This window comes from Salmo salar, chromosome ssa18, assembly GCF_905237065.1.
Source record: "Salmo salar chromosome ssa18, Ssal_v3.1, whole genome shotgun sequence".
In the NCBI taxonomy this organism is placed as follows: domain Eukaryota; kingdom Metazoa; phylum Chordata; class Actinopteri; order Salmoniformes; family Salmonidae; genus Salmo; species Salmo salar.
Window position 1 is genome coordinate 14998418 of NC_059459.1, and position 72089 is coordinate 15070506.

General features: G+C 43.9%; 1 protein-coding gene across 2 annotated transcripts; it reads right to left on the minus strand.

Moving 5' to 3' along the window:
• Nucleotides 1-1447: 1447 nt before the first annotated feature.
• On the minus strand, nucleotides 1448-52928 carry LOC106576932 (heat shock 70 kDa protein 12A-like). Of its 2 annotated transcripts, XM_014154471.2 has the most exons (12): nucleotides 52505-52927; nucleotides 28850-28926; nucleotides 28489-28619; nucleotides 19458-19644; nucleotides 18955-19059; nucleotides 18162-18278; nucleotides 14403-14574; nucleotides 8577-8663; nucleotides 7613-7717; nucleotides 7076-7334; nucleotides 3538-3641; nucleotides 1449-2709 (listed from the first exon to the last, which is right to left on the minus strand). In XM_014154471.2, exons 1-12 carry the CDS (start codon nucleotides 52542-52544, stop codon nucleotides 2078-2080), a joined length of 2016 nt encoding a protein of 671 aa, XP_014009946.1. In that variant the 5' UTR covers nucleotides 52545-52927; the 3' UTR covers nucleotides 1449-2077. The 2 variants fall into 2 exon arrangements, with proteins under 2 accessions (XP_014009947.1, XP_014009946.1); XM_014154472.2 differs by lacking the exon at nucleotides 8577-8663 and having other exon boundaries at nucleotides 1448-2709; nucleotides 52505-52928.
• Nucleotides 52929-72089: the final 19161 nt, after the last annotated feature.

Genomic DNA, 72089 nt, shown 5'->3' on the forward strand with positions numbered 1-72089 from the left:
TAATGGTAGGTTTATTTGAACAGTGAGAGACAGAATAACAACAAAAAAATCCAGAAAAACGCATGTCAAAAATGTTATAAATTGATTTGCATTTTAATGAGGGAAATAAGTATTTGACCCCCTCTCAATCAGAAAGATTTCTGGTTCCCAGGTGTCTTTTATACAGGTAACGAGCTGAGATTAGGAGCACATTCTTAAAGGGACTGCTCCTAATCTAAGTTTGTTACCTGTATAAAAGACACCTGTCCACAGAAGCAATCAATCAATCAGACTCCAAACTCTCCACCATGGCCCAGACCAAAGAGCTCTCCAAGGATGTCAGGGACAAGATTGTAGACCTACACAAGGCTGGAATGGGCTACAAGACCATCGCCAAGCAGCTTGGTGAGAAGGTGACAACAGTTGGTGCGATTATTCGCAAATGGAAGAAACACAAAATAACTTTCAATCTCCCTCGGCCTGGGGCTCCATGCAAGATCTCACCTCGTGGAGTTGCAATGATCATGAGAACGGTGAGGAATCAGCCCAGAACTACACGGGAGGATCTTGTCAATGATCTCAAGGCAGCTGGGACCATAGTCACCAAGAAAACAATTGGTAACACACTACGCCGTGAAGGACTGAAATCCTGCAGAGCCCGCAAGGTCCCCCTGCTCCAGAAAGCACATATACATGCCCGTCTGAAGTTTGCCAATGAACATCTGAATGACTCAGAGGACAACTGGGTGAAAGTGTTGTGGTCTGATGAGACCAAAATGGAGCTCTTTGGCATCAACTGAACTCGCCGTGTTTGGAGGAGGAGGAATGCTGCCTATGACCTCAAGAACACCATCCCCACCGTCAAACATGGAGGTGGAAACATTATGCTTTGGGGTGTTTTTCTGCTAAGGGGACAGGACAACTTCACCGCATCAAAGGGATGATGGACGGGGCCATGTACCGTCAATTCTTGGGTGAGAACCTCCTTCCCTCAGCCAGGGCATTGAAAATGGGTCGTGGATGGGTATTCCAGCATGACAATGACCCAAAACACACGGCCAAGGCAACAAAGGAGTGGCTCAAGAAGAAGCACATTAAGGTCCTGTAGTGGCCTAGCCAGTCTCCAGACCTTAATCCAATAGAACATCTGTGGAGGGAGCTGAAGGTTCGAGTTGCCAAACATCAGCCTCGAAACCTTAATGACTTGGAGAAGATCTGCAAAGAGGAGTGGGACAAAATCCCTCCTGAGATGTATGCAAACCTGTTGGCCAACTACAAGAAACGTCTGACCTCTGTGATTGCCAACAAGGGTTTTGCCACCAAGTACTAAGTCATGTTTTGCAGAGGGGTCAAATACTTATTTCCCTCATTAAAATGCAAATCAATTTATAACATTTTTTGACATGCGTTTTTCTGGATTTTTTCGTTGTTATTCTGTCTCTCACTGTTCAAATAAACCTACCATTAAAATTATAGACTGATCATTTCTTTGTCAGTGGGCAAATGTACAAAATCAGCAGGGGATCAAATACTTTTTTTCCCTCACCGTATAACTGCATGTTCATGGAAGCCCCAGGGGTTCGGTTTTAAATGTCTTAATAATCATAGGAGTTATGAAAACACGGTCCCATGAGCCAGGGTTGAAGAGGACACTGAGGTTTGTGCAGCATTATGTCATAGCATGATGTTGTCACTGTAAGAGGAGTACTACAGTATCCATCTACCATGACCTAAAACAGCTACAGCACACAACAACAGATAACACACAATGAACCTGAAACAAGGCTGCATGTGTCAGTAGTAATATCTGCAAATCTGTAAATCTCTAGAGCAGAGCACATCAATATAGCCTGCATTTAAGACTAGACACAGTACATACACAGATGGTAGAAAACCTGAGTGCTTGTTTGTTTCTGACCAAGGAGTTAGCTAAAGCAGAAACAAACTAGCACTAATCATGCTACAGGGAATATGAACAGGCCTAAAGATCAATATACTGCTACAGCATTCTAGGCACTGTCCCCTGGTTCATTGTGTGCTGTGCTGCTGGAGGTTTCACTTCCTAGGACCTTTTGACCCTATGGTTCTGTCACCCTATTTACTGAGCGAGGAAATCGATGCTAGCCTTGACAGTACGAGAGGTGGCCACGTCCACCGCCATGGCCCGGATCTCCGTGTCCCCGAACTGCATGTGCGTCTGGATCTCACGGCGTGCGGCGCTGGTTTCCGTACCGGTCACATCAAGCCGCAGAGTGCCGCACTTCCTCACGCCCGGCTCGCTAATGAAGCACACGCGTTCCTTCTCCGAGCAGTAGATGTGGATGACGATGACCTGCTGGCTGGGCTTGGCGGGCGTGTAGCTGCGCTTCACCGTTTCGCCCAGGGCCACGGACTGGTCGCACGCAATGAAGGTGTCGAAGACATCAGTGCACCAGCGCGTGCCGTCCTTCACCAGCATCTTGTCGGGCGGGTGCTTGCCCTCTATGTAGCGGTTGAGGACGCCCACGCCGTAGGTGAGGGGCGAGCGGCGCACCTTGATGACGCCGGGGTCCAGGCCAAAGAGGACAGCCCCCTTGAGGATGGTGAGGCCCACGTCATGGGGGATGATGATGCGACTGCGGCCATGCAGCATGTTCTGCACCGCCTGCTGCAGCAGCGGCGATTCAGCGAAGCCGCCCACCAGGAACAGGAACTTGATGTCACACACCTCTGGTTTATCAAAGAGGTCAGCTGAAAGGAAGAGCGTTGTTATTCAGCAGGAGTTCTACTCTACAGTATGTGAAGTATTATTAAAATGTCAATTTTCTGCAGGCATTAGCAGATGACTATGTGTTATGCCATTAGTAACTCCATTAAAAACCTCTTCAACAAACAAGTTGTTTACTCTAGGAATTCAGTAATGTGACCCACTTCTTACTCTCTGTCCAAAAACACTGCATGCATTATTGTAGTAGGTTGGTTTATTCTAGGTGGGAGTACTGGGAAGACTGCTCAATGTACAGTGAGAGGAACCCTTAGGGGTGCAGTGTGCACTCCCCAAATGACTCTTTGGGATCTGAACTCCTTTGAGCTTGGAATTGGATGGGCATGCTTTCAATTAAGCCTGGGTGGACAGCTCACATACTGTATGGAGATGCATACTGTATGATCCAAACAGAAAACATAATCATGCCTTATTCATCTAGGTCAGTTGAGATATCTATTTTTCAAGACAGCAGAAAGGCCAATAGATTAGATTAGCATTAGATAGGCTGCAGTACTGCTAAACCTAAGATTTGCGAGTTACAAGGAAACATTGGGAACATCAGCTATTTTGAATGTAAGTTCAGAAATCTCAGCTCATAAAAATGGATGACTGATACCATTTCCACATTGAGTCTTTCCCTCATGCTGCTTTGCCTTTCAGGTATCAACCCTTGCAGGCAAACATATGGACAGCTTCCTACTGTATAATCATCACAGGCTACATCTCTCCGATACTACTGGTATACTGTACAGTATATGTAGTCCCTCAGTGTTTAAAAAAAGGGTTTTGTATTAGTAGGAGCTGCTACTCACTGAGGTGCTGAATGATGTGGTCTATTGTGGGCTTGAAGAGGGCATTCATGGCATCAGGGTTCATTCTCAGCATGCCCTGGGAGGACCACTTCACAAAGTCCACACTGCAGAGACAAGAGAGGAGAGATAAGCATGCCATTATTGACCCTGCTCTAATTACCAGTAGATTGGTAGGCTACTGTAAAAGCAACAAAGGAAACAAAACCTTTTTTTTTTTTTAACAGTCCCCTGAATGGATATAAGGAAATCGCTGTGTCTTCCACTACGTTTAACCTCTTGTGCTTGGTATATTATCTATATGGAGATTTAACACAGTGAGCTCTCTATGGAATATATTGGTGACCCGTTTCAGGAAGCTGGACATATGTCGCATGTCACTACTTCACAGGAGAGACATTTGAACATGTGTGCTACTGCGGCTTTTATGAAAGATATGTTAGCCAAGGAGAACTGAAAAAGTGTTGCTACTGCTCTCAACAACATTGCTGCCCTGAATTTCAGTGGGAAAAAGTTGTGTCGGACTACTTTCTGTACACCGTCAGTGTGAACCGGAGTGACTTGACACAACAGGCCAAACAACCGTTCATCAATGTATATGGGAAAGAGTCAGATATTATAAGTTTCTAATTTAGTCAGAAAGTCGTTTTAATTGGAAGTGAAAGCACACTGTTAGCTAGCTAGCCAACGTTCGTTTGCTGGCTCGCTGTGTTGTAATATTATTTGTATCTCAGAAAACCATTTGCATTGCTAGTTATAGACTAATGTTAGCTAGCTAGTTGGTTACTCACACTGTTTAGCACATAGCCCCATCTATCTCCGGATTCCCATACGAGGCCAAGACTTAAGAGGGTGTGAACGATGCTGAAGGGGTTTAGACAAAGACGAGCTCTCAAGTAGGAAAACATTCAAGGGCCATCTTCTCAAAGGTGGGGTTACAGCTTTATCAACTTTCAAAGCAGAATTACTTTCCCGTTGTTCCTCAAATGCAATGTGTGATATACCATGTTGTGGATCTGAGTCTCTTCTTTTATCCAATGTAAAAAAACACAATTTAAAATGTTGCTAGATAAGACCCAAATTGAGTTGGTGGGTTACATTTATGTCTGTAGGAGAACAATGGATAAGTGGTGTCTGCCTCAATACAGTAGCTCACGTGAGTTTCTTTCATGAGACCAGTGTTTTTTTTATATGTACTGTATACTCCTTCCCCTCACTCTGCTCTTGTTGCAACATTTTATTTAACCTTTATTTAACTAGGAAAATCAGTTAAGAACAAATTCTTATTTACAATGACGGCCTACCCTGGCCAAACCCTAACCCGGATGACGCTGGGATAATTGTGGACCGCCCTATGGGACTCCCAATCACAGCCGATTGTGATACAGCCTGGAATCGAACCAGGGTCTGTAGTGACACCTCTAGCACTGAGATGCAGTGCCTTAGACCGCTGACCACTCGGGAGCCCATATAACATATCTTATAGGAGTGTATAGAATCCATCTGGTATCGTTTGAGTGTTCTCCCAGGTGTTTGTGAGAGTGTGTGCTTGCAAGTGCACACATACACATACTCTTTCACACAAAGGCTTCTCAAGCAGAGTGAGACAGACTAAATTATTTACAGTTATGACTGTGAGTCAGAGGACCCACAGGACTGCTGGAGGCTCAGGTTTCGGGAATCTGAATGTCTTTAAGGGTCCCATGAGTTTAATAACTCATGCAAGACATAACACCCAGACTACAGGGTGGTATCAAAGTGAGATACTAGTCTAGTATATGTACATTACACTAGACTAGTGAAAGTAGCTGACTAAGTACTCTCACTCAGGTTCATTCAGTTCAAATTATTTCAGCCAAGACACAAGTCTGAAATGCTTTCTTCCTGCCTACACACTGTAGTATGGACAGTAGTAGTTTTACCTTAATAAAATGTTTGGTGCAGTTTTGTGCACTTCAATTCACAAAAAATGACTGAATAACATTCAAATAAAGCTTGTTTACATAAAGACCCTGTATCACTCTGATATCACTCTCTAGTCTGGCTGAGTATAGAGGCGCCTGCTGTCTCTTAATGAGCTGACTGTGAGGTAGTGGAGGGGGAAAGGCAGTGAATTCTGAATTCCCTGGTATATAATGGAAAATATATGGTAATATGTCGCAAGTTGGTCATTAAATGTTTGGGCAATGGAATTGAAATCTGTGCAGAGAAAGCTTGTGTGTATTCACATGGATACATACACCAAGTAAACATGCACTGAGTGTACAAAACATAACTTCCTAATAACGAGCTTCTTCCTAAGAATGAGCTTAAAAATCCTTCTTTAACCACCCCTCTACCTGCTATCCCTTGTCTCCTCGCCATTATCTACACTGAGTTTATTTTTTAGTTTATTTTTACAGGGACAGTGCACATTAATCAAGGTTTCAGTAAATGTCCCGGTTTAGCCAGCCGGCTAATTTTCCACCGCAGTCCCTGGGCAGGTTATTAAAAACAATTAAAATAACAATATAGACAAACAATGAGCAGTGAGCACATGCAGAGCAACATAGAACAAGCAACACGTAGCACACAGACAAAGGAACATAACACAAAAAGCAACAAAACAAAATATATAAAAGCAACAGTGTTTCCACATCTCACAAGCTACAGACAACATGGAAAGCGGCAATACACAGCTAGAGATTATGTTCACAAGTCTGATTGGCCTTTAGCCATGTCTTCATGTTTTTTGTGAAGGTGTGATAGGTGGTGCAGTTGTGCGTGTCTGATGGAAGTGTATTCCCGACATGGGAAGCTCTCACAGAGAAAGCAGATTGACTAAAAGTGCTTTTCCTTAACGGAACTATTCAGTCACCTTTCATGGCAGACCTTGTGGATCTTCTGCCATTGGTTTGGGTTTTCTGTTTAACAAAAGTACTATGTCGAGGGAGAGTCAGGCCATTTAGGATCTTGAATACAAGACATGTGTCAGTGTATTGCACAAGATTTTCCCAACTCAGGAGCTCATGCTTTCTGAGGATATAGCAGTGATGATGGCTATTGGGCTTCCTATCAAGCACTTTGAGAGCCTGTTTGTAGACAGACAGAATGGGTTTTAATGTTGTACAGCAAGCTTGGACCCAACTGGTCAAGCGGTATGTTAAGTGGGGCAGTATCATAGATTTGAGGTACAGTTTTGCTACCTCTGTAATCAAACAATTTCGAATCAGAAATTAGCTTGGTTGAATTTGGTTATTTGAGTTACCTTTTTCACCTGCTTCTGGCTGTTGAAGTGGATTTAACAAGTGACATCAATAAGGGATCATAGCTTTTACCTGGATTCAACTGGTCAGTCTATGTCATGGAAAGAGCAGGTGTTCCTATTTTTTGTACACTCAGTGTATATTACATCTGACAGCTAGGACATATTATTCAGACACATGCTTGGGTAATCGGGTATTCACTCAATAGGGAGTTGATTGAGCTCTAGACTTTCGCTGTGCGCGGTATCCCGTACCAATCCTCTAACTCTTCTCCCTAATCACACACACACACTCACTTGCTCTTGCGCAGGGCGTGTTCCACACTGTGACCTCTGAACTTCTTGTAGTAGTCGATGAAGGAGAAGGGCAGGTTGATGTTCAGGGGGTTGGTCCTGTCCGGGGCCGCCGCCCGTTTCCTGGACTCAAACGCGATCATCAGATCCACCCAGGCAGCCGGCCGCTTGATCTTAAACTGGTCGATGAAGTCGGGCCCGAAGATCTTACACAGGAGCTTCTCAAACTCATAGTCAATACCAATGGAGCCATAAGGACCGCCTGAGAAGGCGAAAATGAGTGTCGGTCAATAACAGCTCAAATGACTCAAGAGTCCATAGAACTCATAGAGTTGGTTGCATGGACCCTGATTAAGCCCACCGCTAGACTTCTGCTTTGAAAGTATTTTTTAGTCTAGGAGTCCAAGCATCCACCCCACAATGCAATATAACAGCCAGAATAATGTGATTGTTGCTGTGTTGAGGACACTGCCTAGATCCATCTCAGTGTAACATGCATACAGCAAGAGCTGCTATATGAGCATTGAGCAGTCTCTGTACCTGAGGCCTTATAGAGCTCCTTGAGATGTCCCTCGGGGAGCTGTATCTGATGGACCGTGAGGTCAACCGTTCCGCCACCACAGTCAACCACCACATAGCGGTCACCTGGCGACACGGAGCGAGAGAAACGTCATTGGAGGACAAGGGGCAGAAGACTATAGCGGTAGCCAATAGTGCCTCTGAAGCATGACTTCTAACATTTTCCTCTAAAAGCAGCTTCTGTTTTTGGGACACACTCAGAGGATGTTGAACACGAGTAGTCATGATACTGTCAAGCCCTAAAATCCCAAGTGGGTACTGGTGACCTAGATACAGTGTAGCTACTATAACACTGGGACAACAGGGGCATGGAGGAGAGAGATAGAGGACAAACCAATTGCTATACTGGATTTCAGTCCTTTCATACAGTGAATAACCTATATTATCACCGTGCCCACACTGTCACAGTGGTCAGTAATCACCATGTGATCATTTAAACCAGTGATTCCCAACCTTTTTTGCTTACTGTAGCACCAACTGAATTTAGCTCTGCCTGGAGTACCCCTGAAGTACCCCCTCATGTGCATTTTACCAGTAAGCCTATGGTCTCATAAGTCTTTTCAAGTACCCCCTGTGGATAGGCCAAGTACCCCCAGGTGTCCTAGTACCCCTGGTTGGGAACCACTGATGTAAACAACCATATGATCCCTGACATGTCAACATCCAGCCAAACCTACAGGAAGCATTTGATTAGTAGATAAAAGTAATCGATTAGACCGTAAAAGCATGAGGTTATAAGCAAAAACTAGAATGATATTAAGTAGAGAAGATCCTCCCACTCAATAAGCATGTCGTTGTTTTTTAGGGTAGTGAATAACCAGCGCGATGCATGATCAGCAGTATAAGAAACAGCAAGAGCAAATAATGTAGAGAGAGGAAGGAGGGAGAAAGAAACAGAAGCGTAAAAGAGAGAAAGAGACTCTACCTTCTTCCAACTCCGACCAAAGCTCCCCTATGACATTTTCCACCAAAAAGGTGCGGCTCTGCCGTTTGCTCCGGACATGCTCCTTGGCTGGTTATTGACAGAAAGAGAATGACCGAGTGTGAGAAGGGTGAAAGCGCTTTGGTGAAGCTGTGTGGGTCATACAATGTAAGTCAAGCAACAGGATGATAGGGCTATATGATGTCTAGATGTGAAGTCAGCGATAGAACTCTAGAATATGGCTTAACCGCAGGTACCCATCTCAGAGATTCTGTGTTGACAGTTTCTAGTGTTTCAATTCATGTATTCATAATTAAACTGTGCTTTATCAGTGTGTCGCTGATGAAATGTTCTTCCTACATAGGGAAAAAAATGTGTTAGCTGCAAAGGGATGAGAGAACAAGGACATTTTACACTCAATGTTCAAAACTGGAGAATGCTCTTATGATCAGTACTTATGGGCTAATGATGGGATTAATCACATATGGACCTTGTAATCACTGGCTGAAAACACGAAGAGACAGTAGTAGTAGCATGACCACAGCGATCAAGATGTCAGAAGGACATTTCCTCCAACAGAGAGGAAACACAAAGGGGAAGGAGGAATTTCCTACTCCTATCAGTTCTCATGAAGGCGTCAGAGTGGGGTCTATCTATGTCACCATTACCTCTTCCATCAACATGTCAAAACACAGACAACAGAATTAAGAAATAACCTTCCAGGAACGCTGTGAGAATGTTGTGAGTTAGCGATGGTGGAAGTTGCTCGAGTAAAGGAGCAGCCATTATGGGAAAGTTAATGTAAGGAGGAAACAGTAGCAGCTGGACAGAGAGTACACTTCTCTTTCAACACAAAAAGAGTTGTAACATCCTGTTGGAAACCCCAGCATTAGACTTGGGGATATTGACTTGCGCCCTCTTCTTTTTTTCCAACCTCTCTCTGACCTCTGCATTGCTACTGGAGGCAAGGCGCTAGGCCTACACACAATCTGACTATTCATCACAGGGTTTATTTCAAACCAACTTAATATTCCATAATTATTATTAGTAAAAGATATATCCGTTGGATGGCTCTACATTGACCTCACTAGTTCTGAAATCCTGTATATGGCCTTGGGACACTTTGAGCACCATTTTGCACAACTAAGCATTTTACAGGAATGTAGAGATATACAGGAAACATTCAAACTCTGCTAGTCTTACAGTATGTTCATAAGTGTCACGTCCTGACCATAGAAAGCTTTTATTTTCTATGGTAGAGTAGGTCAGGGCGTGACAGTGGGTTTGTCTAGCTTATATTTTCTATGTTGTGTGGTTCTAGTTTCTGTTTTTCTATGTTGTTTTTTTTGGGGGATGATCTCCAATTAGAGGCAGCTGGTCATCGTTGTCTCTAATTGGGGATCATATTTAGTAGTTGTTTTTTCCACCTGGGTTTGTGGGAGATTATTTTGAGGTAGTGTATGTTGCACCACTTTGTCACGGTTTGTTATTTTGTTTAGTAGTTTATTTGTATGTCTTGCATAGTTTCACAGTTAAAATAAAATGTGGAACGATACACACGCTGCTCCTTGGTCTCATTCATACGACACCCGTGACATAAGCTGACCAGACACAGCCTGAAACATGCCATTACAGAGTCTATAAAGGAAAAACATAGGAACACATCTGCTCCAAAGAGACACCAATAGCCTTCAGCTGTGTTACAGCATGCGGTTAGAGCATTGTAAACCATGAGAGAGGCAATGACCATTCCATCAATGTAATGATCTTCATCCAAGAACCCCAAGGCAACAAGTGTCCAGCTACAGAGCGAATACTGTTTTCGTTATGTTGCACTGAGTATTCAGAATCAACAATAATTGTCTATACAGTACAGTAAATCATCTCTCATCTCAGTTCTTATTAAAGACAGTATACCATGTACACTGTTGTCTTACAGGGTTTCCCCTACTGAATGTGTGGGCGAATCATATCCAGTGGAACAACCACATCTATATCTTTTTTTGGGGGGGGGGTTAGGAGGATTACTATATCCTATCCCAGGTATTCCTTAAAGAGGTGGGGTTTCAGGTGTCTCCGGAAGGTGGTGATTGACTCCGCTGTCCTGGCGTCGTGAGGGAGCTTGTTCCACAATTGGGGTGCCAGAGCAGCGAACAGTTTTGAGCGGGAACTGTGCTTCCGCAGAGGTAGGGTGGCCAGCAGGCCAGAGGTGGATGAACGCAGTGCCCTTGTTTGGGTGTAGGGCCTGATCAGAGCCTGAAGGTACGGAGGTGCCGTTCCCCTCACAGGTCCGTAGGCAAGCACCATGGTCTTGTAGCAGTTTGTCATAAAATACTTGGCATTCAAGAACTGGAGCATATAGTTTGAATTGACACCTTGGATAAATGTCAGCTTCTCACCAGGGTCACAGACAACTGGAAGAATGGATTCAATCAGGGGTGTCATGAACCCCAAAAATGTAGCTGTCTGTATCCTCCTAACTGGTGTTTTTTTTAAATAAAGGACTGGTGGTTATTTTTTTTAAAGGACTGGTGGTTATTTTTTTAATCTGCATCTCTGCTAAATTCTGGGTAAAGGATTGAAAGGATTGTGAGTCTTATTCAGTACGTTTCGTAATTGCTTGCTTTTTTGTGTGCATGCCAGCTAAGACTTGATTGATAGATAGCCTGAAATGCAGTAGTTATGAGGTTGAGAGACTGGGAATTTATCCAGGCTAGCTAAAGCCAACTTCATAAAATTGCTAGGTTGCTAGTAGTATTACAGAGAAGAAAAAAATAAGAAAATAATATTTTTAATTTCTAAACAGGACAAATCTGAGGGGGAACGTGCCCCTGTGCCCCCTACGGGCATGACGTCAATTGAACCAACATAGGTGTAATTGTAACGCCCTGGCCATAGAGAGGGGTTTTTTGTTCTTTATTTTGGTTAGGCCAGGGTGTTACAATGGGTGGGCGTTCTATGTTCCTTTTTCTATGTTTTGGTATTTCTTTGTTTTGGGCCATGTGTGTGGCTCCCAATCAGGCACAGCTGAAGCTTGTTGCTGCTGATTGGGAGTCACACATAAGGAGCATGTTTTTCCTTTGGGTTTTGTGGGTAATTGTTTCTTGTTTAGTGTGGTTGCACCTGACAGGACTGTTGGCTGTCAGTTTCCTTGTTTTTGTTTTTGTATAGTGGTCTTTCCAATTAAATTGAAGGATGAATACTAACTCTGCTGCATTTTGGTCCTTTCCTGAAGACAGCCCTTACAGAATTACCCACCAACAACGGACCAAGCAGCAGAGGAAGGAGCAGCACAAGGAGAGGCACCAGGAGAAAAGCTATCTGGAGTCATGGACTTGGGAGGAAATCCTGGACGGGAAAGGACCATGGACTCAAGCTGGGGATTATCGCCGCCCACAGTGGGAGATCGAGGCGGCGAGAGCTGAGGGGCGCTGGTATGAGGAGAGGGAGCGCAACGGACACGGGAGGCAGCCCCACAATTTTTTTGGGGGGGGGCACACGGGGAGATTGGTTGGAGTCAGGTGGTAGACCTAAGCCAACTCCCCGTGTTTACCGGAAGCAGCGTGGTACTGGTAAGACACCGTGTTATGCTGTGGAGCGCACGGTGTACCCAGTGCGCGTTCAAAGCCCGGTGCGCTACATACCAGCCCCCCGCAAGTGCCATGCGAGTGCAGGCATCGAGCCAGGGCGGATGGTGCCAGCTCAGCGCGTCTGGTCTCCAGTGCGCCTCCTCGGTCCAGGTTATCCTGCGCCGGCGTTGCGCACTGTGTTTCCAGAGCGCTGGGAGGGTCCAATTCGCCCAATGCCTGCTCTCCGCCCGTGCCGGGCCAAAGTGGGCATTCAGCCTGGAGTGTGGGTAAAGAGTGTCTGTACCAGAACTCCAGTGCTCCCCCACAGCCCGGTTTATCCTGTGCCTCCTCCTCGGACCAGGCCTCCAGTGGGTCTCCCCATCCTGGTCCATCCTGTGCCACCTCCCAGGACCAGGCCTCCAGTGGGTCTCCACATCCTGGTCCATCCTGTGCCACCTCCCAGGACTAGGCCTCCAGTGGGTCTCCCCATCCTGGTCTGTCCTGTGCCACCTCCCAGGACTAGGCCTCCAGTGGGTCTCACCTGTCCAGAGCTGCCCGCCAGTCAACAGTCGTCAGAGCTGCCCGCCAGTCAACAGTCGTCAGAGCTGCCCGCCAGTCAACAGAGAGGCCAGACTGCCCTGAACTGCCGGAGTGGCCAGACTGCCCTGAACTGCCGGAGTGGCCAGACTGCCCTGAACTGCCGGAGTGGCCAGACTGCCCTGAACTGCCGGAGTGGCCAGACTGCCCTGAACTGCCAGAGTGGCCAGACTGCCCTGAACTGCCAGAGTGGCCAGGGACGCCCGCCAGCCGGGCGCAGCCAGGGTTGCCCGCCAGCCGGGCGCAACCATCGCCGGTCGCCAGCCGGGCGCAGTCAGCGTCGCCCACCAGACCTTCGGCGCGGCCAGGTGCGCCACATAAGAGGGTGACGTCAAGGGTGGAGCAGAGGCCACGTCCCGCACCTGAGCCGCCGCCGTAAGAAGGCCCACCCGGACCCTCCCCTTCAGAGTCAGGTTTTGCGGCCGGAGTCCGCACCTTTGGGGGGGGGGGTACTGTAACGCCCTGGCCATAGAGAGGGGTTTTTTGTTCTTTATTTTGGTTAGGCCAGGGTGTTACATTGGGTGGGCGTTCTATGTTCCTTTTTCTATGTTTTGGTATTTCTTTGTTTTGGGCCATGTGTGTGGCTCCCAATCAGGCACAGCTGAAGCTCGTTGCTGCTGATTGGGAGTCACACATAAGGAGCATGTTTTTCCTTTGGGTTTTGTGGGTAATTGTTTCTTGTTTAGTGTGGTTGCACCTGACAGGACTGTTGGCTGTCAGTTTCCTTGTTTGTGTATAGTGGTCTTTCCAATTAAATTGAAGGATGAATACTAACTCTGCTGCATTTTGGTCCTTTCCTGAAGACAGCCCTTACAGTAATACACATTCCCCCTGCTGATGAGTTGTTGAACTAAAAGAAAGGGGAGATGAATAATTGCCATGCATGCAAGTGAATGCTACTGTGAGTGGCATTCAGTCATATCCCCAGTCAATAGCAGAGAGATAGGACTGAAGGGCACTAAGCTTCTAAATCTCTGGTTTAGATCATCTGTGGAGAACAAACTCTTTCCCGAAACAAAAACGAATGATGAGTGAGAGAGGAAAGGCTTGAGGGAGTTTATAGTCATTTGCTATTGCTGATTCGCATGCTGTCAAATTAGACTGGATTTCATTGGATAATATGGACCAGTTCTAAGGTGGCATTATTTACTGTTTGAATGACCTTCTGTACAATCAGATATCAGTATATTTGCCATGTTACATCCTGAATACAAAACGTAATTGAAATATACAGTACATAGGCCAATTTTCCCATAGTATTCAATGGAATTTTAGGAAAAAGAAGCAAAGGCAAATAGACAGGGAGTGTGACTATTAGAAATTTGTCCATGCATTTTTTTGTGTCTGAATATGACAATAAAAGTGATGTTAGGGCTGAGGATATTGTCACATACATCTTTTCCGTTGAAAGGAAATGTATGTTTAAGATTAATTGTAGGCACTGGTTGTTTGACTATTAGCATAAACTTACAATACCACAATAAAAAACCTACAATATCACTGTAGTGTTAACCAATAACCAATCTATAGTTCAATATTAATTTGAGAGGCACATACTGTATGAAATTGTCACATGGGGATGCAAAATGTTATTACGGTACATTATTGGGATGTTCAATGTGATGCTCATATTGCTATTGGCCTGTGGGATCGTGGGATTTACCCTGGGTCATCCCTGCCCCCACATTCTCAGTGGGGCTGAAACCATTCTGGGTGTTCTTGGTGCCAATGTCAATCATCTGGTGGAGGCGGAGCTTGCGGCAGTAGATGGAGGCTGCCTCAGGCTCAAGGGCGATGATCAGCTGCTCTGGGATGTCACGGGGAACCAGACCAGCCTAGAGGAAGGCAGAGCACAGACAGGAAATACAGGACATCTGCTTTTTCCTTAACAGGACCCCAATAAAACGAGCATTGTGAATAACTGTCCTAGTAAGTTGCTGTGGTCAACCCTCATTGCTAAGTATTCAGGGTATGCTAAGGATTCAAGATACCTCCAAATAGGAAGTAAGACAATATGGCCATCAGTACTCAAATCATACATTTTGTAAAAGCAAATATACTGTCTACATACACTTATACAATACTGTGTAAATACCATCTACAGCTGGAACCATTTAACACAACCACAATTAATATAAAATAATCTAATTCACTACTAAATGATAAATAGCTTTAAGGAAAGTATGGGGATCTGGGCAAGCCACAGATTTGAACAGGAAAATACTCAGTGATAAATCATGCGATCCAAACATAAAAGACATTTCCAAAAGCTATTACATTTCCTCAAGCAACCACTGATTTTGCAGCATTCGAACATCAGAGACAAATGAGACCTATCGATCAACAGAACAATGGAGACCTATCGATCAACAGACCAATGGAGACCTATCGATCAACAATATAAAGGAGACCTATCGATCAACAGAACAATGGAGACCTATCGATCAACAGACCAATGGAGACCTATCAATCAACAGAACAATGGAGACCTATCGATCAACAATATAAAGGAGACCTATCGATCAACCGAACAATGGAGACCTATCGATCAACAGAACAATGGAGACCTATCGATCAACAGAACAATGGAGACCTATCGATCAACAATATAAAGGAGACCTATCGATCAACAGAACAATGGAAACCTATCGATCAACAATATAAAGGAGACCTATCGATCAACAATATAAAGGAGACCTATCGATCAACAGACCAATGGAGACCTATAGATCAACAGAACAATGGAGACCTATCGATCAACAGACAAATGGAGACCTATCGATCAACAGAACAATGGAGACCTATCGATCAACAATATAAAGGAGACCTATCGATCAACCGAACAATGGAGAGCTATCGATCAACCGAACAATGGAGAGCTATCGATCAACCGAACAATGGAGACCTATCGATCAACAGAACAATAGAGACCTATCGTTCAACAGAACAATGGAGATCTATCGATCAACAGAACAATGGAGACCTATCGATTAACAGAATAATGGAAACCTATCGATCAACAGACCAATGGAGACCTATCAATCAACAGAACAATGGAGAACTATCGATCAACAGAACAATGGAGACCTATCGATCAACAATATAAAGGAGACCTATCGATCAACAGAACAATGGAGACCTATCAATCAACAGAACAATGGAGACCTATCAATCAACAGAACAATGGAGACGTATCGATCAACAATATAAAGGAGAAATATCGATCAACAGAACAATGGAGACCTATCGATCAACAGAACAATGGAGACCTATCGATCAACAGAACAATGGAGACCTATCGATTAACAGAACAATGGAGACCTATCGATTAACACAATAATGGAAACCTATCGAACAACAGAGACAAATGAGACCTATCGATTAACAGAACAATGGAGACCTATCAATCAACAGAACAATGGAGACCTATAGATCAGCAGAACAATGAAGACCTATCGATCAACAGAACACTGGAGACCTATCAATCAACAGAACAATGGAGACCTATCAATCAACAGAACAATGGAGACCTATCAATCAACAGAACAATGGAGACCTATCGAACAACAGAGACAAATGAGACCTATCGATCAACAGAACAATGGAGACCTATCGAACAACAGAGACAATGGAGACCTATCGATCAACAGAACAATGGAAACCAATCAATGAACACATGCTGTGCAGGCTGGTATGTGTTTCTATCCACAATACACACAGAAAAAGACAGACTAAGTATAAAATCTGAGCATTGCATCACATCTCTCCGCTCTGTGAGATCTGCATGTTGTGGTGAAGGAGCGGAGGAGAGGGAGGAGGAAAGTTGAAGAGGGAGGAGCGGGTAAGGGAGAGGTGTGCCTGCTTCCCCCAGTGCCAATAATAAATTATCAAGCCAGAGGATGCTGAGTCACTGCAGATATGCAGCCCCCCCCTCCCACGAACATCCTCCCCCTCTTACTGTACCTCAATCTCCACTGCAGATATCAAGTGGTCAAGCCATCTAAAAAGCCTCTCTCCTTTCCGTCTCACATATCTCCTTCGCCATCTCCCTCTATTTCTCTCCCCCCTCCCTTCTCCCTCTCTCTCCCCAGCCCATCATCTTTGTTCACTGCAGAGGGGAGGGTGGTGTCTCTATCCGGTGCTGCAGCCTCAGACAGACTGACACACCCATTCCACTGGGCTCAGACGTCATTTCAATGTCTAGTTTTGATTTACATTTGCACATTTGAGTCAACTAACGTGAATTCAATGTGAAATCAACAAAACATGTCGCCATGTCATTGGATTTAGGTTAGAAGTTGGGTAAAAAAAAAAAAAAAAATTCATTTAGCAGATGCTCTTATCCAGTGAGTGCATACATTTTCCCTTACGTTGATGACTTTCTGCAAATCCAATCAGTTTTCCAAGTTGTTCCAACGTCATCAAGTATAACTTTTGTTGTTGAAATGACTTGGAAACGTTGATTCAACCAGTTTTTGCCCAGTGGGATTTGACCTTCTCTCATGTACTATACCCCCCCCCACCCCCGTCCCCCTGTCCCTCTGCACACACCCATTCCTCCGGGCCTCTCCCCTGACATTCCTCTACAGTCTACACAGAGTACCACACCTATACTACCATGTACTCATCATACAGCTCTGCAGCTCCCTCCCACCCCTCTTCTCTTCTGGGGGGAAACAAACAACCCTGCTTGTGTTACTATGCTGTGATGCTGTGAGCTGGCATGTCTGTATCGTGGAACAGTATACACTGGAGTTCCACTACACTGTCTAATGATCTGTAGTACCAAGGTATTTGTCATAATATTTATTCTCACAGTCTATAGAGAATTCTCACAATAGCCACTTCATTCTCTTCCTCTATTCTCATCCTGAGTATGCACCCTCTACCTGCTATCCCTTGTCCCACTGTCCTATCCTCATATCCTCTCTCTCTTGGGACGACTCATAGTGATGAAGTAATCGCTTTCCCTATTGGCTTCCTCCAGCTCTCCTCCCTCTCCTCTACCGCAGTCGTGGATCAGTCTGTCTGCCCCCATACAGGAGAGAGGGAGGAGGGTGGTCTGCCACTGCAGCTCCAGAGCAGCCACCCACCTCTCTCCTATCTGCAAGACATCACAGCAGCGGCAAAGCTAATCATGCCCCGTCATCACTTTCTTTCCCAAGTACCTGCAGTACCTTTGTCAAACGACAGATGGCTTTCCTCTTAGGAGCTAGTGGTGAGACTATGCGGAAGCATCATTCACACTGAGGGGGATAGATGGTTTGAAATGTTGAGAGCAGACTACAGCAGACAGACCAGTTCTTCGAATTGAACGTTTGACTGTGTGTCTGTGTGTGTATATGCATGAGCGTACGTGCCTCTCTGTGTGATTGCATGCGAGTGCACATGGACGTGTGTTGATTGACAGGGGCCCACCCACCTTGTAGGCTGCCTCCCTCATGAACTGCTTGGCTGGCATTTTCCAGATGGCTGGCACTGTGATGACCCATCTGATGTTTGTGTTGTCAAACTCTGCACCCGCCTGGTCACTTAACTCCTGCACGGGATCACATTAAACATGGTATCTCTTTACCCTGACCGACCATAACATCAGCACTATCACTGAGTATTAAGAGCTATTTCTAATTCATAACAGATACATGTATTCAATATACACTGAGTGTACAAAACATGAGCTAAGCTATGATCCCTTATTGATGTCACTAGTTAAATCAGCTTCAATCAGTGTAGATGAAGGGGAGGAGACAGGTTAGATAAGAATTGCTAAGCCTTGAGACAATTGAGACATGTATTGTGTATGTGTGCCATTCAGAGGGTGAATGGGCAATGTGTGTGTATGTGTGCCATTCAGAGGGTGAACGGGGTATGGCAGTAGGTGCCAGGTGCACCGGTTTGAGTTTGTCAAGAACTGCAACACTGCTGGGTTTCTCACGCTCAACAGTTTCCCGTGTGCATCAAGAATGGTCCACCACCCAAAGGACATCCAGCCAACTTGACACAACTGTGGGAAGCATTGGAATCAACATGGGCCAGCATCCCTGTGGAACGCTTTCAACACCTTGTAGAGTCCATGCCCTGATGAATTGAGGCTGTTCTGAGGGCAAAAGGGGGGTGCAACTCAATATTAGGAAGGTGTTCCTAATGTTTTGTACACTCAGTGTATTGTTTTGCATAAAAGATACACCGTGCAGTAGAACCTGTTAATACTTTACCTTAAGTGCTTGCTCCTTGAAGAACGCCAGAGCGTATGCAAAAATATCAATAGCTTTTACTCTCTTTCCATTGGCTGCATGGAGTTCTGTGTCTATGGAGAGATTCTGATTGGGGGAAAGAAACGATGACAGAGAAAACAAAAGTTCCATGTTATCGTAATATTTTAATTGAAACACCATACAGCCATCTACTGATAAACACTAAGACAGATTGAGCCAACATACTTGAATAGCCTTATCCAAATCATGTCCATTCATAATTCTATGGTGAAATATGTGCAATAACACTAGCCTGAGCCAACAGTTACTGGCTGTGTTACCTCCTACTTGGCACAGAACACAGAACTTCAAGAGCTTGCTGCAAAGTCAGCTCAGGGCAGCCAAGCTGCCAGCCCTGCACAAGGGCAGACACAGAGTAATAAGGGAAGGGTGTGTGTTCGTTTGTGTATTTTTATGTATGTATGTGTGTGTGTGTGTGTGTGTGTGTGTGTATATGTCTTTACCGCAGTGGTGTGGAGTTTCATTTTGAACTTCTCCAGGTAGAGCCAGTGCCTGGACTCGGATGGATCCAGGTCATGGTAAAAGTCACGTGCTGCGTAGCCAAAACTATGGAACTTCCTGTCCGGGGTCAGGAGGATGGTGGTAGGCGTCTTCTGATTGGATACTCCGGGGTCGCCGCCCTCCCAGCGTCTAGGAAAGACCACAAAACATTTAAACCAATGAGCAACTGAATTATGGCAGCTAATTGATCCATTTTTTACAAAGAGCATATTTCTCCATCTTGTGCTTTATTAGGGGGACATTCTCCAATTTGGTTGTGGGTGGGCCTCTATCGTTCATCGGTTTACTTTTCATCTTAGTTTCATCCATCTTTAATCTGTTGAAACCACCAGACAGTTCCCTGCAGTGCATTTTCTCTATTTGTGTCAAATGACTCAATATGTCTGAATAAGGCAGAATGCACTTAAAAGCATTAATGTATCCTGTCAATATTACAGCCTGAACAGAAATGTCTGCAGACAACAGACACGTCTAAGGTCAATCACACAAACTAAAGTAGTGTGTCCTCATCAGTCCCTCGCTGTCAGTCATTAATGGCTTTCTGAACCTCAAGTCAAATCAAATACAATTTTATTTGTCACATGCTTCATAAACAACAGGTGTGGACTAACAGTGAAATGCTTAATTATGGCGCCCTTCCCAACAATGCAGAGAGAAAGAAAATAGAGAAATAATAGAAAAGCAATAACACATAATAATAAAAGTAATAATAAATACTATATACACGGGATACCAGTGCTGAGTCGAGGGGTACGAGGTAGTTGAGGCAGACATGTACATATAACTGACAATAAAGTGACTAGGCAACAGGATAGATAATAAACAGTAGCAGATAGTTAAATTGTTAACCAAATAGCTACCTGGACTAACTATTTATCAGTCTTATGGCTTGCAGGTAGAAGCTGTTCAGGGTCCTGTTGGTTCCAGACTTGGTGCCGTGTGCTATGACAGTGAGCACAGGCCCAGTTATGTACTGGGCCGTACGTACTACCCTCTGTAGTGCCTTGCGGTCGGATGCCAAGCAGTTGCCATACCAAGCGGTGATGCAGCCAGTCAAGATGCTCTCAATGGTGCAGCTGTATACATTTTTGCGGATCTGAGGGCCCATGCCAAATCTTTACAGAATCCTGAAAGGGAAGAGGTGTTATCGTGCCCTCTTCACGATTGTGTTGGTGTGTGTGGACCATGATAGATCCTTAGTGATGTGGACACCGAGGAACTTGAATCTCTCAACCCGCTCCACTACAGCCCTGTCAATGTGGATGAGGGCGTGCTCGGCCCTCAGTTTCCTGTAGTCCACGATCAGCTCCTTTGCCTTGCTGACATTGAGGGAAAGGTTGTTGTCCTGGCACCACACTGCCAGGTCTCTGACCTCTTCCCTATAGGCTGTCTCATCGTCATTGGTGATCAGGCTTACTACAGTCGCGTCAGAGTTGTGCGTGGCCACGCAGTCGTGGGTGAACAGGGAGTACCGGAAGCGACTAAGCAGGCACCCCTGAGGGGCCCCGTGTTGAGGGTCAGCATGACGGATGTGTTGTTGCCTACTCTCACCACCTGGGGGCGGTTGGTCAAGAAGTCCAGGATCCAGTTGCAGAAGGAGGTGTTCAGTCCCAGGGTCCTTAGCTTAGTAATGAGCTTAGTTAGAGTGATGAATTGAACACTGAGCTGTAGTCAATTAATAGCATTCTCACATAGGTGTTCCTCTTGTCCAGGTGGGAGAGGGCATTGTGGAGTGCAATAGAGATTTTGTCATCTGTGGATCTGTTGGGGGCTATGCAAATTGGAGTGGGTCCAGGGTGTCTGGCATGATGGTGTTGATGTGAGTCATGACTAGCCATTCAAAGCATTTCATGGCTACAAATGTGAGTGCTATGGGGTGATAGTAATTTAGACAGGCGTTCTTGGGCACAGGGACAATGACGGTCTACTTAAAACATGTAGGTATTACAGACTGCGTCAGGGAGAGGTCAGCGCATGCTCTGTGTATGCGTCCTGGTAATCCGTCTGGTCCTGCGGCCTTGTGAATGTTAACCTGTTTAAAGGTCTTACTCACATCGGCTACAGAGTGCGTGATCACAAAGTCGTCTGGAACAGCTGGTGCTCTCATGCATGATTCAGTGTTGCTTACCTTGAAGCGAGCATAGAAGGCATTTAGCTCATCTGGTAGGGTCACGTCACTGGGCAGCTTGCGTGTGGGTTTCCCTTTGAAATCCATGACAGTCTGCAAGCCCTGCCACATCTGACGAGTGTCCGATCCGACTTAGTAGGGTTCAGGCTTAGTCCTCTACTGACGCTTTGCCTCTTTGATGGATCGTCGGAGGTCATAGCTGGATTTCTTATAAGCTTACAGATTAGTGTTCCGCTCCTTGAAAGCGGCAGCTCTAGACTTTAGTTCAGTGTGGATGTTGCATGTAATCCATGGCTTCTGGTTGGGATATGTACTTACGGTCACTGTGTGGACGACGTCGTTGATGCACTTTTTAATGAAGCCGGTGACTGATGTAGTAAACTTCTCAATGCCATCGGATGAATCCCGGAACATATTCCAGTCTGTGCTAGTGAAACAGTCCTGTAGGTTAGCGTCCACTTCATCGGACCACTTCCGTATAGGGCGCGTCACTGGTACTTCCTGTTTGAGTTTTTGCTTTTAAGCAGTAATCAGGAGGATAGAGTTATGGTCAGATTTGCCAAATGGAGGCCGAGGGAGAGCTTTGTATGCATTTCTGTGTATAGAGTAAAGGAGATGTAGAGTTTCTTTGCTTCTAGGTGCACACGCTGTTAGAAATGAGGTAAAACGGATTTCAGTTTCCCTGCATTAAAATCACCGCCCACTAGGAGCAACGCCTCTGGATGAGCATTTTCTTGTTTGCTTATTGCCCTACACAGCTCGTTCAGCGCGGTCTTAGTGCCAGCATCAGTTTGTGGTGGTAAATAGACAGATACAAAAAAATATAGATGAAACTCTCTTGGTATGGTCTACAGTTTATAAGGTATTCTAACTCAAGCGAGCAGAACCTCGAGACTTCCTTAATATTAGATTGCGCACCAGCTATTGTTAACAAAAACCCTCTTAGGCCTCACTCCCCCCTATCTAAGATACCTACTGCAGCCCTCATCCTAAAAATACAACATCCGTTCTGCCAGTCACATTCTGTTAAAGGTCCCCAAAACACACATGTCCTGGGTCGCTCCCCGTCTCCACAGGAGGCCTTTTGCCTTCTAGTAGGTCGTCATTGTAAATAAGAATTTGTTCTTAACTGATTTGCCTTAAATAAAAGTTAAATTTAAAATTTAAAATGAATAAAAACAAAGAGACACAACATGACCTACACACTAATTGCGCTACACCAGTTCTGGATAAGTTAAGGATTAGTTACTATAATTAGTTTGGTTCCCTTGGAGATGACAATATGTTTGCTAAGTGCCCTGATGAGATTATGGGTCAGTCTCACTGGGGGAGAAGCCTGCTGTGAGGGACTCATTTGGATGATTTGGGGGAAACCACTGGATGCTCACTGCTAATCTAAATTAAGACTCTTATATATTTTTTTTTACTTTTATTTACTCATGGTAGCCCAATTGTGACCAGGGACTCATTCCCAATGATGCCCTGAGTACGAACATTTTTCTCACAAACTTTAACATTACAAATATGACTTTAGCCTCTTTTGCGCACAATCTGTGTTTATCATTCAACAGCACTTTATCATCATCAAAATTGTCATTGTCATCGTCATCATCATGCTGGATGGTATGTCCACAGCCCTATAGACGGATGGTATGTCCACAGCCCTATAGACGGATGGTATGTCCACAGCCCTATAGACGGATGGTATGTCCACAGCCCTATAGACGGGTGGTATGTCCACAGCCCTATAGACGGATGGTATGTCCACAGCCCTATAGACGGGTGGTATGTCCACAGCCCTATAGACGGATGGTATGTCCACAGCCCTATAGACGGATGGTATGTCCACAGCCCTATAGACGGGTGGTATGTCCACAGCCCTATAGACGGATGGTATGTCCACAGCCCTATAGACGGATGGTATGTCCACAGCCCTATAGACGGATGGTATGTCCACAGCCCTATAGACGGGTGGTATGTCCACAGCCCTATAGACGGGTGGTATGTCCACAGCCCTATAGACGGATGGTATGTCCACAGCCCTATAGACGGGTGGTATGTCCACAGCCCTATAGACGGGTGGTATGTCCACAGCCCTATAGACGGGTGGTATGTCCACAGCCCTATAGACGGATGGTATGTCCACAGCCCTATAGACGGGTGGTATGTCCACAGCCCTATAGACGGATGGTATGTCCACAGCCCTATAGACGGATGGTATGTCCACAGCCCTATAGACGGGTGGTATGTCCACAGCCCTATAGACGGATGGTATGTCCACAGCCCTATAGACGGGTGGTATGTCCACAGCCCTATAGACGGATGGTATGTCCACAGCCCTATAGACGGATGGTATGTCCACAGCCCTATAGACGGATGGTATGTCCACAGCCCTATAGACGGATGGTATGTCCACAGCCCTATAGACGGGTGGTATGTCCACAGCCCTATAGACGGGTGGTATGTCCACAGCCCTATAGACGGGTGGTATGTCCACAGCCCTATAGACGGATGGTATGTCCACAGCCCTATAGACGGATGGTATGTCCACAGCCCTATAGACGGGTGGTATGTCCACAGCCCTATAGACGGGTGGTATGTCCACAGCCCTATAGACGGGTGGTATGTCCACAGCCCTATAGACGGATGGTATGTCCACAGCCCTATAGACGGATGGTATGTCCACAGCCCTATAGACGGGTGGTATGTCCACAGCCCTATAGACGGATGGTATGTCCACAGCCCTATAGACGGGTGGTATGTCCACAGCCCTATAGACGGGTGGTATGTCCACAGCCCTATAGACGGGTGGTATGTCCACAGCCCTATAGACGGGTGGTATGTCCACAGCCCTATAGACGGATGGTATGTCCACAGCCCTATAGACGGGTGGTATGTCCACAGCCCTATAGACGGGTGGTATGTCCACAGCCCTATAGACGGGTGGTATGTCCACAGCCCTATAGACGGGTGGTATGTCCACAGCCCTATAGACGGGTGGTATGTCCACAGCCCTATAGACGGGTGGTATGTCCACAGCCCTATAGACGGATGGTATGTCCACAGCCCTATAGACGGATGGTATGTCCACAGCCCTATAGACGGATGGTATGTCCACAGCCCTATAGACGGATGGTATGTCCACAGCCCTATAGACGGATGGTATGTCCACAGCCCTATAGACGGATGGTATGTCCACAGCCCTATAGATGGATGGTATGTCCACTTAATAGATGGATAATACATGGATCATTCTTCTCCTAATCACATCACAGCATGATCACGCTCTATAACTCCCTAATATTTTTTAATGATCTATGTTTGGTTAAAACATATACCCTAATTAACATGGTCATTTGAGACAATCAAAAAATCTAACCCTGTAGCCTATTTACTCAAAACTCATTCTGATGATTCAGATTTGCAACAACAACATAGCCTCAATGTGAGTTACAACGACTAACTGACAATGTGACAGTTACAACGACTAACTGACAATGTGACAGTTACAATGACTAACTGACAATGTGACAGTTACAACGACTAACTGACAATGTGACAGTTAGTCGTCGTAACAGAACTTAAAACATGGTTGTGATTCAAACTGTTGATGAATGCAAATAACTCCATATAGTATAGCTAAACTGGTTAACATGTAAGAACATGACAGGTTAAAAATAGCTAGCCTACTGTATAACACGACCGTAGATGGTCTGGAATGGAATATACCTCACTGAAAATAGCTCTAAGGAGTGAAGGTCTGTAAATTATGCATTTCTTTTCACTGTGCGAACAGCCTGTAAGACAGGCATTTAGTGCAGTAGGAGGCCAGACAAGCTTATATTCAGACCTCTGACAATCACCATCTAAAAGCCCTAATGCACGTACTGTAGCCTGCATATTACTAAAGGGTGGCTTACTGCAAAATGTAGCAAGAACAGAAATTATATCTAAAAAATATACACACAATAAAAAATACTTTCAGTTGAGAGAGTCAGAGTGTTGGCAATTTCCAGAGGAACTGGCAGCCATGTCCGAATAGCTGTTTTCATCTCAGGTTGGTTTTCTATTGGCAATTAGATTCCTGCTCCATTGTGAGGGCCAGCAACAGTGAGGACAGGGAATGAATGCTAATGTCTATGTCATAGAGATGCAACTGGCTAATGCTCACTATCAATACACCAATGCATTCCTCCCTCTTCTATTCAAAGAGGCGTTCTACACTGAAATCTCTATCATAAGAGAACTAAAACATTAAAGCAGCACAAAACAGTTCCCTCGAGGTATGGGCAAACTTTACAGATCCATTCGGAGGGCTTATTATTGTTTATGTAAGGATTTTGGAGAGCAGATGGTTCAATCCAAAGTAAATCATCTTGGGGCTCCGGCTGTTTTCACTGCAAGGTCTGGCAGCACCAGTAAAAATATCTTGCTAAACTGTTACCTGATGTCTGGAGTTAATGATCCATGACAGGAAGTTTCCCCAATAGACATTTCTCCCAGTCTGTGTCTCTCTGTGTTGCATCACCCTAAGGATGTGACATTAATGATACTCCATTTTATCTAGTACGCCTACAAAACAACTTCCTTCTCAGAAAGATGTCCAAGACACAGAAAGATTTGTGTTATTAAGCACATAATTGCTACATCTCAGTGTAGGGGCTAGTGTAACGGTTCTACCTAGTAGTCAAACCGACAAACTTTTTTTTTTTTTTTACTATTACAGAATTTACGAGTTTCACCTTAGACAATTTTTTTGGTGTTCGAAAGTGTTACCCATTTTCTGTTGAAATTTTGCAAGAGGGAAAATGCAGATTTTGGTCGAAAGTCATGCTGTAACATGTCGTATATAGAGTTTCCAGACATGGACGTGGACAACTCCTTAGAACTATTGCTGATTGCCAGTTAAATATCAACAAGTTTAGCTATGAATTGAAAAATTATTCAAATCAACAAAAACCTGCAACCACAATGGCCTTCTACGGATAAGATTGTCCACAGCTGCTCTAAGATATATCATGAATTCAAAGTTCAAATAGGGCCCCTTAAAACTAGTGCATGAAACCATATAAAAACCTGTCTGTTTTGTGAAGGACTGCAAGGTATGGAGGTTGGCCCTGGTGCCTGACACACACAGGGAAAAGAGTTGACCTGTGTGTTTTATGGGTCAGAGGATCCTACAGAGCTTAGGACGGCAGTCTAGCTGGTTCCTCAGCAAAATGAACCAGCTCCTCCTACCAGTGTTAACAAGAGCATTACACTGACTGGGGCCATGACATGATGACTGCCAATGAGGCATTTAATGTGGTGAGAGAGGGAGCAAACACTGTTTCTTCTGACCTTTAAGGACAGTCATTGGAATCCAGTTAGAAGCCTCCATGACCCTTTATATCTCAATTTGTGTCGCGCCCTGACCATAGAGAGCCCTTGGGGTTCTCTATGGTGCAGTAGGTCAGAGCGTGACTAGGGGTTGTTCTAGTATTATATTTCTATGTTGGTGTGAGTATGGTTCCCAATTGGAGGCAGCTGATTATCGTTGCCTCTAATTGGGGATCATATTTAATGTGGTCCTTTTCTCACCTGCGTTTGTGGGATATTGTTTTGTGTGAGTGCATTCAGCACCACGTAGTTCACATTCGTTGTATGTTTATAGTTTTTTTATTAAGTTTTCACTGCAAATAAAGATGTGGAACTCAACACACGCTGCGCCTTGGTCCGTCCATTATCACAACCGTGACAATTTCAGACATGGAAATAACCAAACAATGCTCCTGCTCAACCTATCAACAGCCAAAAAAGTTTCTTCATAATGAGTGCTAAAGAATCAGTGTTTCAATGAAGGTACCGTACTTCACTATTCAATCCATACATCTCTCTGAAGTGGAGAAGCTCTAGAATAGCTTAGAATCCTGAATTCTAATAGTCCAAATAAAATCAAGTCCCAACAACACAAGATCATTTTCTGCTAACAATAAGTGAAGAAATAAACATTGATCCACCACAGAAATAGCTGCTACATGAAGCCATAGATTAAGTATCCTCTTTCCCCTCCTTCCCTCCCTACATCCTAGCAGAGTGGTCCTGCTGCCTGGAATGTTCTACACACATTTTGGCAGAAAGCAGAGGAGGGGACCCTTCCTCTTCCATAAGTAACTGACAGGCAAAACAGCCAGATTTATTTTACTAGGCAAGTCAGTTAAGAACAAATTCTTATTTTCAATGACAGCCTAGGAACAGTGGGTTAATTACCTTGTTCAGAACAACAGATTTTACCTTGTCAGCTCAGGGATTCGATTTTGCAACCTTTCGGTTACTAGTCCAAAGCTCTAACCACTAGGCTACCTGCCGCCCCAGATACAGGTAACTGCCAAAATAATGGAAACACTTGTGTAAATGAGGGGTACAAAGTATATTGAAAGCAGGTGCTTCCACACAGGTATGGTTCCTGAGTTAATTAAGCAATTAACATCCCATCATGCTTAGGGTTATGTATAAAAATGCTGGGCAGGCCATTATTTTTTCCATTATTTTGGCATCCTGGCTATGCCCCTTCAAGGATGACAATGAATTTGAGGAGCAATAATTTGATAAACACCTTTTACCTGGCTATCAGCAACCCTTCTGTTATGATTACGCCTAAATAAGACCTAAATAAGAACAGAAAGCAGCACCATGCATTCTTGGTTCCCCCATGTCTCCTGCATCACCTGCCAGGGAATATTCAATAAGACTTTGCTACGGAACAGAACAACCTGACCTGAGTGGACCTCCACATGACTCCCTCAATCTATCTCTATCTCTCCTCCTGCTCCCAGCGACTGCATTGCAGCGTTGACTTGGCTCACCTCATGGTGTGAATGCATTCTGGCTCCTTAGTGAAGGCGTAAGCATAGCCGCTGGAAGTGGTACCAAAGTCGACAGCAACCACCACAATGAACGAAGGTCCCGTGTGGGCATTCGAGTCCGTGTCATTTTGCTGAGGTGGGGAGGACAGAAAACTGGAGTCAACAAACGGAGAACGTTTAAGGAGATGTGTTATCTATCCTGGATGGAAAAGCTGGTGGCTAGTTTAACGACTTAAAAAGACTGTGTGGTGAATCTCGCATACCGATCTCTCATTCCACAGTAATGGAGTTGTTTATACAGACTTCATATGGCTCTTATGGATCTATCTCCATGCAGAATATGCCATGGTGGGTTTCTTACCTGAATGTGTGAGGGTGACAGTGGGGTGATGCCAGGGTCACCCATGCTCTTTGCTGGAGAGGGAGTTGCCATTGCATCTGAGGAGACAGAAACGAGTAGATACAACATGAGTCAACTTAGCTTAGCAACAACAAAGAACAGAAAGATTAATCAAAATCAACTGATTTAGGACATACCATTAGTACACTGCCAATCCCTATTTCTCAACAATTCAAATAAATTGTGCAGCTGTGATCTTAGTTTTGATTGTTCAGTCGTCCTCTGATAATGCACTACAAAGAATGTTGCCATTCTAACCTTTTGTTTGAAACTCCTGGCTATCTAACAACTGTTCTTTAAAGAGAAAAAGGCTGATGCACCTGCCTTTTAAACACAATGGCATTTGAATTGAATGAAAGTGTGTCCATTTGCCACCACTTTCATTAGCTTCACTTAATAGTGCTTGTGAAAAGGCCCTTTGACAATGCACAATAATAGTGCTTCCTCTGTGTTTTTAAGTGTCTGGGGATGGTCTCAGTCTCAACGGGACATCACGCTATCGGTCTGTTATCCACATCGCTCGCCCTTTTCTCGCCCTTACAGAGTGACTGAGTGGTCCGAATCCCCACAATGTGTTGCTTGGTAATTACCGTGTGGAATTACGGACCACCTGTGGATAGACTCCATCTTCTCCACCCCCTCCCGCATACCCACTCCTTTAAATCATAACCTTGAGACTTATTTTAAAGGGGCAATCTGTATTTGCTACATACATTTTGGTGATTTTTAAATGAATGATAATTATCCATTGATTCTTGGAGAATATAACTTATAAAGGCCGCATGAGTTTACCCCATCAGAACCCAGAATATAAGCCTGTTTAACTAAATAGTTTGTAACAAAAACAAAAAAAAGCCTCAAAACATGGTTAAAACAATAATTTTGATATCATGCATGATCAGTCCTTGTATCCATAGCTCTGTCTATGAATTTGATCGAGAGTGGTTACATTTCTCCAGCCCCATCCCTTAGCTGTTTACCAAAAACAGTGGCAGGGTGTACGCTTTGATAATGTTTGTGGCTCTAGTGGTAAATGTGTTCCAGTGCAGTCTGTGTAGTTTATTAACCTGGCAGAATAAAATACTTCATGAGAAATGTCATTCAATTGTATTAAGTTCCATACAAGCAGTTGCAAAATGTCAATGCAGATGTTTTTTCTGACTAATTAGTGCAAGTTGATTTGGGCATCTTGGTGAGAATTTTCTATTTATTTCTTTAGAATTTCCTCGAATAACCCCAAAAATCCTTAACCGTACATAATACAGGTCAACCGGAAACTACAGTGTTGTTGAAGTCAATCGATCACTCACAATCTCATTAAGGATATGGCAATATAAATGTAAGTAATTTACATAACTGGCAACAGCAAATACATCAATTCATTGAATAGTGTGGTACCTTTGCACTTACAAAACATATGTAGTGTTTTAACAATATACAGTATAATGATTTCCTTCAACATCCCCCACTATAGTGTTTAAATCCTATTGGTAATGTTGGGCTCTGAAAAAGGGTCTATAAAGGTTTACTTTGTGTATTCATCCTAAGGTGAGACATGGAAATAACCAAACAATGCTCCTGCTCAACCTATCAACAGCCACAAAAGTTTCTTCATAATGAGTGCTAAAGAATCAGTGTTTCAATGAAGGTACCGTACTTCACTATTCAATCCATACATCTCTCTGAAGTGGAGAAGCTCTAGAATAGCTTAGAATCCTGAATTCTAATAGTCCAAATATAATCAAGCCCCAACAACACAAGATCATTTTCTGCTAACAATAAGTGAAGAAATAAACATTGATCCACCACAGAAATAGCTGCTACATGAAGCCATAGATTAAGTATCCTCTTTCCCCTCCCTCCCTACATCCTAGCAGAGTGGTCCTGCTGCCTGGAATGTTCTACACACATTCTGGCAGAAAGCAGAGGGGGGGGGCATTCCTCTTCCATAAGTGACTGACAGGCCAAACAGCCAGATACAGGTAACTGCCAAAATAATGGAAACACTTGTGTAAATGAGGGATACAAAGCATATTGAAAGCAGGTGCTTCCACACAGGTGTGGTTCCTGAGTTTATTAAGCAATTAACATCCCATCATGCTTAGGGTTATGTATAAAAATGCTGGGCAGGCCATTATTTTTTGAATAATTTTGGCTACCATGGCTATGCCCCAAAAGGATGACAATGCCCCCATCCATTGTAACTGAATGGTTTGATGAGCATGAAAACGATGTAAACCATCTGCCATGGCCGTCTCGGTCAACAGATCTCAACCCAACTGAACACTGATGGGAGATTCTGGAGCGGCGCCCGAGACAGCGTTTTCCACCACCATCAACAAAACACCAAATGATGGAATTTCTCGTGGAAGAATGGTGTCGCATCCCTCCAATAGAGTTCCAGACACTTGTAGAATCTATGCCAAGGTGCATTGAAGCTGTTCTGGCTTGTGGTGTCCCAACGCCCTATTAAGACACTTTATGTTGGTGTTTCCTTTATTTTGGAATTGCCTTTATGTGTGCTGTGTCTATAAAGTTGAAAACATTTTCAGACTCCCCCAACCCCCAGAAAAGGATTGCAGCAGATGGCAAGATGTGGGAAAAAACTCTTCAATTCATTGGTGCATTGCGATACAGAAACGATGCTGCTTGAGTGAGCACATGAGCTGGAGCTGAACTGAGTGGAAAGAGAGGCTTTAGTTTTTTGCGCCTGGACTTTTTTCTCCTCTCTGCAGGAGAGGCTTTTACTTCCTGTTCTCGTCACATTCCTCTGTTTCCCCAGACGACTCTTTACATTTTTCAGACCCTCAGTGCAGATGTCAGACTGGGTGTTTACAGGAGAACTAGGCCCCAATTTATGACTGCACATTGGAGGTTTTTCGATAACACATATGAGCAGCAAGAACTGGAATTTAAAACTCAATGTTAAAGTTCATTACAAGTTTATAGAAATAAATCATCTTAGGCACTAGCACACTAGCAATGTATTACCCTGTGAAAATCTGGTATTCTATAGGCAAAGGCGAGAGTTTTGATATGTCAGATACTACCACACTATCACACTAAAAAGTTGTAAACTAATAGTAATTTGAATCCTTAAGACACAAATGGTTTGGATATATTAAAATAGAAAGCGAAAATGTACCGATTCATCTAAAAACGGGTTCTTTTCACCTCTAGAAAGAAGCCTGGGTACTTTGACAAGCTCATCTTTTTTCTAATGACATTGTTGTGTCTTCCCGTGTGATTTTCATAGCCCACTCTCGGTGAGTGCCTGTGTGATGAAGGAAAAAAAGAGGCTAATAATCCAATCCAAGAGTTGAACCTCTGGTCCTGTGGCACGCTGAGAAATGAGGTCAGAGCCTCCTCTTGCCACCTCTGCCCCGATAGCTAGGCTCACACCGCCTCCTCAATACAGCAAGTGTGAAGGGAAGGGAAGAAATGTCTGCACATAAAATGTCATTCACATCTCTGATTTTCTCATCTTTTCATACTAAGATTACAGGGACAGAAATGTCATTGCTGCTGGTATGAGAGAAAAAGAGAAAAGATGTATAAACATGACGGGCAAACACATTCCTTGTAATGCTGTTGCAGTTCAGAGACGCACGCAATCCCCAAATACAGGTCCTATGAGTAAAGAACATAGAGTAGTGGGTTAGCATACATTTTGATTCATAAAAGAAAACACATCTTCATCTAGTATCATCTGCCCGGTTTATCAAGTAGTGAGTTCACGATTGGTGCATTACCATGCACGTCTGTGTTGAAACCCATCCTTCACAATGCATGATCTATATACAAACATACTGTAATATGCCTTCATGAACGGCAGGAGTAGAGGACTCAATACCTCACAGTACAAGGCCTGATTAACTTTGCGTTTTTGCATCATACCGGCTGTATTTTGAAAGTTATATATCTTGAAAACTTGACTGCTGACATGCAACACATTTGGGGACTATATCCACAATGGACTAATGAAACAAATATCAAAATATAGTTTTTGGGTAGAGTTTTTCTTTAAGCTAGTTGAAATAGGTCACTGGAGCAATAAACCACATTTTCAAAACATTCTTTACATTTAGCGCAAAAAGAAACACAATTGTAGTTAAGTAACTAACAACTATTGAGCAAGTGCATATTAATACTATACCACAGTCCACACTGAGGCTAATTTAAAACAACATACAAGTGAGATTCTTGTCTCTTTGCATGTCTGATTAGATCTACCTGAAATCCGTTGCACAAGTTCCAGAGTAGATCTCAAGGTTGGCCTCATAGGCACTCAGACTTATTACTTCATCCTTAAATGACAACAATGATAGGACAGGTGCATGTGCATGTAATCAATTCAATACATAGTTGTATGTATGTTATAGTGGCATGTATAGAATCTGTAAACATCAGAGAATGTGGTGATGCTGACAGACAGGATCAACAGAGTTTCTCCGGAAAGTGGACACTGATTGGGCCAGCATGAACGAAGCAGAGCAGACACAATTTATGCCGCAATCAACAACACCTACAAAGGCAAAGAGATGCCCCATTACATTCACTGTAACAAAGATTCAGTGCCACACAAAACATTCCTTTCAAAGGGCTACATTCATGTAGATGAAGGGAAAATGAGACCGGGCGGCTCTCCTTTTGAGAGAATGTCCCACTTCTTCTCCCATCATGCCATGTGGCAGCTAGTACAGCAAGCAGTCAGAGGGAAATTGGGAGAAAGAGAGAGCGAGAGAGGGAGAAAGAGAGAGAGAAAGAGGGAGAGAAAGAGAGGCCTCCTTCATCCTCCCTCCCTCTTTTCCAACTGCATCCAGCTGGCCAAGTGCCCAGACACACAGTGCAGGGCAGCAGCCTGACAACAGCTGTGGCCAATGGAGTTTCTAGCACCCTTCATAGTCCGCACACACACACTTGCATGCATATACACTGGCACGACTTCTGCCGAAGTCGATGCCCCTCCTTGTTCGGGCGGTGCTCGGCGGTCGACGTCACCGGTCTTCTAGCCATCATTGATCCATTTTTCATTTACCATTGGTTTTGTCTGGTCTTCCTACAAACCTGGTTCCAATCCAATTACATGTTGTGTATTTAACCCTCTGTTTCCCCTCATGTCCTTGTCAGAGATTGTTTGTGGTTATGTGCTCGTGTATTTGTAGTGGTGCGCGACGGGTTATTTTACCCATGTTATTTTATTTATGTACGTTGTTTTTTTTTGGAGTTTGTTTTATATTTATTAAACTACTCCATTTACCCCAAGTTGGTTTCTCCTGCGCCTGACTTCCCTGCCACCTACACACACGTCAATGACATACACACACTTATGTCTAACTGATTCCAGACCTGCTTTTCAGGTGTCCTACTACAACTGCTTCTGTATAAGGCCTGATTTTCAAAAATAAACACAACTGTATGGATAGCGGTGGAAGGTAATTCGGCATGATGTTTCAGAGAAGATTTAGCCTATTTAGTGAGAAATGCAACTGGTTTCAAAATAATAATAATGACGTCATCATTTACACACTAAGTGGGTAAAAGTGGGTAAATGTACATCATTTGTCAATACAAATGCAATTCCAGTGTGATGTATATTTGGAAAATGTACATATTCTCCCTCCATGTCCTTCTACTGTATGTGTATTTATTATGGACCTCCATTAGTTCCTGCCAAGGCAGCAGCTACTCTTCCTGGGGTCCAGCAACATAAAAGCAGTTATTTACCATTTTAAAAACATTACAATACATTTCACAGCAGATTTCACAATACATTAAGTGTGTACCCTCAGGTCACTACTCAACACAAAATCCATGTGTACGTGTGTGTATAGTGCGTATGTTATCATATGTGTGTGTATGTGTGTGTATAGTGCGTATGTTATCATATGTATCATATCTGTGTGTATGTGTGTGTATAGTGCGTATGTTATCATATGTGTGTGTATGCGTGTGTCTGTGCCGGTGTTTCTCTTCACAGTCTCATTCATTTGCTAAATTTCCACATTATTCATTACAAGATTTAGTTTAGGTTCAGGGTTTAGTGAATGATTTGCCCCAAATACAATGTTTTTAGTTTTTGAAATATTTAGGACTAACTTATGTAAATCAAATTGTATTAGTCACACGCGCCGAATACAACAGGTGTAGACCTTACAGTGAAATGCTTACTTACGGGCCCCTAACCAACAGTGCGGTTTCAAAAAAATATGTATAAGAATAAGAGATAAAAGTAACAAGTAATTAAATAGCAGCAGTAAAAAATAACAATATATACAGGGGGGTGCCGGTACAGAGTCAATGTGCGGGGGCAACGGTTAGTCGAGGTAGTATGTACATGTAGGTAGAGTTATTAAAGTGACTATGCATAGATGACAACAGAGAGTGGCAGCGTTGTGGAGGGGGGGAGCAATGCAAATAGTCTGGGTAGCCATTCGACTAGATGTAGCAAGAAGTGCTGAGGAAGGTGCTGGTTCTAAACCTGCCTTGGACTCAGAAATCAATCTATAGATCTGTGTCTATAGTGCAAACAACATCCCAGCAGTGGAGAATGTACAGATCAGACAGAAATACACCACCTCCGCTGCAGTGAATGAAGCATGAACTGATTACCATAGAACACAACTAGGTTTAACTTGATCAGCATATCCTCACCTACTACAGATAATTCTGTAGACATGCATAGCTCAACCTTTCCTCTATATTATCTGCAGATAATATAGGTCATAGGTTGTACTGGCATATGTTAAGTAATATAAACTCTATGGTATAAGGCTTCCAAAAGGGTTCTTCGGCTGTCCCCATAGAAGAACCCTTTTTGGTTCCAGATAGAAACTTTTTGTGGAAAGGGTTCTACATGGAACCCAAAAGTATTCTACCTGGAACCAAAAATAGTTATTCAAAGGGTTCTCTTATGGGGACAGCTGAAGGACCATTTTAGGTTCTAGATAGTGACTAGTCTTCTATGAGCGTATGAGAGGAGTGAAAAACTAGAGAATATAACTGATGAGAAATTGAGGGGCTTCCAACCATGACTTCTATTGCATGTTTTCAATGGTCAAGGTACAACGCAGACAGCACATGGTTTCTCTGAGGAAGGATGAATGCCCTTGTGAGTGTGAGAGTCCTTCTGTGCTGCTGTCAGGTATCCTCCAAACAGAGTGGAGGAGACGGGAGGTAGGGACACCTGCTCAACTGTTGTATAATAAACATGTCCCGCTAGCGTCTCCCAGCCGGATCGTTTAGAGAGAAAAGGCCTTGTTCCAGATCAGTCTGGAGGTAAATCAGTGTGACATTTTGACAGCAGCGCAACATCTGCCTGAGGAGTTTCAAAGTACACAGCTCAGTGGCTATACACCTTGTGCTTTTGACTGGCCCACCGAGCAGGGGAGCGGCTGGGAAACTCAGATAGTATGCCAGTATGCCAGTATGACCTATGAATGACAAGATGGTGGGTACAGGGAAGCAAAAATAAACATAAACAGATTTGTCAATTTGTCAAGGCTGGCTCAATGTATATGTACTTTTGTCATTTTGATAAGTACATTTTCTCTTAAATTTGCCCACATATACTTGGTTTATGTGGGACACAGTCTACTGCACCCCATAACACCCTATAACAGAGGTCGGCAAACCCCAACGTTTTTAGTCAAAATAAATAGAAAAATGAGTTTAATTTAGGAAAATGAATCGGTTCACAAGTATTCCCACGAATAAAAAAAGAGACGTGATTTTGTCTCAAATAATCAAGGTATTCAATTATTGTTATTTTTTGGGCTTAGTTGTGGTCAATTTGCAGTGTTCAAAATCATTATTATTATTATTATTATTATTATTATGTTCCAGCCCCCCGACCATCCGCTATGACAACAATCGGCCTGCGGCTGAACCTAGCCGCCTACTCCTGCCCTATAGCATCCCTCGGTTCTATTTCTAGTCCACTATTCCCAACGATGTGAGTACATGTAGCTGTTAAAAATAACATGCAAGGTTCAAGATCACACATTCTGATAGATAACTGAGCTCAAACATGAGAGTAGTGTCAAGGTCCTTAGTGCCTGGTCTTACTACCACAACAAGGATATGGAACAATGGTGAATGGCATTTGAAAGAAAGAAAGAGTGAGCCTTGTTTACTACAAGGGCAGAGCATTTAGGTCATCTTAAGGAAATTCCGAAAAACCTCTCCAAACAATAGACTTTCTTCTTGTAAAGGCTGTCGTCGGGAATAGAGGACCAAAACGCAGCAGGAATGTAGATGCTCATCTTGATATTGATTTTAAATAAAGAGAACAACAAAACAGTCTTGTCATGCTCACACAGGCAAAACAAGAAACAATCTCCCACAACACCAAACCAACCAACAATTACCCATATATAGGACTCTCAATCAGAGGCAACGAGAAAGCACCTGCCTCCAATTGAGAGTCCAACCCCCCATCAACCTAAACATAGAAATACAACAAACCAGAAAGAACATAGAAATACATAGACCATAGACCAAAACCCGGAAATAATAAATCAAACACCCTACTACATACACCACCACCCCGAAACACATAAACAAAATACCCTCTGCCACATCCTGACCAAACTACAATAGCAAATACTCCCTAAACTGGTCAGGACGTGACACTTCTTCTCTCTCTCTACGCTGGAGACCCTTATAACAACAAAACCACGGCGAAATTCAATTTGACACAAAACAGATTTAAATAGCTGCCCATTATGTACATATTGCAGACACGTCAACACTGCACGTTCAAAAGCATCCTCTATCAAAAACATCAATTTGGCAAGCTCATGCTCAAGATATCAAACTTTACGTAATCGTGACCCATCAGTGCTTTCATGCTATCGTCCATTTCAGTGTCAAACTAAACAGCCAATAATTCATTGTGGTTACACATAGCGATGGTGCTTTGAGTTAAATCTGGCTGAGAATCTGCTCAGGTGTTTATTACAGTATTTCCACCAAGACATCATACAGCACACCATATATTCTGTTCCGGAACTCCAATTTGAGCAGCAGCAGCTGAAAAATGAGCTCCTACAAATATTGAAATTTACATGGTTTTTAGAGTGAACATCGGAAAAAAGCAAAAGAAAACTGCAAGACTGAATAGGAGAAAAAACAAGCAACAAACAAAGAAGATAGGCTTTTGAAAAATAACTATTTTTCATAAAATTGTAGTTATCTTAGCTAGCTGAATTGTTTACCAGTTGCTAAGCAGTTGCTAGGGACTCTTTTGGAAGAAGCTAGCTAGCTAACGAAGAACAACAAAGAATATCTAGTTAACAGAAGAAAAGAAAGAGAAAATCAGGACAGAAGAAAAAGGATATCAAAGTGAAACAGTTCTCTAAAGACACAAGAGACAATAATACAAGAAACAACACTTCTGTAGCTTGTCAACTATGTGTCTGTCTATCCCTGTTCTCTCCCCTCTGCACAGGCCATACACCGCGTGGCCGCTGCCACTCTAACCTGGTGGTCCCAGCGCGCACGACCCACGTGGAGTTCCAGGTCTCCGGCAGCCTCTGGAACTGCCGGTCTGCAGCCAACAAGGCTGAGTTCATCTCAGCCTATGCTACCCTCCAGTCCCTAGACTTCCTGGCGCTGACAGAAACATGGATTACCACAGATAACACTGCTACTCCTACTGCTCTCTCTTCGTCTGCCCACGTGTTCTCGCATACCCCTAGAGCATCGAGCCAGCGGGGTGGTGGCACTGGAATCCTCATCTCTCCCAAGTGGACATTCTCTCTCTCCCCTGACCCATCTGTCTATCTCCTCATTTGAATTCCATGCTGTCACAGTTACCAGCCCTTTCAAGCTTAACATCCTTATCATTTATCGCCCTCCAGGTTCCCTTGGAGAGTTCATCAATGAGCTTGACGCCTTGATAAGTTCCTTTCCTGAGGATGGCTCACCTCTCACAGTTCTGGGTGACTTTAACCTCCCCACGTCTACCTTTGACTCATTCCTCTCTGCCTCCTTCTTTCCACTCCTCTCCTCTTTTGACCTCACCCTCTCACCTTCCCCCCCTACTCACAAGGCAGGCAATACGCTTGACCTCATCTTTACTAGATGCTGTTCTTCCACTAATCTCATTGCAACTCCCCTCCAAATCTCCGACCACTACCTTGTATCCTTTTCCCTCTTGCTCTCATCCAACACTTCTCACTCTGCCCCTACTCGGATGGTATTGCGCCGTCCCAACCTTCGCTCTCTCTCTCCCGCTACTCTCTCCTCTTCCATCCTATCATCTCTTCCCTCTGCTCAAACCTTCCTCCTGATTCTGCCTCCTCAACCCTCCTCTCCTCCCTTTCTTCATCCTTTGATTTTCTCTGTCCCCTATCCTCCAGGCCGGCTCGGTCCTCCCCTCCTGCTCCGTGGCTCGACGACTCACTACGAGCTCACAGAACAGGGCTCCGGGCAGCCGAGCGGAAATGGAGGAAAACTCGCCTTCCTGCGGACCTGGCATCCTTTCACTCCCTCCTCTCTACATTCTCCTCTTCTGTCTCTGCTGCTAAAGCCACTTTCTACCACTCTAAATTCCAAGCATCTGCCTCTAACCCTAGGAAGCTCTTTGCTACCTTCTCCTCCCTCCTGAATCCTCCTCCCCCCCTCCCTCCTCCCTCTCTGCGGATGACTTCGTCAACCATTTTGAAAAGAAGGTTGACGATATCCGATCCTCGTTTGCTAAGTCAAACGACACCGCTGGTCCTGCTCACACTGCCCTACCCTGTGCTTTGACCTCTTTCTCCCCTCTCTCTCCAGATGAAATCTCGCGTCTTGTGACGGCCGGCCGCCCAACAACCTGCCCACTTGACCCTATCCCCTCCTCTCTTCTCCAGACCATTTCCGGAGACCTTCTCCCCTTCCTCACCTCGCTCATCAACTCATCCTTGACCGCTGGCTACGTCCCTTCCGTCTTCAAGAGAGCGAGAGTTGCACCCCTTCTGAAAAAACCTACACTCGATCCCTCCGATGTCAACAACTACAGACCAGTATCCCTTCTTTCTTTTCTCTCCAAAACTCTTGAACGTGCCGTCCTTGGCCAGCTCTCCTGCTATCTCTCTCAGAATTACCTTCTTGATCCTAATCAGTCAGGTTTCAAGACTGGGCATTCAACTGAGACTGCTCTTCTCTGTGTCACGGAGGCTCTCTGCACTGCTAAAGCTAACTCTCTCTCCTCTGCTCTCATCCTTCTAGACCTATCTGCTGCCTTTGATACTGTGAACCATCAGATCCTCCTCTCCACCCTCTCCGAGTTGGGCATCGCCGGCGCGGCCCACGCTTGGATTGCGTCCTACCTGACAGGTCGCTCCTACCAGGTGGCGTGGCGAGAATCTGTCTCCGCACCATTCGCTCTCACCACTGGTGTCCCCCAGGGCTCTGTTCTAGGCCCTCTCCTATTCTCGCTATACACCAAGTCACTTGGCTCTGTCATATCCTCACATGGTCTCTCCTATCATTGCTATGCAGACGACACACAATTAATCTTCTCCTTTCCCCCTTCTGATAACAAGGCGGCGAATCGCATCTCTGCATGTCTGTCAGACATATCAATGTGGATGACGGATCACCACCTCAAGCTGAACCTCGGCAAGACGGAGCTGCTCTTCCTCCCGGGGAAGGACTGCCCGTTCCATGATCTCGCCATCACGGTTGACAACTCCCTTGTGTCCTCCTCCCAGAGTGCTAAGAACCTTGGCGTGATCCTGAACAACACCCTGTCGTTCTCCACTAACATCAAGGCGGTGACCCGATCCTGTAGGTTCATGCTCTACAACATTCGCAGAGTACGACCCTGCCTCACACAGGAAGCGGCGCAGGTCCTAATCCAGGCACTTGTCATCTCCCGTCTGGATTACTGCAACTCGCTGTTGGCTGGGCTCCCTGCCTGTGCCATTAAACCCCTACAACTCATCCAGAACGCCGCAGCCCGTCTGGTGTTCAACCTTCCCAAGTTCTCTCACGTCACCCCGCTCCTCCGCTCTCTCCACTGGCTTCCAGTTGAAGCTCGCATCCGCTACAAGACCATGGTGCTTGCCTACGGAGCTGTGAAGGGAACGGCACCTCCATACCTTCAGGCTCTGATCAGGCCCTACACCCAAACAAGGGCACTGCGTTCATCCACCTCTGGCCTGCTGGCCCCCCTACCTCTGAGGAAGCACAGTTCCCGCTCAGCCCAGTCAAAACTGTTCGCTGCTCTGGCACCCCAATGGTGGAACAAGCTCCCTCACGACGCCAGGACAGCGGAGTCAATCACCACCTTCCGGAGACACCTGAAACCCCACCTCTTTAAGGAATACCTAGGATAGGATAAAGTAATACTTCTAAACCCCCCCCCACTTAAAAGATTTAGATGCACTATTGTAAAGTGGTTGTTCCACTGGATATCATAAGGTGAATGCACCAATTTGTAAGTCGCTCTGGATAAGAGCGTCTGCTAAATGACTTAAATGTAAATGTAAATATATTCAACTGCTGTAAGTTTTTAGGTTGTCCTACATTTTTGGTGCTTTTTGTTGTTTGAAGTAAGGTAGCAAAGAGCAACACCTTCATTCAGTAAAGGTTCTGATGTAAATCTCTTAAAGGTCCCAAACACTTTGAAAGATGGATGTAGACGTTGCTATTGTCACGCCCTGTTCTGTTTCACATGTCCTTGTGATTGTCTCCACCCCCTCCAGGTGTCTCTTATTTTCCCCGGGGTATTTATCCTTGTGTTTCCTGTCTCTCTCTGCCAATTCGTCTTGTATGTTTCAAGTCAACCAGTGTGTTTTTCCCGTGCTCCTGCTTTTTTTATTCTCTTTTGCTAGTCCTTCCGGTTTTGACCCTTGCCTGTTTTCTGGACTATGTACCCGCCTGCCTGACCATTCTGCCTGCCCTGACCTCGAGCCTGCCTGCCACTCTGTACCTCCTGGACTATGAACTGATTTTGACCTTTTGCCTGTCCATGACCATTCTCTTGCCTACCCTTTTGGATACTAATAAATATCAATGACTCAAACCATCTGCCTCCCGTGTCTGCATCTGGGTCTCGCCTTGTGTCCTTATAGCTATGGGATGTATACAACTGAGTATACCAAACATTAGGAACACCTTCCTAATATTGAGTTGCACCCCCCTCTTTTGCCCTCAGAATAGCCTCATTTCGTCACTCTACAAGGTGTCGAAAGCGTTCCACAGGGATGCTGGCCCATGTTGACTCCAATGCTTCCACAGTTGTGTCAAGTTGGATGGATGTCCTTTGAGTGGTGGACCATTCTAGATACACACAGTAAACTGTTGAGCATGAAAAACCCAGCAGCGTTGCAGTTCTTCACACAAACCGGTGCGCCTGGCACCTACTACCATACCCTGTTCAAAGGCACTTCAATCTTTTGTCTTGCCCGTTCAATCTCTGAATGGTACACAAACACAATCCATGTCTCAATTGTCTCAAGGCTCAAAAATCCTTCTTTAACCTGTCTCCTCCCCTTCATCTACACTGATTGAAGTGGATTTAACACGTGACCTCAATAAGGGATCAAAGCTTTCACCTGGATTCACCTGGTCAGTCTATGTCATGGAGCAGGTGTCGTTAATGTTTTGTATACTTAGCGTACATTGCTGTGGTATGTGGAAGAGCTTGTATCTGACAGCATTGGGATGGGAGTGAGAGATGTGACAAAACCAAGACCAAGAGAATACACAAACACAGTCAGTGTTTATATACTTGGGATTCCATTGAAACATATGAAACCAATTACCGCTTCATTGGACATCAAACAGGTGTGTGCTTCAGTAGGCTTTGGTTTCTAACATTGAACTGGTGAGAGTACAAAGACTATAGCCTTATGTGGAGAAAATTGAGTTTGATGGAGGAGAGCGACAAAGACACATACAGAAAAGAGTTTACAGTAATTTCACGAAGGGCCTCTTGGGTAATCGAAAAGACGTCATACTGCTGATGTCTAACGGCTGTTTTAGTCTTAATCTACAATCCAATGTCTTGTGAAAAGCACCTCCCTCATGCCTCTCAACAGAATGGGTGCCTCCTCTTGAGGGTAAACACAGCCAATATCTTAGTCATGACGTAATGCTGACCATAGGACTTCTGTTACCTTGCCAGTTGATTTGCATCGCAATTCACATTTTCAACCTTGATTTTGGTAAAGAGGAACATCCCTTGCTGAGAGGGTGAATTCTCTCAAAGTACATGTTCCATGATAAAATACTAGAGCTTATTAGGGATATTGGTCAACTACCCAATTGGGTGGCACTTTACATGAAGTTGCTCTCATACCTGTGTAGTAACACTGTAATTACACTAGTATGCTCCTTATTCCACTTGTCTGAGCAATTACTTGTGTAAAATGTAGCAACCATGTTATTACTGTAGTAATTACAGCATTATTACACTGGTATGAGACCAACTTAATGTAATGTGTCCAAAAGGGTTACATATAGAATAGCTGTTCAACTTATTTCCATGCAACAAAAATGTGATCATATTGTGATCAATGTCACCCATTGTCACCTAGTCAGGACATGAATTAACGTTTCGATAGAGAGGACACACCTGTGTTGTGGTGGGCTCTCTGGTGTGTCTCATCTAGGAGTGGCGATTGGATTTTTCTGACCGTAAGGGCTCGCCACAGTGTTCCAAAAATTCAGCCGTACAAAAAAATTCAGCCGAGCAAAAGTAGGTAGAACTACGTAGAGAGCTATGCAAAAGAAGCTCCATCGGATCTGTTGCGTAGACTGTGTGGAGCCCTTTAGGGCCTCTGAAAGACAACTTCCTGCCTGGCCCTGGCTCATCAGGTTCAGCCCCCCTACCACTTTGTCTCAAGAACTCCCAGTTATTGGGTTGACCTCAAACAGAAATGCTAATGGCTGAGGACTTAAATCACCTCAGACTGCAGCCTTACCCCCTCCCCTGGTCAGAACTACTTTCCCAGCCACCAACCCCTAACACCCCATGCATTTCACAAATAGATGCCAGTGATGGCTGCAAGTGAGGCAATTTGCTTCTATACTGTAATGAAACAGCAGGCAGGGAGCAGGTCTCGAACCCTCGACCTTCAAGCCCGAAGTCCGGCGCGCTATCGACTGTGCCGCAAAAGCATGCTCGTGCGGCAGAGTCGATTTCCGCGCTTATAAACCCAGGGTCGTTACACTACTCCCTCCTTTCAAAGAGCGCGTCCTCGCGCTAGCTTGCGACTCAACGTCTTACAGGAACGCGCTCACCGGCCGAGCACACGCACTGTCGTGGATGCAAGGTCCGATCACTTCTGACACCAATGTAATGAAACAGCAGGCAGGGAGCAGGTCTCGAACCCTCGACCTTCAAGCCCACAGTCCGGCGCGCTATCGACTGTGCCGCAAAAGCATGCTCGTGCGGCAGAGTCGATTTCCGCGCTTATAAACCCAGGGTCGTTACAATACATTTAAGTAAATTAAAAGGGCAATTGTATACTAGAGCTCAAGGGTCTCGTACAGAGGCTGTACATGTTGAATATAATAACCGTTTTATCACTGCTCGTGACTGCTCATGGTGTGCTGCTCGTGACTGCTCATGGTGTGCTGCTCGTGACTGCTCATGGTGTGCTGCTCGTGACTGCTCATGGTGTGCTGCTCGTGACTGCTCATGGTGTGCTGCTCATGACTGCTCATGGTGTGCCGAGTCACATTGAGGTATTGTAATACATTGTAAAGTCCTTTTTCAATGCTCGTCACTGTCCACCTATTCGTTAGCCAGCTGATTTATGAGCTGGATGACATTGAAGTGATTCATACATCACTATCTTATGGTAAAAGGTCTCCTTAACTCAAGGCATTTCAATGTCACCTCTGAAATGTCGTCTGACCTGACCTCATCACATTTACACTCTTCTGTTTACTGATACTCAAAATAGGTTCCTTGCATGCATGGAATGTGCAACGCTGACCCTATTCTTTGAAAACACTCTGCAACTGTTCCATCCTCTCATTGATGATTGATGTGGAGGAATCACACATTGGTAGGCTGGAGCCACGTGTGGGAGCGTACGTAAGTACTTGTAGAACAGCTGGACAGAGCACACAGAAAATAGCCCAGTGATGAGCTCCACTTTGTGCAGCTCAGCAGACCAGAGGAAAACAGGGCTTAGCAACAGGGCTAAAAGTTGTCTATCACAGTGAATCTGATTGAATTCCTAGATCATAGTATACTCAATCTAGAGAATCCCCCCACAGCAAAACACTTGGTCTGATTGAAGAGCTTTGAGATGGAAATGAACTAGCTTGTGATAGATTACTTTTATATGTCACATTCTATTTTAATGCCTTGTTGCATCAAGCTGTCGCCAATGCTATCTACAAAGGCAATACAGGATTACTCTGTGCTTTTGGAATCTGCAATCATATTAATATCACAAATGAAATAAATCTTGAGTATGATTCCCCCACCTTCTCTGAGCTCTCCCTCTCTCTCTGCTTTCAATGTGTAGAACATGTGGCTGTCTGTCCCTTAGGGAACGCAAAGCTCTCCGTTAGCGCGGTCATTGGGTGTTCCCACTTGGCTAAAGCCAATTAAAAATATTTCAAAAATGTGTTTTTGATTTTGCTCTTTAAATGTGCATTGCAAGTTATGATAGTAAGAAGTAATGATAACTTGAAACAAGTCATTGCAGTTTTGGGTGTGTCTACTAGCTCAATCAGATTTTTTTTTTTTACATGCTATATGTCATCTCTGGCATTTGTATCAGCACAGTAATAGGTACTTGAGGCATTGAGCAGAGCTAATAATCAGCTCTCATGATGAGATGGTCCCTGTAGCTCAGGTAATCAGCTGAGTGCAAAATCAATTGATGTCAATTTGTCACCTTCACACATTCTACTGCACACAATTAAAGAACCTAATAAACTCAGCAAAAAAAGAAACATCCTCTCACTGTCAACTGCATTTATTTTCAGCAACTTAACATGTGTAAATATTTGTATGAACATACCAAGATTCAACAACTGAGACATAAACTGAACAAGTTCCACAGACATGTGACTAACATAAATGGAATGTGTCCCTGAACAAAGGGGGGGGGGGGGCCTGAACAGGGGGGGGGGGGGTCAAAATCAAAAGTAACCGTCAGTATCTGGTGTGGCCACCAGCTGCATTAAGTACTGCAGTGCATCTCCTCCTTATGGACTGCACCAGAGTTGCCAGTTCTTGCTGTGAGATGTTACCCCACTCTTCCACCAAGGCACTTGCAAGTTCCCGGACATTTCTGGGGAGAATGGCCCTAGCCCTCACCCTCCGATCCAACAGGTCCCAGAAATGCTCAATGGGATTGAGATCCTGGCTCTTCGCTGGCCATGGCAGAACACTGACATTCCTGTCTTGCAGGAAATCACACACAGAACGATTCCTCTCCAGAGTACAGGCCTCGGTGTAATGCTCATTCCTTCAACAATAAACGTAAATCCGACCATCACCCCTGGTGAAACAAAACTGCGACTTGTCAGTGAAGAGCACCTTTTGCCAGTCCTGTCTGGTCCAGGCCTACAAGCCCTCAGTCCAGCCTCTCTCAGCCTATTGTGGACAGTCTGAGCACTGATGAAGGGATTGTGTGTTCCTGGTGTAACTCGGGCAGTTGTTGTTGCCTTCCTGTATCTGTCCCGCAGGTGTGATATTCGGATGTACCGATCCTGTGCAGGTGTTGTTACACGTGGTCTGCCACTGTAAGGAGGATCAGCTGTCCGTCCTGTCTCCCTGTAGCTCTGTTTTAGGCGTCTCACAGTACAGACAATTTATTTCCCTGGCCACATCTGCAGTCCTCATGCCTCCTTGCAGCATGCCTAAGGCACGTTCACGCAGATGAGCAGGGACCTTGGGCATCTTTCTTTTGGTGTTATTCAGAGTCAGTAGAAATGCCTCTTTAGTGTCCTAAGTTTTCATAACTGTGACCTTAATTGCTGTTAGTGTCTTAATGACCATTCCACAGGTGCATGTTCATTAATTGTTTATGGTTCATTGAACAAGCATGGGTGTCACGTCCTGGCCAGTATAAGGGTTAATTGTAATTTTAGTTTGGTCAGGACGTGGCAGAGGGTATTTGTTTTATGTGGTTCAGGGTGGTGTGTTAGTTAGGAGGGCGTTTGATTTATTATTTCCGGGATTTGAGTTATGGTCTATGTTGATGTATTTCTATGTGTAGTCTGGTTGATCTGTTTCTATGTTGAGTTAATTGGGGTGGACTTCCAATTGAAGGCAGCTGTGTGGTGTTGCCTTTGATTGGAAGTCCTATATTAGTTGGGTGTGTTTGTCTGTGTATTTGTGGGAGATTGTTTCGTGTTTAGCGTGTGTAAGCCTAACAGGACTGGCTGTAAATCGTAAGTTCGTTTTGTTATTTTTGTATGTTCGTTTTTGAGTTTATTAAATGTTCAAAAATTAACTATCACAACCCTGCTGCATTTTGGTCATCTTTTTCCGACGATGATTTCGCAATATCGTCCTCCGACGAAGAAATCCCTGACAATGGGAAACAGTGTTTAAACCCTTTACAATGAAGATCTGTGAAGTTATTTTGATTTTTACGAATTATCTTTGAAAGTCAGGGTCCTGAAAAAGGGACATTTCTTTTTTTGCTACGTTTATTAGCCAAACACTGCATATCAATAATCTGAAAAAGACAACATTACTCCTCTGACTGTGGCCCTGAATAGTATGGGGATTCCATTGTCCCGTTCTGCTGCGAGGCTCAAATGTACATATTGATCGATTCCACAGTGACTGTGATGGTGACCTCTATATCAGTGACTCTTAAGGTAGCTATCCCCCTTTGTGCTGTACAGACTGAGCAGCAGACCATGATGGGCCAGGGGCCACCCATACTCTCCCCCATCTTCCTCTTCTTCAGGGGGAGTCCAGATAAACCAGGGTAGACTGAGAGCAAACATGGAGGGAGAGATCAGGCCACGTCCCACTGCATCTGCCTCATCCCAATGTTGCAGCTGAGCTCACGAAAGTAAGTGCCGTTCGTGCACATCCCCACCCACCATTTCACAAGGTCACGAGTGCCTGGCAGGAGAGTTTAGGATTGGCAGCACTGCTCAAATAGTGCAGTGCCTTGTACAAACAAAATGCAGTCTGTTCAAAACTTCTGAAACACCTTGTCACAACCGATTAAATGATTCTCAATCAAATACTTGCATGTATGTTGATATTGAGTTTCATTCCAAAACGCTAAATATCCATTTTCAGAAATGTTGGTAAATTAGCTTTTATTGTTTAAAGAAATTATGAGCGATTGGTGCTTTTACTATCGAATCATGGCATGGCATTGTTCAATGACATGTATTTGCTTAAAATCTATCACTTAATGGTTTAATTTCCAAGAGACAAATAGCCTAATCATGCTATTTTTGCAAAATGCTCTACAGTGCATTGGGAAAGTATTCAGAACCATTCCCTTTTCCCATATGTTGTTATTAGCCTTATTCTAAAATGGATTAAATAAATGTTATTTCTCATCAATCTACACACAATAACCCATAATGACAAAGCAAAAACAGGTTTTTAGAAATGTTTGCAAATGTATTAAAAATAAAAAACAAAAATAAGTTATTTACATAAGTATTCAGACCCTTTGCTATGAGACTCAAAATTGAGCTCAGGTGCGTCCTGTTTCCATTAATCATCCTTGAGATGTTTCTACAACTTCATTTGAGTCCACCTCTGGTAAATTCAATTGATTGGACATGATTTGGAAAGGCACACACCTGTCTACATAAGGTCCCACAGTTGATAGTGCATGTCAGAGCAAAAACCAAGCCATGAAGTCAAAGGAATTGTCCATAGAGCTCAGAGACAGGATTGTGTCGAAGGACAGATCTGGGGAAGGGTACCAAAAAACTTCTGCAGCATTGAAGGTCACCAACAACACAGTGGCCTCCATCATTCTTAAATGGAAGAAGTTTGGAACCACCAAGACTCTTTCTAGAGCTGGTCGCCCGGCCAAACTAAGCAATCGTGGGAGAAGGGCCTTGGTCAGGGAGGTGACCAGGAACCCGATGGTCCCTCTGACAGAGCTCCAGAGTTCCTCTGTGGAGATGGGGGAACCTTCAAGAAGGAAAACCATCTCTGCAGCATTCCACCAATCAGGCCTTTATGGTAGAGTGGCCTGACGAAAGCCACTCATCAGTAAAAGACACATAACAACCCATTTGGAGTTTGACAAAAGGCACCTAAAGGACTCTCAGACCATGAGAAACAAGATTATCTGGTCTGATGAAACCAAGATTGAACTCTTTGGCCTGAATGCCAAGTGTCACATCTGGAGGAAACCTGGCCCATACCTATGCTGAAGCATGGTGGTTGCAGCATCATGATGTGGGGATGTTTTTCAGCGGCAGGGACTGGGAGATTGGTCAGGATCGAGGGAAAGATGAGCGAAGCAATGTACAGAGAGATCCTTGATGAAAACCTGCTTCAGAGCGCTCAGGACCTCAAACTAGGGTGAAGGTTTACCTTCCAACAGGAAAACAACCCTAAGCACACAGCCAAGACAATGCAGGAATGGCTTTGGGACAAGTCTTTGAATGTCCTTGAGTGATCCAGCCAGAGTCCGGACTTGAACCCGATCGAACATCTCTGGAGTAACCTGAAAATAGCTGTGCAACAACGCTCCCCATCCAACCTGACAGAGCTTGAGAGGATCTGCAGAGAAGAATGTGAGAAACTTCCCTAATACAGGTGTGCCAAGCTTGTAGCATCATACCCAAGAAGACTCAAGGCTGTAATCGCTGCCAACGGTGCTTCAACAAAGCACTGAGTAAAGGGTCTGAATACTTATCTAAATGTGATATTTCTTTTTTATTTATTTTTTTAATTAGCAACATTTCTTAACCTGTTTTTGCTTTCTCATTATGGGGTATTGTGTGCAGGGACAATTTAATCCATTTTAGAATAAGGCTGTTACGTAACAAAATGTGGAAAAAGTCAGGGGGCCTGAATATTTTCAGAATGCACTGTATATCCACCTCACACTGTGAAATAAGTAGTACTGCTAGGTTTTACAGTCAAATGTAACAAATAACTACATTTTTTGATAAAGAAATGTACAAATGATACATTTGTGACATCAATATATATATTTTTTATGATTCAATACAGTAATATGAGATCTGTATGAAAAACACTTACATTTGACATTTTAGTCATTTAGCAGATGCTCTTATCTAGAGCGACTTACAATGTGCATTCATCTAAAGATCTCTAGGTGAGACAACCACATATCACAGTCAATTATACAGGACACGAACATTCCATTCCAGCTAAACAATGGCTATATAGCGTTTAAAAAAATATATATTTTCATACACATCTTATATCTATGAATAAAATAATCTGAGAACAGTAATATTTTACACACACATGAAGGTAAGCATTTATTTTTGAAGAAAAAACACAAATGTGAAAACTTGGTATATAGGCCTATTTTTTTATAAATATAAACTCTTCATAAATTATCTGGATCAACAATGAAGACCATAAAAATAATACATGGGTAAGCCTAATTCATAACACTGTGGAACAAAACTATCGCAAAAACTTTCTCTCTAACCAGCTCTGACGCTCAAAACACAAGAACGTATGTTAATATTATTACTGTATAATTTCACCCTGATGATGTCAAAAGAACTAACAAGCTGCATTCATCGTCATTGTATGACATCAGTCCCCCAGGAAAGGGCTCAATCGGTGAACGAGCCTTTGTGTGCGCGCATCCTGGCTGCCCCCAAAATGAACAAAGGTCTCTTTATCAGCAACTTCAATGTGTCACCGTGGGAATGTGAAAAACAAGCATGGATTGGGATTTAATCCAAAAGCCAAAGGTTTTTCTGATGGCTGCTCAACTATAAGAGTTTTTTATTTTTCCTTTATTTAACTAAGCAAGTCAGTTAAGAACAAATTCTTATTTTCAATGACAGCATTCTGCCGTGTTCAGGGGCAGAACAACAGATTTGAACCTTGTCAGCTTAGGGATTTGATCTAGCAACCTTTCAGTTACTAGTCCAAAGCTCTAACCACTAGGCTACCTGCAGCCCCAGAGCAGGCTACATGTTTTGAGGAACATATGAGCAAACAAAGTTAAGCCATTCCATAAACTTTCACAACACCCAACCCCAAAGGTAGGACAGGCAAATGGTCAAGCCTCAAGTTCATTGTGACAACACCATAATTAACATATTGACAATTGGGTGTCAACAAATAACAAGCATGCGCAACATCCTGTGATGAAGTGTGATAATTAGGACATGCCAGACCCATCTGTTCACTTCGACTTCTCAGTGAACAATCACAATCACAAGAAGGACAACAGACTTTCACACTAGGCTTCTCGCCTTTGGATTTCAAGCACATCCAGCCAAAAGTACATAGGGCCTACAGTACACAATTACCCTCCAATTTTACATCATATAGGAGTGGTGTCAGATGATTTAGCCTACTTGCTGCATTCAAAACAACTGTGAACTCGGAAATCAGAGATTTCCAACTCCAGTGCGTTCATGACAACTTGGAATTCGGAAAAACGTTATCCGACTGGAAAAACTCGTTTTGAACAGTCATCCAATTCGGAATTCCATGTCCTAAACTCGGGCATCTTTCTAGAGCTCTCTTTACGACCTGAAGATCACTGACGTCATGATTTGACCAGTTCCCAGTTGTCTTGAAAGCACCATTTGTCCTGCAGAGGGACCGACATGACATAAAAGTAAATAGTCCTAGTCCTAAATGACATGTTAGACATGAAAACCTCGAAGAAAACGTTCAATAAGTAAAACAACATGAAAACTTGAGCACTGGTTGAGATTGAAGACAATTGAAATGCAGTAATTTATCCGCCCATTACGCACATTGTGTCCATAATAGAGGAACCAACCATTCCTATCGCTGCATTTATCAGCGCACTCAGACTATATAGCGATTACTTCTAATCAGACGTTTAAACCACATTGCTGCGAATGCGACACCTGGGGTGGTGGTGGGGCACGCAGACTTTTGCTGCATTGTGTCAAACCTCCGGTGGGATTGACCATGTGACCAAACTCTGCTCAGTTATGGAGGACCAAACTATAGGCTACTGGGAGGGTATTTAGTTTTACTGCCCAAATGCAAAAGGGCGTTTGTGTGTGTGCCAATTTTCTGGGACTACAGGGGAAATGTTCTGCAGAGTAATATTATGATTCTAATAATTAAATGTGTTGCTGTCGAGGTGGGTTCTCAGCGGTAGGCTGTTTCCTTCACGTTGCGGCAAAGCTCTCTTGAAGCTGCATGAACACGACTATAGCCTATATCCTATGCTTTCCAAGAATATTCATTATAAACCTTTGTATAAATTGCAATTTCTCATAGATAAATATAACAAGAGCGAATACCTCTATAACCACCACCATCACGTAACCCGGACGACTATTGCCCAAATCAAACGTGAAAACGGAAAAGGAGTCTCCTTGCAAGGTCTCAAAGGCTCAGAATGCGCACTGAATGAGCGCACCTATAGAGTGCAGCTTTGATGCTGCATAATAGCGTAGAGGCCTCTGAAGGATACTTCAGAATCACAAGAGGGTTAGAAAGAAGCATTTTACCTGCTATTATGTTGTCTGTTGCCGATTCTTTCTCAGTCATTATGTCTTTCCTTGAGTCTCCCCTAAACAGTTACACATGCAGTTTGTCCTTGTTTACTTGCCAGTCTGAATCATTAGATTGATGGGGGAAAAAAAGCTAAATTCTCTCGCTCGGATTATTCCCCTTAAACCTGCTTTCTTTCTCTTCAGTTCTTTTAACTGGAAAATAGGACTTGCTATGGATGGCGCGCTAAAAAGCCCATTTAAAGGATCCACAGCGGGGTTGACCCATTCAACTGAAAGATTGTCGTCGAGTTTGGCCGATCTACACCTCCAAAGAAATGAGGTCTGCTACCCAGGCTGCTACTTTCCGATCGTTAGGTAGCCCTCTGTCCCGCCCCTCCCGTCAGCTCGAACGGCTGTTCTGGCAAGGAATGTCTCCCAATAATCCAGAGCTAAAAGTCGACAGTAGGGGCTGCAAGGATGCAGCACTAGCTAGCCTATAAATCATCATCTACATTTCTGCTGTCCTGCACTTACAAATTTTCATTAGTCATCTCCTCATTATGCAAATAAGAACCCCTCCGAAATCTATGAAATGGTTTTCAGGTTAGCCTACCTCTCATGTTTTTCTTTTTGCCAGCAACATCAATAAACTTATACTGCATCTTTCAAGCTTGGTAAAATGCACTATGCTTGTGGGTTTGTAGTAGGCTACATTCATGAGGACCCTTGATGATAAACACTTTGAGTTCAATACAAAATTAGATGGTCAAAGCTGGGCTCTTTAGAAAAAAAAATGTTTTAACAATTAGGTATGTACAAAAAAACATGTAGAGTACTTGTCAGAAGTTTGGACACACCTACTCATTCCAGGGTTTTTCTTTATTTTAGCTATTTTCTACATTGTGGAATAATAGTGAAGACATCAAAACTATGACATAACACACATGGAATCATGTAGTAAGCAAAAAAGTGTTAAACAAATCTAAAAATAATTTTAGATTCTTCTTCAAAGTAACTACCCTTTGTCTTGATGACAGCTTTGCACACTCTTGGCATTCTCTCAACCAGCTTCATGAGGAATGCTTTTCCAACAGTCTTGATGGAGTTCCTACATACGCGGAGCACTTGTTGCCTCCTTTTCCTTCACTCTACGGTCCAACTCATCCCAAACCATCTCAATTGGGTTGAGCTCGAGTGATTGTGGAAGCCAGGTCATCTGATGCAGCACTCCATCACTCTCCTTCTTGGTCAAATAGCCCTTACACAGCCTGGAGGTGTGTTTTGGTCATTGTCCGGTTGAAAAACAAATGATAGTCCCACTAAGCGCAAACCAGATGGGATGGCGTATCGCTGCAGAATGCTATCGTAGCCATGCTGGTTAAATGTGCCTTGAATTCTAAATAAATCACAGACAGTGTCACCAGCAAAGCACCCCCACACCGTCACACCTCCTTCTCCATGCTTCACAGTGGGAACCACACATGCAGAGATCACCCGTTCACCTACTCTGCATCTTACAAAGACACGGTGGATGGAACCCAAAATCTCAAATTTGGACATATCAGACCAAAGGACAGATTTCCACCGGTCTAATATCCATTGCTCGTGTTTTTTGGCCCAAGTTAGTCTCTTCTTTTTATTGCTGTTCTTTAGTAGTGGTTTCTTTGCAGCAATTCGACCATGAAGGCCTGATTCACGCAGTCTCCTCTGAACAGTTGATGTTGAGATGCGTCTGTTACTTGACGCATTCATTTGTGCTGCAATCTGAGGTGCAGTTAACTCTAATGACCTTATCCTCTGCAGCAGAGGTAACTCTGGGTCTTTCTTTCCTGTGGCGGTCCTCATGGGAGCCAGTTTCATCATAGCGCTTGATGTTTTTTGCGACTGCACTATGGACTTGGTCTTTTACCAAATAGGGCTATCTTCTGTATAGCACAACCGATTGGCTCAAACGCATTAAGAGGGAAAGAAATTTCACAAAATTACTTTTAACAAGGCACAACTGTTATTTGAAATGCTTTCCAGGGGGACTACCTCACGCAGGTTGAGAGAATGCCAAGAGTGTGCAAAGTTGTCATCAAGGCAAAGAGTGGATACTTTGAAGAATCTCAAATATGAAATACATTTTTATTTGTTTAAAATACATGCTTCCATGTGTTATTTCATAGTTTTGATGTCTTCACTATTATTCTACAATGTAGAAAATAGTAAAATAAAGAAAACCCTTGAATGAGTAGGTGTGTCCAAACTTTTGACAGGTACTGTATATACAAAAGTATGTGGACACCCCTTCAAATGAGTGGATTCAGCTATTTCAGCCACACCCATTGCTGACAGGTGTATAAAATTGAGCATATACCCATGCAATCTCCATAGACAAACATTGGCAGTAGAATAGCCTTTGCTGAAGAGCTCAGTGACTTTCAACATGTCACCATCATAGAATTCCACCTTTCCAACAAGTCAGTTCATCAAATTTCTTCCCTGCTGGATCTGCCCCGGTCAACTGTAAGGGCTATTATTGTGAAGTGGAAATGTCTAGGAGCAACAACGACTCAGCCGCGAAGTGGTGGGCCACTCAAGCTCACAGAATGGGACCGCCGAGTGCTGAAGCACGTAGTGTGTAGAAATCGTCTGTCCTCGATTGCAACACTCACTACCGAGTTCCAAACTGCATCTGGAAGCAATGTCAGCACAAGAACTCTTCATCGGAAGCTTTGTGAAATGGTTGTCCGTGACCGAGCAGCCGCACACAAGCCTAAGATCAACATGTGCAGTGCTAAGCGTCGGCTGGAATGGTGTAAAGTTAGCCGCCATTGGACTCTGGAGCAGTGTAAATGCGTTTTCTGGAGTGATGAATCATGCTTCACCATCTTGCAGTCCGACAGACGAATCTGGGTTCAGCAGATGCCAAGACAACGCTACCTGCCCGAATGCATAGTACCAACTGTAAAGTTTGGTGGAGGAGAAATAATGGTCTGGGGCTGTTTTTCATGGGTCTGGCCAGGTCCCTTAATTCCAGTGAAGGGAAATCTTAATGCTACAGCATTCTAGACGATTCTGTGCTTCCAACTTTGTGGCAACAGTTTGGGGAAGGCCCTTTCCTGTTTCAGCATGACAATGCCATCGTGCAAAAAGTGAGGTTCAATACAGAAGTGGTTTGTCGAGATCGGTGTGGAAGAACTTGACTGGCCTGCACAGAGCCCTGACCTCAACCCCATCGAACACCTTTGGGATTAATTGGAACTCCGACAGAGAGCCGAGCCAGACCTAATCGCCCAACATCAGTGACCGACCTCACTAATGCTCTTTTGGCTGAATGGAAGCAAGTTCCCACAGCAATGTTCCAACATCTAGTGGAAGGCCTTCCCAAAAGAGTGGGGGATATTATAGCAAACAAAGGGGGGACCAACTCCATATTAATGCCCATGATTTTGGAATGAGATGTTCGATGAGCAGGTGTCCAAGAACTTTTGGTCATGTAGTGTATGCTCTCTGGCAACCTGACACAGCAGCACATGTGGGTCTGTTTTTGCTTTAGGTATGGGTTTGACTTGAATTTCTTACTAATAAGTAATAACTGTATTGTAACATCTATTCGAAGTACAGTTTCTTTGTCCATTTCAGGAAAACAGTCTGGAGGCAGATATAACAAAAACAAGCTAAGTTTATTAGATGCTAAAGGTTTGCTTGTATGCAGGATTACAGTAAAACACATGAATAAGAGTACACAAAATGGTTTCTTAGATATCTTGCTTCCTTTAGATAGATCTAACACTTTCTGCAGTGCAACATTGCTTTCACAGGTGTTCAACCTAATTAGTTCACCGCAAAAACACAGACCAAGGCCAGTGACAAACAATATGTAACTGGAAGAAAGAGAAAAGAGTTAGCAACTTAATTTTCACAGAAAACAGAAAATATTAATACAAATACAAATTAATTTGGTTAAAGGCCAAGTGCAGTCCAGAACCTGATTTCCCTGTGCTTTATATATATTTCCACACTATGAGGTTGGAATAATACTGTGAAAATGTGAAAATAATGATAATTCCCTTTTAGCTTAAGAGCTGTTTGAAAAGACTGCCTGAAATTTCAGCCTGTTGTGGTGGGATGAAGTTTTGCCCTGCCTGGTGACATCACCAGGTGGTAAATTAGCTAATAGACCAATAAGAAAGAGAGTTCAAAGTCTCTCTGCCAATAACAGCTAGTTTTCTGTTTCCCCTCCCATCTCAGACCACTCCCAACAGTCCTAGCAAAATTATTGCTTGAGAAATTGCTCTTTGCTAGTAAGTTATTTTTGTTTCCTTTTGATAATTTTAATTGAAAACAATCACAGTAAGGTACTTAATTGTTACCCCAAAATAATTTGATATTGAGATAAAAACGACTGCATTGGACCTTAAAAGAAAATCACATTAAGGGAGGGTTGAAACCAACTGAAAACAAAAGGACATTATTGCAGTGGCATAACTTTAACAATAAACATCTTGAATGTAGTTCAACTCAAATAAACAAACACTGATGCAGATTAAGTAGCATACCTTCTTAGACATTGACTATACCCAAAACTTTTATTTTCAAAAAGACTGCATAGCCCCCAAAATGGTTGCCCTCACAAAATAGACTTGCAAAGTAACGACACTGCACAATAGCATACACGGACCTTCAGGTACAAAGCCCTCACCTCAAACTCAGGTTTGCCAATAATAAAGGTCCAACAAGAAACACTGACCGGAACTTTGGCGTCTCCTACCCTGTCACAGTAGGGTAATTCATGAATTGTGGTGGCATTTGGGCTTTGCATTTTGGATTAAAAAAATGTATGTGTAACTATTTGTCATTTTAAAGTATTTGTCATGGTTTTAAAGCCGAGGAACGCAAATGCCACTCCAATTCAAGAATGACCCAGGTACATTAAATAATCTTTAGAACTAGTTAATGTACCTGGTTAATTATTGAATTTGAGTAGCATTTGGGCACCACATTTTGGAAAGAATTAACTTAATTTTGTAAATATACTGCTCAAAAAAATAAAGGGAACACTTAAACAACACATCCTAGATCTGAATGAAAGAAATAATCTTATTAAATACTTTTTTCTTTACATAGTTGAATGTGCTGACAACAAAATCACACAAAAATAATCAATGGAAATCCAATTTATCAACCCATGGAGGTCTGGATTTGGAGTCACACTCAAAATTAAAGTGGAAAACCACACTACAGGCTGATCCAAATTTGATGGAATGTCCTTAAAACAAGTTAAAATGAGGCTCAGTAGTGTGTGTGGCCTCCACGTGCCTGTATGACCTCCCTACAACGCCTGGGCATGCTCCTGATGAGGTGGTGGATGGTCTCCTAAGGGATCTCCTCCCAGACCTGGACTAAAGCATCCGCCAACTCCTGGACAGTCTGTGGTGCAACGTGGCGTTGGTGGATGGAGCGAGACATGATGTCCCAGATGTGCTCAATTGGATTCAGGTCTGGGGAACGGGCGGGCCAGTCCATAGCATCAATGCCTTCCTCTTGCAGGAACTGCTGACACGCTCCGGCCACATGAGGTCTAGCATTGTCTTGCATTAGGAGGAACCCAGGGCCAACCGCACCAGCATATGGTCTCACTAGAGGTCTGAGGATCTCATCTCGGTACCTAATGGCAGTCAGGCTACCTCTGGCGAGCACATGGAGGCCCCCCAAAGAAATGCCACCCCACACCATGACTGACCCACAGCCAAACCGGTCATGCTGGAGGATGTTGCAGGCAGCAGAACGTTCTCCACGGCGTCTCAAGACTCTGTCACGTCTGTCACATGTGCTCAGTGTGAACCTGCTTTCATCTGTGAAGAGCACAGGGCGCCAGTGGCGAATTTGCCAATCTTGGTGTTCTCTGGCAAATGCCAAACGTCCTGCACGGTGTTGGGCTGTAAGCACAACCCCCACCTGTGGACGTCGGGCCCTCATACCACCCTCATGGAGTCTGTTTCTGACCGTTTGAGCAGACACATGCACATTTGTGGCCTGCTGGAGGTCATTTTGCAGGACTCTGGCAGTGCTTCTCCTGCTCCTCCTTGCACAAAGGCGGAGGTAGCGGTCCTGCTGCTGGGTTGTTGCCCTCCTACGGCCTCCTCCACGTCTCCTGATGTACTGGCCTGTCTCCTGGTAGCGCCTCCATGCTCTGGACACTACGCTGACAGACACAACAAACCTTCTTGCCACAGCTCGCATTGATGTGCCATCCTGGATGAGCTGCACTACCTGAGCCACTTGTGTGGGTTGTAGACTCCGTCTCATGCTACCACTAGAGTGAAAGCACCGCCAGCATTCAAAAGTGACCAAAACATCAGCCAGGAAGCATAGGAACTGAGAAGTGGTCTGTGGTCCCCACCTGCCGAACGACTCCTTTATTGGGGGTGTCTTGCTAATTGCCTATAATTTCCACCTGTTGTCTATTCCATTTGCACAACAGCATGTGAAATTTATTGTCAGTCAGTGTTGCTTCCTAAGTGGACAGTTTGATTTCACAGAAGTGTGATTGACTTGGAGTTCCATTGTGTTGTTTAAGTGTTCCCTTTATTTTTTTGAGCAGTGTATTTATTTAAATGTAATTGGGTATATAATCCCTTTCTAAATCAGCTACAGTGAGGGAAAAAAGTATTTGATCCCCTGCTGATTTTGTACGTTTGCCCACTGACAAAGAAATGATCAGTCTATAATTTTAATGGTAGGTTTATTTGAACAGTAAGAGACAGAATAACAACAAAAAAATCCAGAAAAACGCATGTCAAAAATGTTATATATTGATTTGCATTTTAATGAGGGAAATAAGTATTTGACCCCCTCTCAATCAGAAAGATTTCTGGCTCCCAGGTGTCTTTTATACAGGTAACAAGCTGAGATTAGGAGCACACTCTTAAAGGGAGTGCTCCTAATCTCAGTTTGTTACCTGTATAAAAGACACCTGTCCACAGAAGCAATCAATCAATCAGATTCCAAACTCTCCCCCACGGCCAAGACCAAAGAGCTCTCCAAGGATGTCAGGGACAAGATTGTAGACCTACACAAGGCTGGAATGGGCTATAAGACCATGACCAAACAGCTTGGTGAGAAGGTGACAACAGTTGGTGCGATTAGTTGCAAATGGAAGAAACACAAAAGAGCTGTCAATCTCCTTCGGCCTGGGGCTCCATGCAAGATCTCACCTCGTGGAGTTGCAATGATCATAAGAACGGTGAGGAATCAGCCCAGAACTACACGGGAGGATCTTGTCAATGATCTCAAGGCCGCTGGGACCATAGTCACCAAGAAAATAATTGTTAACACATTACGCCGTGAAGGACTGAAATCTTGCAGTGCCCGCAAGGTCCCCCTGCTCAAGAAAGCACATATACATGCCCGTCTGAAGTTTGCCAATGAACATCTGAATGATTCAGAGGACAACTGGGTGAAAGTGTTGTGACCAAAATGGAGCTCTTTGGCATCAACTCAACTCGCCGTGTTTGGAGGAGGAGGAATGCTGCCTATGACCCCAAGAACACCCATCCCCACCGTCAAACATGGAGGTGGAAACATTATGCTTTGGGGGTGTTTTTCTGCTAAGGGGACAGGACAACTTCACCGCATCAAAGCGGCGATGGACGGGGCCATGTACCGTCAAATCTTGGGTGAGAACCTCCTTCCCTCAGCCAGGACATTGAAAATGGGTCGTGGATGGGTATTCCAGCATGACAATGACCCAAAACACACGGCCAAGGCAACAAAGGAGCGGCTCAAGAAGAAGCACATTAAGGTCCTGGAGTGGCCTAGCCAGTTTCCAGACCTTAATCCCATAGAAAATCTGTGAAGGGAGCTGAAAGTTCGAGTTGCCAAACGTCAGCCTCGAAACCTTAATGACTTGGAGAAGATCTGCAAAGAGGAGTGGGACAAAATCCCTCCTGAGATGTGTATAAACCTGCTGGCCAACTACAAGAAACATCTGACCTCTGTGATTGCCAACAAGGGTTTTGCCACCAAGTACTAAGTCATGTTTTGCAGAGGGGTCAAATACTTATTTCCCTCATTAAAATGGAAATCAATTTATACAAATTTTGACATGTGTTTTTCTGGATTTTTTAAATGTTATTCTGTCTCTCACTGTTCAAATAAACTTACCATTAAAATTATAGACTGATCATTTCTTTGTCAGTGGGCAAACGTACAAAATCAGCAGGGGATCAAATACTTTTTTTCCTCACTGTACTATGGCAGATTAATGACTAAATCATTTGTACCAATTCTAAGGTCATTATGTTACATCTGCCCCTGCCACGCCCTCTACTTACATTTAAGTCATTTAGCAGACTTACAAATTGGTGCATTCACCTTTTGATATCCAGTGGAACAACCACTTTACAATAGTGCATCTAAATCTTTTAGGGGGGGGGGGGTTAGAAGGATTACTTTATCCTATCCTAGGTATTCCTTAAAGAGGTGGGGTTTCAGGTGTCTCCGGAAGGTGGTGATTGACTCCGCTGTCCTGGCGTCGTGAGGGAGCTTGTTCCACCATTGGGGTGCCAGAGCAGCGAACAGTTTTGACTGGGCTAAGCGGGAACTGTGCTTCCTCAGTGGTAGGGGGGCCAGCAGGCCAGAGGTGGATGAACGCAGTGCCCTTGTTTGGGTGTAGGGCCTGATCAGAGCCTGAAGGTATGGAGGTGCCGTTCCCTTCACAGCTCCGTAGGCAATCACCATGGTCTTGTAGCGGATGCGAGCTTCAACTGGAAGTTGAAGTTTACTTCTCCTCCTGTTTTCCCTAAGCTGCTGCCACTCCCCCAGTGCTCTCTCCCTCTCTCTCTCTCTGTGGGTGCATGTGATTGTGTGAGTGGAGACAGGTGTGCTGGAGGCAGAGCAGATCCCCACCAGCTGCAACCTGTTCCATAATCAAGACCTCTACAAATACTCAGCCCTGCCACGTCCACGCTGCCAGATTGTAATCTCTGCTCAGTCAGTCTACTGTTCAAGCTGCTTTCTCATGCTATCCTGTTGTGCCTGTTTTCCCTAGCCTGACGGTGCTTTTCTCTCCGCTACAGTTCTTTCCGCTCTGCCTCTGGTCCCTGTCCCCAGTGTCATCAGTCCTGCTTCCCTGCCTTCGATCCCCACTCTACAGCTTCCTTGGATTCCGCTCCGTACCTGCTTACCCGGCCCTCACTCCCCTTGCCTCAGCCTCAGTCCCTGGTTCCCTGCTACCCGCCCGAGCCTCCCCTGTTCTGCACCCCATCTTCCCCCTGCTGTTCAATAAGTACCTTAGTTACCTTATCCCTGTCTCCTTGTCTCAGTCTGCACTTGGGTTCACCTGCTCTGCCCCACTTAACACATTAACCCTTTAAAAATAATTTGCTGAAGTCATACAATTAATAATTTTGCTCACAATGTAATTTCCCTTCAATTCATAAATTGAGTAACACCAATGACAGTTCTTATTTAGATTACAAATATCAATGGAATACTTCAATTTAAGACATACTAAAAGTGTGTGATTAGCTAATAATTTTATTTAATATAGACCACTCCCTGATAAGTTTGCCACTGGAGGGAATGCTCAAGGCCCTTGTATATCTTTGTAATGAGTTATTTTCAAAGTGTTAACACCAATGACATAAAATGTAGGGACACATATTATATTTGTAAAAAAAAAAAAACTGGTATCTTTGTTTTTATTGATATTAAATACTTTTGTTTACTTTTCAGCATTCACAATATTTAATGGGCATACGTTGATAGATGTCTCTAAATACCCAAACCATGTCACTGCAACTTTACTCATCACTACCAGGAAAAGCCAATTCGCTTGCCCTAAGTGCAATGCATAAACATTACAATGCATAAACATAAAGTTTTGCAGTATGTTTGCATTATGTTTGATCATTGATAAACAGTTCAATATAAACAGAAACATGTATGATGTGTAGCCTAACTATTTGTCATTAAAAGTGTTTTTCATGGTTGCAAAGGCGAGGGATGCAAATGCCACTCCAATTCAAGAATGACCCACCTCTTAGGGGCTGGCACAAATATAAACCTAAAGCCTACTTTATTAATCCCCAAACGGAAAATGGTTTACTGATACAACAATGAACATTGACAACAATAAAAACATTGAACTATCAGTGAAAGAAAAGAAAAAAAGATTGATTAATTGATTGATTGATAAAAAGTTGATAAACTTGCAGTTGGTCAAAAACATATTTGAAGCAGTCAGTAAAAATATATATTTAAAACCGGTATTCTGTCTTGCTAAAGGGTAATATAAAGATGCCAGTGTGAAATATTAGTTGCATTATCAATGTTTTGCCTCTTGAGGATGCTCTTGAGCAAAAAGGGTCACCTAAATGGTCAGACATTTTGTCTAGAAATGACCTTATTGGACAGAAAGGGGCTCACCTCCCCACGCCCATGAGAAAAATATTATATTCTAAACTTTTTTTAGCCTGAGAATTGTGGGGTGTAGTGCATAAGGAGAAAACAGATCACATCTAATGTTTTTGGTCCAGCCCCGAACCTTTTGATGGTAAAAAAAACTAAAACATAACTTGAGCTATGCAGTATTTAAAAGTATATGTTTTACTGACAAATTATAAGGACAAAAATAAACAATACTATATAATGCACTAGGCAGTAGCATTTTTTAAATATTTTAAATTTTTTTATTAACAAATATCAACAAACAAAAGAGGAATAGTCACACGCAAACAAGCATACAAACAAACTATTTACATTGCCAGGAATCCTAAACAAACAAATCATATTCATTAATAATACAACAAGTTAACTGCCTTTTTGTTTTTCATTTTAGTTAAAGTGGTGCCATATTTTAAACTCATTTATAAAGTGAAAAAAGTTAGGTTTTGAATTAGGCCATTTGCATTTGTGAATATGAAATTTACCTAGTATTATTAGCAGTTGAATTAAATATACTATATCTTTATCTATGTCAGAATTTCTGAAATAAATCATATCAAAACCATTAAATAGTACACTAGGCAGTAGCAGGCACTGCAAGCAGCCCTGGAATGACGCGGTGCCTACTGTGATTGGTTGAGATTTCTCAACGCAGTGGACAACTCACGTCCCTTGATCCCTCCCCCACTCCTACAGCACGGGTTAGATGCCAATGTCAGCACTCAGAAAAATGCCTGTCACTCAGTCAGAGTCTGCTGCATAACACAGAGCAAATATGGATATTCGGATAAATCCTTCCAAAAGAGAGGCAAAAAAAGCGAGCAGGTTGTGCAGGAACGGGCAGCAGTGGCTGAGGTGGAGAGGACAGAACAGCCAGAGAGTCAAAGTGCAGCAGCAGCAGAGTTAGACACAGGTTTGTGCAGGGTTGGTGGTAGTTATCTTGCTAGTCTCCGCATAAGAGTTGGCTAATGCTAGTAAGCTAGCGTTAGCGCTCAGCATCCTTAAACTATTGGGTGTCTGTCAGAGAGAGTTATTTAACAGTATATTTTGGGAGTGGGCAAGCTAAGGATGTTGATATAAGTCAGAATAGTAGGAAGATTTTAAAATCCACTGAGTGTTAATTTATTAAAACTAGATATTTAACCCTGTTTAAAATGGGCAATGTTGAGGGGGAAGAACTGACTAAATGAAATTAATCATAGAGGTCTTATAACCTAACGTTATTCCATTCTACAGGTAAACATGCTTGGCTCATGTCTGTTATTTCCATATAGGCTATGTAACTATTTGTAAAAAGCTGCACATATTAATAAATTGGTAAAATTATTTAACTGAGCTTTTATTTTATATTACTCTTTATTTACTTAGCTTCTTACGTTTTCTATTTTTGCTGCATTGTCTAGAGATTAAGCTGCAAGTAAACTTTTCATTACACTGTGCGCTCCATTCGGAAAGTATACTGACCTCTACTTTTTCCACACTTTGTTACGTTAGACTTATCCTAAAATAGATGAAATCGTTTTTTACTTTATCAATCTACACACAATACCCTATAATGGCAAAGGAAAACCAGGTTTTTAGACATTTTTGTAAATGTATTGGTTGGATGTGGAGCATCGCTGCACAGCTATTTTCAGCTCTCCAGAAATGTTTGATCAGGTTCAAGTCCGGGCTCTGGCTGGTCCACTCAAGGACATTCAGAGAGTTGTCTCGAAGCCACTCCTGCATTGTTTTGGCTGTGTGCTTAGGGTTGTTGTCCAGTTGGAAGGTGAACCTTCACCCCAGTCTGAGGTCCTGAACGCTATGGAGAAGGTTTTCATCAAGGATCTCTCTGTACTTTGCTCCGTTCATCCTTTCCTCGATCCTGACTAGTCTCCCAGTCCCTGCTGCTGAAAAACATCCTACAGCATGATGCTGCCACCACCATGCTTCACTGTAGGGATTCTGCCAGGTGTCCTCCAGATGTGACACCTGGCATTTAGGCTGAAGAGTTCAATCTTGGTTTCATCATACTGAATAATCTTGTTTCTGTCACGGTTGTCGTTGGGAAAGGAGGACCAAAATGCAGCAGGTATGTGGTTGCTCATCTTGCACTTTTATTTGACTCAAAATTAACACAAAAATAACAAAACGAACTCACGATCAACGAACAGTCTTCTCAGGCTCACACACGCTAGACAAGAAACGATCAGTCTTCTCAGGCTCACACACGCTAGACATGAAACAATCTCTCACAAAACCTACACCAAACAATTACCCATATATAGGACTCTCAATCAGAGGCAACGAGGAAGCACCTGCCTCCAATTGAGAGTCCCAACCCCCCCATTAACCTAACATAGAAATACACTAACTCGACTAAACATAGAAATACCTAAACATAGAACATAAACCAAAACCCGGAAATAATAAATCAAACGCCCTTCAACAAACACACCACCCCGAACCACATAAGACAAATACCCTCTGCCACGTCCTGACCAAACTACAATAACAATTAACCCTTATACTGGCCAGGACGTGACAGTTTCTCAGGGTCTGAGAGTCCTTTAGGTGCCTTTTGGCAAACTCCAGGCGGGCTGTCATGTGCCTTTTACTGAGGAGTGGCTTCCGTCTGGCCGCTCTACCATAAAGGCCTGATTGGTGGAGTGCTGCAGAGATGGTTGTCCATCTGGAAGGTTCTCCCATCTCCACAGAGGAACTCTGGACCTCTGTCATAGTGACCATCGGATTCTTGGTCACCTCCCTGACCAAGGCCCTTCTCCCCCAATTGCTCAGTTTGGCCGGGCGGCCAGCTCTAGACAGAGTCTTGGTGGTTCCAAACTTCTTCCATTTAAGAATGATTGAGGCCTCCGTGTTCTTGGGGACCTTCAATGCGGCAGAAATGTTTTGGTACCCTTCCCCAAATCTGTGCCTCGACACAATCCTGTCTCTGACCTCTATGGACAATTCCTTCAACCTCATGGCTTGGTTTTTGCTCTGACATGCACTGTCAACTGTGGGACCTTATATAGACAGGTGTGTGCCTTTCAAATCATGTCCAATCAATTGAATTTACCACAGGTGGACTCCAATGAAGTTGTAGAAACATCTCAAGGATGAACAATGGAAACAGGATGCACCTGAGCTCACTTTCAAGTTCCAGCAAAGGGTCTGAATACTTATGTAAATAAGGTATTTCTGTTTTTAATTTATAATACATATTCAAACATTTCTAAAAACCTGTTTTCACTTTGTCATTATGGGGTATTGTGTGTAGATTGCTGAGGATTTTTCTTATTTATTTAATCAATTTTAGAATAAGGCTGTAATATAACAAAATGTGGAAAAACTAAAGGGGTCTGAATACTTTCCGAAGGCACTCTATATGACAAATAAATAAACAAACATGAACTTGAACTTAAAAGAGAAAGGGAAGTGAAACGTTATATTCATATAGACTAGGGAAGCGTTTCCAAAACATTTCCCAGCCCAATTTGGGTTGACTTTGGAGATCCCTATGGGGCTAGTTAGGGACCATCGGTAAATTACACAATGGACAATATGTTAAAATTCCAATAGCGAGGGGGCGGAGCTAGCATGTTGGAGTGAACGGATGTGTGAGAGAGGCTCCTGCAACTTTTTTGCGAAACAATCCTCCTTAACCTACTTTACAGCACTTTTTACAAAAATGGCTCTTTCTAATACAATATTGTAACTTTCTATGTGAACATGCCGAGTAATAGGCGACCAAAGGACAATAAATTGTCGTCGGAGGCCTCCTCCCCACCGAACAACGAGACAGACAACAGGTAACAACGTGACACTTACAGAACTTACCCTGGCTCTGGGAGAACTACGTGTTGCTATAGCTGAGGATTTTAAGGCTACTTTTGCTGAACTGGACACCAAAATCGAAGAGCACCATTCGAACGGTTGCTTCGCAGGGCCAGAGTATTGTGGACCTTGAGAAGGCTTCTGAATTCAACGCTGGTAGAATCGACGAGTTAGAGAAGCTATGCACGTCCTTACAGGATAGTGTGCAAAGGCTTTCTGTGAAAGTGGTCAACCTAGAGGGCCGATCCAGACGTCATAACCTTTGCGTTGTTGGTCTGGCAGGGGGGTGGAGGCTGGCTCTCGCCCCACCGACTTCTTCGCCAAGCTATTCAGGGATGCAATGGGATCGGATGTTTTGGCTTCGGATCCCCAGCTGGACCGAGCACATCGCGCTCTTGTCCCAGTGCCTGGACCGGGCCAATGTCCTCGCCCAGTAATCATAATTTCAAGACCAAGGATCTTATCTTGTGTGAGGCTCAAATCAGGGGTAACCTGTTAGACACGGAAGGGATGTCTTTTATTTATGAGGGTTATGTGCCCGATGTGGCAAAGCATCGCACCGGCTACAGAGATGTCATGACCAAACTCTACAAACTCCATCTTCGCCCAGCCTTGCTCTTCCCTGCAAGACTCAGAATTACCCCTCCTTCCGGTGAGAAGATTTGGCTCTCCTCGGTTTTGGACCCAGAGAAGTTTATCCGGGAATATACACCAATCCCCCGTACGGGTTAGAGCGCCTTGTCATTGTGTGTTAGCGTCTGCTCATGGACTCGAATCCATACTATAACATAACGGGTGAAACCTTATTAAACTATCTCAGCAAGGGCTGCCAACTTTAGGTTTATTGTTGCTACCGAACATGTAAGACGCTGAGCTGACCAATGGAGGGCGGTCAGAGCTCTCATTTAACGTTCATTTCACGTTCATTCCGGCTGGACGACTGACCTGTCGTTGGAGTTCAGAGCGATGCCTGTTTGAGTGGCCTTCCAGGATTGATCATTGACACTTTGGATGGATATACTTATATTCCCCCATTTTTGTTTCGTTATTTATTTCTCAATTCTTACATTATGCTTATCATACCATTTATTTATTGGTTGCAGGGGACTAAGGGTGATGGATGGGGCGGGGCAGATGCAGACACCTGGATAGCAAGTTGGTGTTTTGTGCCGTTCTGCTTCTGTCAGAGCCGTGGGCCGCTCTCCCAATTAGATTCCCACCAGCCTTCTGTGGTGCTTGTGTTTATATGTGTAGGTGTGTGTACATATAATTATTATTTGTACTTTATTTTTTTTAATTTGTATTTTTTTTTTCTCTTAACATTTTATTATGTATGTGTATATTTTAAGTTAGTGTAGATTATTATTTTGGGGTATGAATGTTTGTGTAGATATGTATATGTATGTGCGTATACGTGTGTGTGTGTGTATGTATGTATGTGTGTATGTATATGTGTATATATGTGTAAATGTATATAAATGTGTGTATGTCTATATATGTACAGTTGAAGTCGAAAGTTTACATACACCTTAGGCAAATACATTTAAACTCAGTTTTTCACAATTCCTGACATTTAATCCTAGTAAAAATCCCCTGTCTTAGGCCAGTTACAATCACCACTTTATTTTAAGAATGTGAAATGTCAGAATAATAGTTGAGAGTGATTTATTTCAGCTTTTATTTCTTTCATCACATTCCCAGTGGGTCAGAATTTTACATACACTCAATTAGTATTTGGTAGCATAGCCTTTTTAATTGTTTAACTTGGGTCAAACGTTTCAGGTAGCCTTCCACAAGCTTTCCACAATAAGTTGGGTGAATTTCGACCCATTCCTCCTGACAGAGCTGGTGTAACTGCACATTTCTTGCACATGCTTTTTCAGTTCTGCCCACAAATGTTCTATGGGATTGAGGTCAGGGCTTTGTGATGGCCACTCCAATACCTTGACTTTGTTGTCCTTAAGCCATATTGCCACAACTTTGGAAGTATGCTTGGGGTCATTGTCCATTTGGAAGACACATTTGCGACCAAGCTTTAACTTCTTGACTGATGTCTTGAGATGTTGCTTCAATATATCCACATAATTTTCCATCCTCATGATGCCAACTATTTTGTGAAGTGCATCAGTCCCTCCTGCAGCAAAGCATCTCCACAACATGATGCTGCCACCCCCGTGCTTCACGGTTGGGATGGGGTTCTTCGGCTTGCAAGTCTCCCCCTTTTCCGCCAAACATAACAATGGTCATTATGGCCAAACAGTTCTATTTTTGTTTCATCAGACCAGAGGACATTTCTCCAAAAAGTAAGATCTTTGTCCCCATGTGCAGTTGTTAACCGTAGTCTGGCTTTTTTATGGCAGTTTTGGGGCAGTGGCTTCTTCCTTGCTGAGCGGCCTTTCAGGTTATGTCGAGATAGGACTCGTTTTACTGTGGCTATAGATACTTTTGTACCTGTTTCCTCCAGCATCTTCACAAGGTCTTTTGCTGTTGTTCTGGGATTGATTTGCACTTGTTGCACCAAAGTACGTTCATCTCTAAGAGACAGAACGCGTCTCCTTCCTGAGCGGTATGACGGCTGCATGGTCCCATGGTGTTTATACTTGCGCACTATTGTTTGTACAGATGAATTGTTTGTACAGATGGTACCTTCAGGCATTTGGAAATTGCTCCCAAGGACGAACCAGACTTGTGGAGGTCTACAGTTTTTTTTTCTGAGGTCTTGGCTGAGTTCTTTTGATTTTCCAATGATGTCAATCAAAGAGGCACTGAGTTTGAAGGTAGGCTTTGAAACACATCCACAGGTACACCTCCAATTGACTGAAATGTGTCAATTAGCCTATCAGAAGCTTCTAAAGCCATGACATCATTTTCTGGAATTTTCCAAGCTGTTTAAAGGCACAGTCAGCTTAGTGTATGTAAACTTCTGACCCACTGGAATTGTGATTAAGTGAAATAATCTGTCTGTAAACAATTGTTGGAAAAATGACTTGTGTCATGCACAAAGTAGATGTCCTAACCGACTTGCCAAAACTATAGTTTGTTAACAAGAAATTTGTGGAGTGATTGAAAAATGAGTTTTAATGACTCCAACCTAAGTGTATGTAAACTTCCGTCTTCAACTGTATGTACATATACTGTAACTAGGATTAAAGTGACAGATAGTAAACAGTAGCAGCAGCGTATGTGATCAATCAAAAAGTTAGTGCAAAAGGGGTCAATGCAGATAGTCAGGGTAGCTATTTGGCAGTCTTTAACAGTCTTATGGCTTGGGGTTAGAAGCTGTTCAGGGTCCTGTTGGTTCCAGACTTGGTGCATCGGTAATGCTTGCCATGCAGAGAGAAGAGTTTATGACTTGGGTGGCTGGAGTCTGAAAATGTTTAGGGCCTTCCTCTGACACCGCCTGGTATAAAGTTCCTGGATGGCAGAAAGCTTGGATGGCAGAAAGCTTGGCCCCAGTAATGTACTGGGCCGTACTCACTGCCCTCTGGAGCGCCTTACGATCGGATGCCAAGCAATTGCCATACCAAGCAGTGATGGAGCCAGTCAAGATTCTCTCCATGGTGCAGCTGTAGAACTTTGAGGATCTGAGGGCCCATGCCAAATCTTTTCTGCCTCCTGAGGGAGAAAAGGCATTGTCGTGCACTCTTCAGGACTGCGTTGGTGTGTTTGGACCACATAGATCCTTGAAGCTTTCGATCCGCTCCACTACATCCCCATCGATGTGAATGGGGTCGTGCTTGACCCTCCATTTCCTGTAGTCCATGATCAGTTCCTTTGTCATGCTGACATTGAAAGAGAGGTTGTTGTCTGGCACCACACTGCCAGGTCTCTGACCTCCTCCCTATGGGCTGTCTCGTTGTCGTCGGTGATCAGGCCTACCATTGTTGTGTTGTTGGTCAACTTTTCTCTCCCCCCCCCCCCTTTTTCTCCCCAATTTCGTGGTATCCAATTGGTAGTTACAGTCTTGTCTCATCGCTGTAACTCCCGTACAGACTCGGGAGAGGCGAAAGTCGAGAGCTGCGCGTCCTCTGAAACACCACCCAACCAAGCCGCACTGCTTCTTGATACAATGTCCACTTAACCCGGATGCCAGCCACACCAATGTGTCAGAGGAAACACCGTACACCTGGCGACCGTGTCAGTGTGCACTGTGCCCGGCCTGCCACAGGAGTCGCTAGTGCACGATGCAACAAGGACATCCCTGCCGGCAAACCCTCCCCTAACCCGGATGACGCTGGGCCAATTGTGCGCCGCCCCATGGGTCTCCCGGTTGCGGCCGGCTGCAACAGAGCCTGGACTCAAACCCAGAATCTCTAGTGGCACAGCTAGCACTGCGATGCAGTGCCTTAGACCACTGCGCCACTCGGGAGGCCCAGTTGTTGGTGAACTTAATGGTGTTGGAGTCATGTGTGGCCACACAATCATGGGTGAACAGGGAGTATAGGAGGGGAATAAGCACGCACCACTGAGGGGCCCCCGTGTTGAGGGTCAGCGTGGCGGATGTGTTGTTGCCTACAGTCACCACCTGGGAGGCGGCCCGTCAAGAAGTCCAGGATCCAGTTGCAGAGGGAGGTGTTCAGTCCCAGGGTCCTTAGCTTAGTTATGAGCTTGGAGGGTACTATGGTGCTGAACGCTGAGCTGTTCTCAATGAACATCATTCTCACGTAGGTGTTCCTTCATATTGTCCAGGCGGGAAAGGGAAGTATGGAGTGCAATAGAGATTGCATCATCTGTGGATCTGTTGGTGCGGTATGCAAATTGGAGTGGGTCCAGGGTGTCTGGGATGACGGTGTTAATGTGAGCCATTTCAAAGCATTTCATGGCTATAGATGTGAGTGCTAAGGGGTGATCAAATCAAATGATATTGGTCACATACACGTGATTAGCAGATGTTATTGTGGGTGTAGCGAAATGCTTGTGCTTCTAGCTCTGACAGTACATTAATATGTAACAAGTAATATCTAACAAATTACACAACATATACCCAATGCACACAAATCTAAGTAGGAATGAATTAAGACTATATACATATGGACGAGCGATGTCAGAGCGGAACGGACTAAGATACAGTAGAATAGTATAGAATACAGTATATCATATGAGATGAGAAATGCAAGATATGTAAACATTATTAAGTGACTAGTGTTCCATTCCTTAAAGTGGCCAGTGATTCCTAGTCTATGCCTATAGGCAGCAGCCTCTAATATGCTAGTGATGGCTGTTTGACAGTCTGATGGCCTTGAGATAGAAGCTGTTTTTCAGTCTCTCGGTCCCAGCTTTGATGCACCTGTACTGACCTCACCTTCTGGATGAAAGCGGGGTGAACGGGCAGTGTCTCGGGTGGTTGATG

Bases quoted from the DNA above. Each gene is read 5' to 3' on its own strand.
- LOC106576932 (XM_014154471.2), bottom strand. From the start codon at position 52,544: ATGACTGAGAAAGAATCGGCAACAGACAACATAATAGCAG. The intron at 28,620-28,849 runs GTAAGAAACCCA...TCCCCACCTCAG, and splicing joins TGTCACCCTCACACATTCAG to CAAAATGACACGGACTCGAA. The intron at 7,335-7,612 runs GTACAGAGACTG...TCGCCTTCTCAG, and splicing joins GGAGCTCTATAAGGCCTCAG to GCGGTCCTTATGGCTCCATT.